Here is a 72089-nt window from a genome sequence, read left to right as displayed (position 1 = left end):
TATTACCAACCATAAATAACAATACACAAACACCAGAAGATAAGCTAGATAATTGGGACCATCTAAAAATTAAACACTTATGTTCGTCAAAAAGACTTCATCAGAAAAGTAAAAAAAAAAAAAAAAAAAAAAACTTACAGACTGGGCAAAAACTTTTGGCTGTGAAAAATCCAACAAAGGTCTAATATCTAAAATCTACAGGAAAATTCAACATCTATACAACAAAAGGAAACTCTGGTGGCAGAGTGGTTAAGTGCTACGACTGCTAACCAAGAGGCTGGCAGCTCGAACATACCAGGTGCTCCATGGAAGCTCTATGGAGCAGTTCTACTCTATCCTATAGGGTCACTATGAGTTGGAATCGACTCGATGGCAACAGATTTTTTTTTTTTCTCTACAACAAAAAGACAAATAATCCGATTAAAAGATAGGCAAAGTATATGAACAGACACTTCACCACAGAAGACATGCAAGCAGCTAACAGACATATGAGGAAATGCTTGCAGTCACTAACCATTAGAGAAATACAAATCAATACCACAATGAGATACCATCTTACCCTGACATTACCGGCAGGAATCAGAAAAACAAGAAAATAACAAATGTTGAAAAGGCTGCAGGGAGATTGAAACTGTTATGCACTGCTGGTGGGAATACAAAACGGCACAACCATTTTGGAAAGCTATACAGTGCTTCCTTTAAAAGTTAAACATAGAAATACCATATGATCCAGCAATCCCACTCCTAGGAATACATCCTAGAGGAATAAGAGTCATCGCACAAATAGGCATATGCACACCCATGTTCATTGCAGCATTGTTCACAACAGCAAAACAACCTAGGTACCCATCAGTAGATGAATGGATAAACAAACTATGATACATGCACAGAATGGAATATTACAGATCAATAAAGAACAATGACGAATCTGTGAAGAATCTCACCACATGGATTAATCTGAAGGGCATTATGCTGAGTGAAATAAGTCGATCAAAAACGGACAAATATTGTATGAGACGACTACTATAAAAACTCATGAATTGCAGGAGAAGAGATCAAGCCCACTGCTGTTGGATCATTTTGACTCATAGTGTACATGCAGGGCTGAGAGAAGCTACCCCATTTTGTTCCCAGAGCTGTTAGTCTTTGCAGAGGCAGTCTGCTGTGTCTTTCTCCCATGGAGTGGCTGGTAGGTATGGGCCCCAGTCTTTTGGTTGGCAGCTGGTTGCTTGGCTGTTGCACCACCAGAGCGCCTAATCAGAAAATTTACTCACAATAATCAAAATTAAAAAATTTGAAGCAAAAAAAAAGATAACAAAATGGCTCAAGTTCAACAAAAGTTAGTAAATCACCTGAAATCAAGAGAAAAGAAGGAACAATCAAAGAAAAACATAAAGGAGAGGAAATCTCTCCTATGGAAGCCAGAATAATGCAAAAAACTCATCATTTTCAGGCTATGGTGCTAAATATGTTTAAAGAAAGCAAAAAGCACACAGAAAACAAACTAGCAGAGTTCAGGAAACAAGTGGAGGTACTAAATGAAAAACTTAAGAAAAGAAATAGAAAACATTAAAAAAAACAAAGAGAACTACTGGAACTGAAGAATAAAACAACTGAATTAGAAAAACCAAGAAAAACACTCAACAATAAAGTTATAAAGACAGAAGATAGAATAAGTGAACCAGAAGAAAAAATAATTGAATTTATCAAGTCTCAAGGATTTTCAAGAGTAACAAGAGAAAAGAACTAAGAAAAGCTAAAGAACAGAAAAAGAAATGTGAGATTCAATTAAGAAATATAACATTAGAGTTATTGGAATCCCAGAGCACCATGACAACAATAAAGTCACAGAAACCATTCTCCATGAGATAATCAGAATTTGCCAGACGTGAACAGAGAACCAAACATGCAAATAAAGGAAACTACTCGAACCCCAATTAGAACAGATACAAAAAGATCAAATTCCATGAAATAGCCTAATAAAATTCTTGAAAACCAAAGACAAGGAGAGAATTCTGAAAGCAGCAAGAGAAAAACACAATATAACATACTAAGGGTCTTACATGAAACTCAGCAGATTTCTCCCCAGAAACTCTAGAGGCCAGAAGACAATGGAGTGACTTATACAAAATACTGAACCAAAACAATTGCCAACTAAGTATTCTTTACCCAGCAAAGCTGTCCTTCAAAAACAAGGGGAAATCAAGACATTCCCCAACAAACAGAAGCTCTGGGAATTTGCCACTACCAGACCATCTTTGCAAGTATTACTCAAGGGAATACTCCAAATGGAACAGTGAGAGCATTAATAAATAAGTACCAAGTAAACTTACTGAATACAGGTTGTATATTGATATTAATGGAGACACACTAACAGAAAAGCATGAGGGAGGAACATATCAAGAACAGATTTATTATGTTAAGGTTGCATGTAAACTGTTGTTCATGTGTTAAGTGTTGTCAAAATTGTTAAGTTGTGCAATGTAACGTATGTGGTAACCTCTAAGAAATCACCAAGAAGAAACATTCAGAAGACAAGAAGGAAGTTAACAAAAAGAGTCATTGCAAGAAAGCACCCAAACACCAATAAAAACAGAAAAATAAGAAAAAAAAGACAATCACTCAAAAAACAAATAGCAAGATGTGTAATGTAGACACTTTATTTTCAGTAATATACTTAAATGTAAATGGTCTAATGCCCTAAAGAAAAGGCAGAGAGTGACAGAATGCATAAAAAAAGATCCATTCTTTTGTTTAAAAGAAACACACCTTAGACATAACGGCACAAACAGACTGAAAGTAAAAGGATGGATAAAATATATTCCATGTAATCAGTAAACAAAAAAAAGAGCAGTGGTGGCTATACTGACATCAGGTAACATAGACTTTAAATCAAATCTCTTGCAAGAGATAAAGAAGGGCATTAAAAAAAAGAAGGGCATTACATAATAATAAAAGGGCCAATCCAGCAAGAAGACATGTTGTTGTTAGGTTGTCATGGTTAGGTGACGTTGAGTTGGTTCTGACTCATAGAGACCCTATAGGACAGAGTAGAACTACCCCTTTGGGTTTCCAAGGAGCAGCTGGTGGATTTGAACTGCTGACCTTTTGTTTAGTAGCAGAGCTCTTAACCACTATGCGACCAGGGTTTCGTTCTAGCCTTCAGCACTCAGTATTCCCAGGCAGCCTTCCATTCAAATACTAACCAGGGCTGACCCTGCTTACCTTTTGAGATCAGACGAGACAGGCATGATCTGGGTGGAATGGCCATGGACCAAGAAGACATGACAATTATAAATATGTATGCACTTAACAGTTAACTCAGCATTAGAGCAATACACATTCTTCTCCAGTGCACATGGATCATTTTCAAGAGCTGGCATATGATCAGGATCTGATGTTACTCAAGGAAGAGGTCCAAGCTGCACTGAAGGCATTGGTGAAAAAAACGTTCCAGGAATTGATGGAATACCAATTGAGATGTTTCAACAAACTGATGCAGCGCTGGAGGTGCTCTCTCATCTATGCCAAGAAACACAGAAAACAGCTTCCGGGCCAACGGACTGGAAGAGATCCACATTTATGCCTATTCCAAAGAAAGGTGATCCAATCGTATGTAGAAATTATAGGACAATATCATTAATATCACACACAAGCAAAATTTTGCTGAAGATCATTCAAAAATGGCTGCAGCAGTATATTGACAGGGAACTGCCAGAAATTCAGGCCAGTTTCAGAAGAGAACATGGAACCAGGGATATCATTGCTGATGTCAGATGGATCCTGGTTGAAAGCAGAGAATACCAGAAGGAAGCAGAGAATACCAGAAGGATGGTTACCTGTGTTTTATTGACTATGCAAAGATATTCAATTGTGTGGACCATAACAAATCATGGATAACATTGCAAAGAATGGGAATTCCAGAACACTTAATTGTGCTCTTGAAGAAACTTTACATAGATCAAGAGGCTGTTGTTTGGACAGAACAAGGGGATACTGAGGGTTTTAAAGTCAGAAAAGGTGTGTGTCAGGGTTGTATCCTTTCACCATACCTATTCAATCTGTATGCTGAGCAAATAATCCGAGAAGCTGGACTATATGAAGAACGGGGCATCAGGACCGGAGGAAGACTCATTAACAACCTGCACTATGCAGATAGCACAACCTTGCTTGCTGAAAGTGAAAAGGACTTGAATCATTTACTAATGAAGAACCAAGATCACAGCCTTCAGTAGGGATTGCACCTCAGATAAAGAAAACGAAAATCCTCACAACTGGACCAATGGGCAACATCATGATAAATGGAGAAAAGTTTGAAGTTGTCAAGGATTTCATTTTACATGGATCCACAATCAACACCCATGGAAGCAGCAGTTGAGAAATCAAATGACACATTGCATTGTACAAATCTGCTGCAAAGGACCTCTTTAAAATGTTGAAAAGTAAGGATGTCACCTTGAAGACTAAGGTGCACCTGACCCAAGCCGTGATATCTTCAATCGCATCGTATGCATGTGAAAGCTGGACAAAGTATAAGGAAGACCAAAGAAGAATTGACACCTTGGAATTGTGGTGTTGGCAAAGAATATTGAATATACCATGGACTGCCAAAACAATGAAAAAATCTGTCTTGGAAGAAGTACAACCAGAATGCTCCTTAGAAGCAAGGATGGCAAGACTGCGTCTTACATACTTTAGACAAGTTTTCAAGAGGGTCAGTCCCTGGAGAAAGACATCATGCCTGGCCATGTACAGGGTCAGCAGAAAAGAGGAAGACCCTCAACGAGGTGGATTGACACAGTGGCTGCAACAATGAGCTCAAGCACAGCAACGATTGTAAGGATGGCTCAGGACCAGGCAGTGTTTCGTTCTGTTGTGCATAAGGTCACTATGAGTCAGAACCGACTGGACGGCACCTAACAACAACAACAGCAATGCATCAAAATGCATGAAACAAATACTAACCAATATAAAAGGCAAAATAGACAACTCCACAATAATAGGGGACTTCAGCACACCACTTTCAATTAGTTAGAAAATCTAAAAAAGATCACTAAGGACAAGAAGAACTTAAATAAAACCAGAAGCTAATTGGACCTAACTGATATATATAGAAGAGTTCACTCAGCATTAGAGCAATACACATTCTTCTCCAGTGCACTTGGATCATTTTCCAGAATAGACCATATGCTAAACAAGTCTCAACAAATTTAAAAAGATTGAAACCATACAAAGCAACTTCTTTGACCATAACAGTCTGAAGCTAGAAATCAACAACAGGTTAAATAAGGAAAACAAATAAATACATAGAAACTAAATCATACACTACTAAAAAACTATTGGATCATAGTATATCAAAACTAAAATTAAAAAATTCCTATATCAAACGAAAATGAAAACAAAGCATACCAAAACTTTGAGACACAGCAAAAGCAGTGCTCAAAGGCAAATTTATAGAGATAAATGCTTACATTAAAAAAGGAGAAAGATTCAAAATCAATAACTTAAACCAACAACTTGAACAAATAGAAATGGAAGAGTAAAAGAAGATAAAAGCTACAAAAAAAGAAAAAAAATTACAAAGATCAGGGCAGAAATAAATGAAATTGAAAATAGAAAAAAACAACTGAAAGAATTAACAAAACCAGAAGTTGATTCTTCAAAAGATTCAATAAAATAGACAAATCACTGGCTGTATTGACAAAAGAAAAAAAAAAAAGAAGAGGTAAATAATCAAATTAAAAAATGAAATTGGTGACCTTACAACTGATCCAACAGAGATAAAGATCATAACTGAATACTATGAAAAATTTTACTCCAAAAAGTTTGAAAACCTAGATGAAATGGACAAATTCCTAGAAACACATGCCTATCCAAACTAACACAAACAGAGGTAGAAAATTTAAACAAATACCTTACAAAATAAAAGACAGAAGATATCATAAAAAACTGCCAGTGACAACAACAAAAAAGCCCAGGACCAGACGGTTACACAGGAGAATTTTACCAAATATTCAGAGAAGAGTTGACACCAATCCCACTCAATCTCTTCAAAAACACAGAAGAGAAGGAACACTACAAAATTCTATGAAGCCAGAACAACCCTGATACCTAAACCAGGAAAAAACATAACAAAAAAAAGAAAATTGCAGACCCATAACCCTTATGAACATTGATGCAAAAATTTTCAACAAAATTCTAGCCAATCAAATACATATCTTCAGGAGCATATCAAAGAAAAAAATACATCTTGATCAAGTGGAATTCATACCAGGATTACAAGGGAGGTTCAACATTAGAGAATCAATCAGTGTAATACACCACACGAATAAAACAAAGAAAAAGAACCATATGATCATAACAATTGATGCAATAATGGCATTCAATAAAATTCAACACTCTTTCCTGATGAAAACTCTCAGCAAAAATAGGAATAGAAGGGAAATTTCTTAACGTAATTAAGGGCATATATTCAAAACCAACAGCAAACATTATACTCAACTGGAAAAGGCTGAGAGCCTTTCTTTGAGAATTTGAATGAGACGACGATGCCCATTATCATGACTGTTTTTCATCATGGTATTGGAAGTCCCAGCCAGAGCAATAAAGCAAGAAAGAAATAAAAGGTGTCCAAATCGGAAAGCAAGAAGTAAAAAGTATCTCTATTCGCAGATGACATGTTTCTGTACATAGAAGACCCTAAAGATTCCACAAGAAAGCTGCTGGAACTAATAGGATTCTACTATAAGGTATTGCAGGGTACAAGATTCACACATAAACATCAGTTGGGTTACTCTACACTAACAAAGACTACTCCAAAAAAGAAATCAAGAAAACAATACCATTAACAATAGCCCCAAAATGATAAAATACCTAGGGATTAACCTAACCAGGAACACAAAAGACTTATACAATGAAAATTATATAACAATATTATAAGAGACTAAAAGAGACCTACAAAAATGCAAAGACATCCTGTGGTCATGGATTGGGAGACAATACACTGAAAATATCAATCCTCCCTAAAGCAATCTATAGATTCAATGCAATCCCAATACAAATCCCAACAACATTCTTTACAGAAATGGAAAAAATATGGACCAACTTCAAATGGAAAGGAAAGAAACTCTGAAAAACCAAAGCAATATTGAAGAAAAAGAACAGCAGGAGGGCTCACATTCCCTGATATCAAAACATACTATACAGGCACTGTAATCAAAACAGCCTGGTATTGGTTCAACAATAGACACATACACCAGTGGAATAGAATTCAGAACCCAGAATTGAACCCAGCCATCTATGGACAATCGATTTTTTACAATGGGTCAAAGTCCATTCAGTGGGGCAGGAACAGTCTCTTTAATAAGTAGTGCTGGCATAACTGGATATCCACTGGCAGAAAAATGAAACAGGACCCATACCTCACTCCATACACAAAAACTAACTCAAAATGAATCGGTGGTCTAAATATTAAACCTAAAAAACTATAAATTTCTTGGAAGACAACATAGGAAGAAAACTATGGGACCTAATCTTTTGTAAAAATAGGATAACAAATATTAAAACAAATGTGTGAATAGAATAAGACAAAATAGATAAATGGGACCCCTTAAAAATTAAAAACTTATGCTCAGCAAAAGACTTTATTAAAAGAGTAAATAGAGAACCTACAAACTGGGAAACAGTCTTCAGAAATGGTTTATCCAATAAGAGTCTAAACTCCAAAATCTACAGAAAACCGCAACAACACAACAACAACAACAAAAAAAAACCCAATCACAAAATGGGCAAAGGAAATGAACAGAACCTTCACCAAAGAGGACATGCAAGAGCCAACAAACATATGAAAAGATGTTCATGATCATTAATCATTTAAAACAAAAAAAAGAAACCCGTTTCATCGAGTCCATTAGTCGTTAAACCCAAAAACCAAACCCAGTGCCATCGAGTTGATTCCAACTCATAGCGACGCTATAGGACAGAGTAGAACTACCCCATAGAGTTTCCAAGGAGCGCCTGGTGGATTTGAACTGCCAACCCTTTGGTTAGCAGCTGTAGTGCTTAACCACTACACCACCAGGGTTTCCCCCATTAGTCATTAGAGAGATGTAAATCAAAACTACAACTAGATACCATTTTACTTTTTTAAATTGGCACTGATTAAAAAAAAAAAAAAGATACCAACAAGTGTTTGTGGATATGGTGAAATTGGGACCATTGCCAATGGTATTGTAAAATGGTTACAACCACTGTGGAAAATTGTATGGTGCTTTCTCAAAAAACTAGAAATAGAACTACCCTATGAGCCTTTTTTTTTTTTTATGATCCAGCAATCCAACTCCTAGGTAAATACTATTAAAATATACATATGTATGTATACTTTTTTTTTATATACATACACATGTATGTATGTGGTACATACATATAATGGAATACTATGCAACCAAAAAGAAAAATGATGAGTCCTCAAAATATAACTTGAATGGACCTGAAGGGCATAATGTTCACTGAAATAAGTCAAGTGTATAAGGACAAATATTGTACTATCCCTCTATTATAATAAAACAAGAATAGATAAATATAGAGAAACCAATGTTCATTGGTGGTTACCAAGAAGCGGGGGGTGCTCTCTCTCTCTCTACATATATATATGACCCAGTGCCATCGAGTCAAGATATATATATATATATATATATGAATGACAGTGAAGAAGTCGTTGGACTTGCAAAATTCTATCATGCGATGCCCAGCTTCGTTTCTATCACCAAGGCCATATTTTCCAATTACTATTCCTTCTTGTTTTAAACTTTTGCATTCCAATCAATAATAATTATCAATGCATCCTGATTGCATGTTTGATCAATTTTGGGCTGCAGAAGTTGGTAAAAATCTCCAATTTCTTCATCTTTGGCCTTAGTGGTTGTTGTGTAAATTTGAATAATAGTCATACTAACCGGTCTTCCTTGTAGGTGTGTGGATATTATTCTATCACTGACAGCCTTGTATTTCAGGATAGATTTTGAAATGTTCTTTTTGATGATGAATGCAACAGTGTTCTTCAAGTTGTCATTCCTGGCATAGTAGACCATATGATTGCCCAACTTAAAATGGCCAATACCACTCCATTTCAGCTCACCAATGCCTAGGATATGGATGTTTATGTGTTCCATTTCATTTTCGAAGATTTCCAAGTTTCCTATACTCGTACTTCGTACATTCCACTTTCCAATTATTAATGGATGTTTGCAGCTGTTTCTTCTCATTTTGAGTTGTGCCACATCAGTAAATGAAGGCCCTGAAAGCTTGACTCCATCCATATCATTAAGGTTAACTCTACTTTGAGGAGGCAGCTCTTCCCCTGTCATCTTTTAAGTGCCTTCCAACCTGAGGGGCTCACCTTCCAGCCCTATATCATATATCTTCATTGCAGATACCTTTTTTCACCAACATAAGCAGCGACTATGCACATGGACCTCACCAGGTGAAATACACAGGAATCAAATCAACAACATCTGTGAAAAGAGATGATGGAAAGGCTCGATATCATCAGTCAGAACAAGGCCAGGGGCCGATTATGGAATAGAATATCAATTTCTCACATGCAAGTTCAAGTTGAAACTGAAGAAAATTGAAAACAAGTCCACGAGAGCCAAAGTATATATCTTGCTTGAATTTAGAGACCAACTCAAGAACAGATTTGATGCTTGAACACTAATGACCAAAGACCGGAAAAGTTGTGGAATGACATCAAGAATATCATACATGAAGAAAGCAATAGGTCGTTAAAAACACAGGAAAGAAAGAAATGACCAAAATGGATGTCAAAACAGACTCTGAAAGTTGCTCTTGAATGCTGAGTAGCTAAAGCAAAAGGAAAAAATGATGATGTAAAAATGCTGAAGAGAAGATTTCAAATGCTGACTTGAGAAGACAAAGTAAAGTATTATGACATGCGCAAAGGCTGGGGATAGAAAACCAAAAGAGAAGAACACACTTGGCCTTTCTCATGCCGAAAGAAATGAACAAAAAATTCAAGCCTTGAGTTGCAATATTGATGAATTCTATGGGGAAAATATTAAGACTCAGGAAGCATGAAAAAAAGATGGAAGAAATACACAGAGTCACTGTGCCAAAAATAATTGGTTGGTGTTCAAACATTTCAGGAGGAGGCATATGATCAGAAACTGATGGTACTAAAGGAAGAAGTCCAAGCTGCACTAAGACCTTGGCAATAAACAAGGCTCCAGGAATTGACAGAATACCAATTGAGATGTTTCAACAAATGGATGCAGCTCTGAAGTGCTCACTCATCTATGCCAAGAAATTTGAAGACAGCTACCTCACCAACTGACTGGAAGAGATCCATATTTATGCCTATTCCCAAAAAAGGTGATCCAACCAAATGCGGAAATTATCGAAAAATATCATTAACATCACACACAAGTAAAATTTTGCTGAAGATCACTCAAAAGTGGCTGTAGCAGTACATCAACAGAGAACTGCCAGAAATTCAAGCCAGATTCAGAAGAGGATGTGGAACAAGGGATATCATAGCTGATGTCAGATAGGTCCTGGCTGAAAGCAGAGAATACCAGAGAAAAGTTTACCTGTGTTTTATTGACTATGCAAAGGCATTCGACTGTGTGGATCATAGAAAATTATGGATAACATTGCGAAGAAGAGGAATTCCAGAACATTTCATTGTGCTCCTGAGGAACCTGTACATAGATCAAGATGCAGTTGTTTGAACAGAACAAGGGAATGGTGCGTGTTTTAAAGTCAGGAAAGGTGTGTGTCAGGAATGTATCCTTCCACCATGCCTATTCAATGTGTATGCTGAGCAAATAATCTGAGAAGCTGGACTATATGAAGAAGAACAGGGCATCAGGATTGGAGGAAGACTCATTAACAACCTGCTTTTTACAGATAACACAATCTTGCTTGCTGAAAGTGAAGAGGACTTGAAGCACTTACTGATGAAGATCAAAGACCACAGCCTTCAGTATGGATTACACCCCAATATAAAGAAAACAAAAATCCTCACAACTGGACCAATAAGCAACATCATGATAAATGAAGAAAAGATTGGAGAAGTTGTCAAGTATTTCATTTTACTTGTATCCACAATCAACATCCATGGAAACAGCAGTCAAGAAATCAAAAGATGCGTTGCTTTGGGCAAATCTGCTGCAAAAGACCTCTTTGAAGTGTTAAAAAGCAAAGATATCACTTTGAGGACTAAGGTACACCTGAGTCAAGCCACGGTGTTTTCAGCCACCTTATATGCATGTGAAAGCTGGAAGATGAATAAGGAAGACCAAAGAAGAATTGACCCCTTTGAACTGTGGTGTTGGCAAAGAGTATTGAATATACCTTGGACTGCTAAAAGAAGGAACACTCTGCCTCAGAAGTACAACCAGAATGTTCCTTAGAAGCAAGGATGGCTTGACTACCTCTCACATACTTTGGACATGTTTTCAGGAAGGATCAGTCTCTAGAGAAGGACATTGTGGTTTGTAAAGTAGAGGGCCAGCAAAAAAAAAGAGGAAGACCCTCAACAAGATGGATTGACACAGTGGCTACAACAATGGACTCAGGCATAACAACAATTGTGACAATGGTGCAGCACTGGGCAGTGTTTCCTTCTGTTGTACATAGGGTTGCTATGAGTCGGAACCAACTCGACAGCACCTAACAACAACAATAGGTGAGAATACAGTAGTTGAAAATATGTAGCTTTCCTTAATAGAGGAGTATCACTAATACTAGTCTAATGGGCAGTCAGGGTGAATTTGGAACTCACAAATAGAATAACTTTTTTTAAAGCAATGAAACTTTCCTAAATCACAAAACCAAAGGGCCTTTTTCATTATTTCCTGGATTACTTTTCTCTTTGTATTGCAGGCTTTTCTTGTTCTCTCAGTAGTTCTTGCCAAGGTTTCTCTCTCTCTCTCTCTGTGTATATTTATATATATATTTTCCCTGTTTCTGATCTCAAAATAATCAGGCGATGTCAGCACAGTGAGTTTCAAATTCTGTCCTCTCACTAGCATCAAGTTTCCCTAGCTGCCAGAGACTTATAACTGCCGGACATGTTGTTTTAGGGCCTTCATCCACTCAAACTCATAGCTTGAGACTAGACTCTAAAGTCAGTGGGCTACAGTCTATGAGGAAGATTAATATACACTAATTATTTCCATTGCCTAATCCCCATAACATACATTCACTGGGGAAAGAGGCAAGGAGAAATGGGACAGACACATAATCTAAAGAGGAAAAGAGAAAGAAGATTTTGTGCATGGAGAAAAAATGACTAAATAGCACTCAGCCTTAGGTCTCTATAGATCTCAGAAGAATCGAGGTACTTCCCATTTTGTAAAGGAGGATGGTAAGGAAGATGATATCGTCCCTAGAAATATGGAGAGTTGAGAGAAACCTAAAACTCATCCAGTATCAGACATATAACCTATGAACAGGAGAAAATTTTAGAAAAGTAAATTGTAACCTAAAGCTTAATATGCTAGTAGGAATTTCATAAAACACCAAATAAAACCCACCTCCTTGAAAACTTAGTTGATTCTGGTTATTCATCCAGTGGGGCAAAGCTTAAAACTGTCAGTAAAAGTGATGGTGTTTGAACATTACTGTTGGGACTTATGAAATTTATAATCAAACCTATGAGGAAATGAGAAAGAGAAATATTCCGTAGTATAAGAAACTCTACTTTATCTAGTTTTTAATGATGTGTTGCATGCACTTTGAAGCCGTGCCAAGAAATTTTGGAGTTTGATAGAGCCATATTTTCACTGATACATATTAATCATCCTTTCTAGATAAAAAGAGGATTCGGTTCAGAAAAATATATATACCCATATATATATATATTTACTTTAAGTCTTTAAAGGAAGATAAGTTTCATAATCTATTTTCTATCATTTTATCTCTATTCTCGTCATCCACTTTGGGCTGCTTTTTGCAATGAGATTTTTTTTCTGTACTTTGCATAACCTCAAAATTGTAGGCATGAATGTGTTAATTAATATTCTTTTTAACAAAATCATATTATGTCATATCTGGAAAGGACCTTAAGAGCTATTTTACTCCACATCCCCATTTTACAGAGGAGGATACAGGGACACCGGTCACACAGTGACTGATTAAGGATTAAGATCTCAACCTTCTAGGTATTGAGCTCTTTGGACTGTACCATAGTCTGGATCTTGGGATTTACCATGTTGTACTTAACTTAACTTACTTAACTTAAAAAAAAAAAGTGCCAATATAAAATTTCTGGAATGCAACTGTTACTAGTATATTCCTTCGCAGATATGGTAACAATGATTATATATATATATATAAAATAATGTTTGTTAAATACAATGGTCAATCCTCATTCCTTACCTTTCTTGACTTATCATCAATATATGACACAATAGATAAAATTCAAAAACTACAAATATTTTTGGGGCTTATGTGTCAGTATTTCTTTATGCTCAGGTGATAAGACAATTAAAGTAAAAAATATCAGTCCCCATGGAACTTCAAAATTTAGTCAGAATTCAGTTACTTCTCATTCGTTTCACTGTTACCACTCTGTTCCAAACCACCATGAACTCTCATATAAATTGTTACAGTCTCCTAACTTGCCTCCCTTCTTCTACCTTGACCCTTTAAAATCACTTCTCATCACAATGAGTAGAATAATTCCTTAAAAATGTAAGTTGTATCACATTACTCCTCAGCTCAAAACGTACCAGTGGCTTCTCATTTCATCGAGGCTATTAGCCAAAGTCCCTACGATGACTTGCAAGGCTGTACATGCGTGGTTCCCTATTGTTTCTATGCCCTCATCCTTACTGCTCTCACTCTCATTGACCAATTCAGCCATAGTGACCTCTGTGCCATTCTTTGAATGCACCAATATGTTCCTTCCTTAGAGACTCTGCACTTGCTATTCCATCTCTCTAGAACACTCTTCTCTCAGGTATCTATATGGTTTACTCCTTCATTTCATTCACTCTGATGTCTTGCCTGACCATGTTTAAAAGAGCAATAGCCCTACTTCACTGAGGAATATCCTTTTCTTCTCTATGTTTTTTTTTTTTCCATGGTAGAGCAGAAGAGGACAGAATTGATAATAAATTGATTTGGATTAATCAACATATTTGGTGCCAGAGAAGAGTGGTTTGATTTAGCAGCTCTTATTTACTCCCATTCATCCTTAGCTTCTGCCCTTTGATCTAATCACGCCAATCTTTTAAAGCTTCAAACTGTCCACACATACAAAATAAAGTCATGATTTGTGAGCATGGTATGAAAATGCTCCATAATTTGTCATTATGTATTTTGTTTCAGTCTCTGTCATTCATCATTTCTTGCATCTTAAAACATACTCACCACCTCCTACTTCTTCTTCAAGAACTCACTCAAATGTCACTTCCTCATTGAAGTCTTACCAGTATCCCTACCTCCATTGTCATTATCTTCCATTCATAATAGAGCTCTACTTTTACTGTAGCACACACTTCAATATGGTGCCCCAATTAACTATCATTCATTGACAGAAGTGACAACCTCTTACTTACTTTTGTACCATAGCACTTAATACAGTGCCTGACACATAGTAAGTGCATAAAAAAATATTTACTGAGGAAAAGGGGCCAAGATGGCAGTAGCCAGACACTTCTGGTGAACCCTCTTACAACAAAGACCCGAAAAAACAAGTGAAACAATTACATTTATGACAAGCTGGAAGCTCTGGACATCAAAGACAATGTTAGAAAACAGACTGAGTGGCAGGGGAAGGAAGAGATAGTTCATAAGTGGAGAGTAGTAGCTGGACCTGAATCACTGGGAGGCTTCAGGCACCATTCCTGGGAGCAGCTGCAGTGGGCTGGTGGTAGCGTTTGACCACAGTTTCCTCAGGGAGAAACAGCCAGCTGCACAGCCTACTCACACCTCCGGAACCAGAAAGAATTGGTGCTCTCAGAAAAAGCTAAGTACTTGCAAAGCCAGCTTTGGTGGTTGTCGATTTCCCTCGTCTTGATATAGGTCCTGTTGTGCGCTCTGAGCCATTCTCCCAGCCTTGGAGAAGGAATAAATTCACAACTGGGAAAAAGATAATCTGCCAGCTCCACTAACCTGGGGAGCTCAGGACAGAAATGGCTCTTGTCCAGGCATAAATGGTCCATGGACTTTGAATATCTTTCCCCCTACATGGACTTGTGTGTGCCTATTTCAGGAGAATAGGCCCTTGTTGTCAGACTGCAACTGTTTCAGCTGTGCAGTGGAGAGGTGGGTGTTTGATGTTTCACACCACTTTGCCTATTAAACAGAGTCCTAACCTACCCACATCAGGGGCCTAAGGACTGGCGGCTCCACTCAGGTCACCCAGCCACCTACGACAGGGGTCCAAGGGTAACTGGTACATCCCAGTCCATACAACCAAAAGCATTGGGTGCCCAAGGTCCATCTGCAGAACCCACCCACCTGTAAGCTCTAGGGAACAGGGCTATGCTTTTCTCACAGACACTCGGGGGATGGTTGTCAGCCCCCTGCCTTGTTCAGAGTGTAACTCCCTGCTGCAACAAGATACCTATACCTACACCAATCACCCATATCCCCTAAGACTGTAGGACAGAGCCTACCAAACACTTGATGACCAACTACCTGGACACCTGAGCAGAATACATACAAGAAAATCGAATGGACTCCTAGGCTCATATACCTGGTAACAGCTCTAGTCATCTGGTGACAGAACGTCAGAGCTTCAAAGGAGAAAATAATTAAGCTAGCTGACTCAAGCAGCCTATTTGGACATATAAAAAAAAAACAAAGCAAGAAGCTAGGATAGAATAAACAAACATGAAATAAACTAATACAATAACTTATAGATGGCATGGAGAAAACAGTCAATATCAAATCACATAAAGAAGCAGACAATGATTGCTTCAACAAGCTCTCAAAACAAAGAATCAAGGGATCTTCTGGATGAAGGTACCCTCCTGGAATTACCAGATACAGAATACAAAAGATTAAATACAGAACTCTTCAAGACATCAGGAAGGAGATCAGACAATACACAGAACAAGCCAAGGAACCCACAAATAAGCAGTTGAAGAAATTAAAAAGGTTATTCAAGAACATAATGAAAAATTTAATGAGCTGCAAGAGTCCATAGAGAGATAGCAATCAGAAATTCAGAAGATTAACAATAAAATTACGAAATTAGACAACTCCATAGCAAGTCAGAGGAGCAGAATTGAACAAGTGGAAGGCAGAATTGGTGAGATTGAAGATGAAGCATTTGGCACTAATATATTTGAAGAAAAATCAGATAAAAGAATTTAAAAAAAAATGAAGAAACCCTAAGAATCATGTGGGACTGTAACAAGAGAAATAACCTATGAGTGATTGGAGTGCCAGAACAGGGAGGGATAGCAGAAATACAGAGAGAATTGTTGAAGATTTGTTGGCAGAAAACTTCCCTGATATCATGGAAGATGAGAAGATACCTCTCCAAGATGTTCATCGAAATCAACATAAGGCAGATCTTAAAAGAAAGTCACCAAGACATATTATAATCAAACTTGCCAAAACCAAAGATAAAGAGAGAATTTTAAGAGCAGCTACAGATAAAAGAAAAGTCACCTACAAAGGAGAGTCAATAAGAATAAGCTTGGACTATTCAACAGAAACCATGCAGGCAAGGAGGCAGTGGAATGACTTATATGAAACATTGAAGCAAAATAATTGCCAGCCATAAATCATATATCCAGCAAAACTGTCTTTCAAATATGAAGGCAACATTAGGGCATTTCCAGATAAACAGAAGTTTAGGGAATTCATAAAAACCAAACCAAAACTATAAGACATACTAAAGGGAGTTCTCTAGTTAGAAAATCAATAATATCACATATCAACTCAAGACTAGAACACTGAACAGGGCAATCAGATGTCAACCCAGATAGGAAAATCACAAAGATGAATCAAGATATTAAAAAAAACACTCAAAACAGGGAAACAGCAATATCATTATGTAAAAGAATACAATATTAAAACAATAAAGAAGGAGTAAGAAATGTAGTCATAGATCTTTCATATGGAGAGGAAGACAAGTCAAGACAAAGAAATAAAAATTATGTTTAAACTTACAAAAATAGGGGTAAATATTAAAAAGGTAACCACAAAAAAAAGGAGATGAATAATCCAACTCATCAAAATAAAATACGAAAAAAAAATACAGACTCAGCAGAAACAAAATCGACAGCAACAAATAAAAGGAAAAGACAATATATCAAGATAAACTACTCAACACAAAAAATTAAGTGGGAAAAAGAAACTGTCAACAACACACACAAAAAAAGACATCAAAATGGCAGTGCTAAGCTCATACCTATCCATAATTGTGCTGAATGTAAATGGACTAAATGCATGAATAAAGAGACAAAGGGTGGCACAATGGATTTAAAAAAACACGATCTGTCTATATAAGGCCTACAAGAGACACACCTTAGACTTAGAGACACAAACAAACTAAGACTCAAAGGATGGAAAAAATATATCAAGCAAACAACAATCAAAAAAGAGCAGGAGTGGCAATATGAATTTCTGACAAAATAGGCTTTAAAGTTAAATCCACCACAAAGGATAAGAAAGGACACTATATAATCACTAAAGGGACAATATACCAGGAGGATATAACCATATTAAATACTTATGCACCCAATGACAGGGCTTTAAGATACATAAAGCAAACTCTAACAGCATTGAAAAGTGAGATAGACATTGCCACAATTATAATAGGAGACTTTCAACACACCACTTTCAGTGAAGGACAGAACATCCGGAAAGAAGCTCAATAAAAGACACAGAAGATCTAAATGACACAAACAACCAAACTGACCTCATAGACATATACAGAATACTCCACCCAACAGTAGCCAAGAACACATTCTTTTCCAAAGCACATGGGACATTCTCTAGAATAAGCCGCATATTAGTTCATAAAGAAAGCCTTAGCAGAACCCAAAACATTAAAATGTTACAAAACATCTTCTCTGACCATAAGGCCATAAAAGTAGAAATCAATAACAGAAAAAGCAGGGAAAAGAAATCAAACACGTGGAAACTAAACAATACCATGATCGAAAACGACTGGGTTATAGAAGACATTAAGGATGGAATAAAGAAATTCATAGGATCCAATGAGAATGAAAACACTTCTATCAGAACCTTTGGGACACAGCGAAAGCAATGCTCAGAAGTCAATTTATAGCAATGAATGCACACATACAAAAAGAAGAAAGGGACAAAATCAAAGAATTATCCCTACAACTTGAACAAACAGAAGGAGAGCAACAAAAGAAACCCTCAGGCACCAGTAGAAAGAGAAGAATTAAATGAAATCGAGAACAGAAAAACAATTGAAAGAGTTAACAAGACCAAAAGCTAGTTCTTTGAAAAAAAATAACAAAATTGATAAACCATTACCCAAACTCCCAAAAGAAAAACAGGACTGGAAGCAAATAACCCAAATAAGAATGAGATTGGTGATACTACAACAGACCAAACTGAAATTAAAAGAATCATATCAGATTACTACAAAAAATTCTACTCTAACAAATTTGAAAACCTAGAAAAAATGGATAAATTTCTAGAAACACACTAAAAAAAAAACACACTACCTACCTAAATTAACACACGCACACACAAAAATTAACACAAACAGAGGTAGAAAAACTAAATAAATACACAACAAAAGAAGAGATTGGAAAGGTAATTTAAAAACTCAAAACAAAAAAACGTCCTGGCCCGGACGGCTTCACAGTGAAGTCCTACCAAACTGTCAGAGAAGAGTTAACACCACTACTACTAAAGGTATTTCAGACCATAGAAAAGGACGGAATACTCCCAAACTCATTCTATGAAGCCAGCATATCCCTGATATCAATACCAGGTAAACACACCACAAAAAAAGAAAATTACAGACCTATATTCCTCATGAACTTAGATGCAAAAATCCTCAACAAAATTCTAGCCAATAGAGTTCAATAACATATCAAAATATAATTCAACATGACCAAGCGGGATTCATACCAGGTATGCAGGACTGGTTCAACACTAGAAAAACAATTAATGTAATTTTTTTCTCATCACATAAATAAAACAAAAGACAAGAATTACATGATTTTATCAATTGATGCAGAGAAGGCATTTGACAAAGTTCAAAACCCATTCATGATAAAAACTCTCAGCAAAATTGGAATAAAAGGAAAATTCCTCAACATAATAAAGGGCATTTATACAAAGCCAAGAGTCAACATCGCCCTAAATGGAGAGAGTCTAAAAGCATTCCCCCTGAGATCGGGAACCAGACAAGGATACCCTTTTTCACCGCTCTTATTCAACATTGTGCTGGAGGTCACAGCCAGAACAATTAGGCTAGATAAAGAAATAAAGGGCATCCAGATTGGTAAGGAAGAAGAAAAAGGATCTCTATTTGCAGATGACATGATCTTATACACAGAAAACCCTAAAGAATCCTCAAGAAAACTACTGAAACTAATAGTTCAGCAGAGTATCAAGAAAAAAATACAAAAATGAGTTGGATTCCTCTACACCAATAAAAAGAACATTGAAGAGGAAATCACCAAATCAACACCGTTTACAGTAGTCCCCAAGAAGATAAAATACTTAAGAATAAATTTTACAAGAGGCGTAAAAGACCTATACAAAGAAAACTACTAGCACTACTGCAAGGCAACAAAAAAGACCTACATAAGTGGAAAAACATACCTTGCTCATGGATAGGAAGACGTAACATTGTGAAAATGTCTATTCTACCAAAAGCCATCTATACATACATTCAGATCCAAATTCCAAAGACTTTTTTTAATGAGATGAAGAAACAAATCACCAATTTCATATGGAAGGGAAAGAGCCCCCAGATTAGTAAAGCATTACTGATAAAGAAGAACAAAGTGGGAGGCCTCACTCTACCTGATTTTAAAACCTATTATACCGCCACAGTAGTCAAAACAGCCTGGTACTGGTACAACAACAGATACATAGACCAATGAAACAGAATTGAGAATCCAGACATAAATCCATCCTCCTATGAGCAGCTGATATTTGACAAAGGCCCAAAGTCAGTTAAATGATGCTGGCATAACTGGATATTCATCTGCAGAAAAATGAAACAAGACCCATACCTAACTCCATGCACAAAAATGAACTCAAAATGGAACAACGACCTAAATATAAAATCTAAAATGATAAAGATCATGGAAGAAAAAATAGGGACAACACTAGGAGCCCTAATACATGGCATAAACAGTATACAAAACATTTCTAACAACGCAGAAGAGAAACTAGATAATTGGGATCTTCTAAAAATCAAACACCTATGCTCATGCAAAGACTTCACCAAAAGAATAAAAAGATTACCTACAGACTTGGAAAAAGTTTTTAGCTATGACATTTCTGATCAACATCTGACTTCTAAAATCTACATGATACTGCAAAAACTCAACTACAAAAAGACAACCCAATTAAAAAATGGGCAAAAGATATGAACTAAAGAAGACATTCAGGCAGCTAACAGATACATGAGGAAATGCTCACAATCATTAGCCATTAGAGAAATGCAAATTAAAACTACGATGAGATTCCATCTCACTCCAACAAGGCTGGCATTAATCCAAAAAACACAAAATAATAAATGTTGGAGAGGTTGTGGAGAGATTGAGACACTTATACCCTGCTGGTGGGAATGCAAAATGGTACAAGCACTTTGGAAATTGACATGGTGTTTCCTTAAAAAGCAAGAAACAGAACTACCATACAATCCAGCAATACCATTCCTTGGACTATATCCTAGAGAATTAAGAGCATTTACAAGAACAGATATATGCACACCCATGTTCACTGCAGCACTGTTTACAATAGCAAAAAGATGGAAGCAACCAAGGTGCCTATCAACGGATGAACGGATAAATAAATTATGGTATAGTCACACAATGGAATACTACACATCGATAAAGAACAATGATGAATCTGTGAAACATTTCTTAACATGGAGGAATCTTTAAGGCATTATGCTGAGTGAAATTAGTCAGTTGCAAAAAGATAAATATTGTATGAGACCACTCTTATAAGGACTCCAAAACTAGTTTAAACAGAGAAAAAAATATTCTTTGATAGTTACGAGAGCAGAGAGGGAAAGAGGTTTTCACTAATTAGATAGTAGATAACTATTTTAGGTGAAGAGAGAGACAACACACAATACAGGAGAGGTCAGTACAACTGGACTAAACTAAAAGCAAATGTTTCCTGAATAAACTGAACACTTTGAAGGCCAGCATAGCAGGGGCAGGGGTTTCAGGACCATGGTTTCAGGGGACATCTAAGTCAATTGGCATAATAAAATTTATTAAGAAAACATTCTGCAACCCACTTTGGAGAGTGGCGTCTGGGGTCTTAAGTGATAGCAAGTGGCCATCAATTGGTCTCAACCCACCTGGAGCAAAGGAGAATGAAGAACAGCAAAGACACAAGGTAATTATGAGCCCAAGAGACAGAAAGGACCACATAAATCAGAGACTACATTAGTCTGAGACCAGGAGAACTAGACGGTGCCTGGCTACAACTTATGACTGCCCTGACAGGGAACACAAAAGAGAAAGCCTGGGGGAGCCGGAGAGCAGTGGGATGCAGACCCCAAATTCTTGCAAAAAGACCAGACTTAATGATGTGACCGATAGTAGAAGGGCCCCAGAGGTCATGATCCCCAGACCATGTGGGCAGCTCCTGTCTGGAGAAGATATGAGAAAGCAGAGGGGATCAGAAGCTGGCCGAATAGTTGCGAAAATAGAGAGTGGAGAGAAGGAGTGTGCTGTCTTATTAGAGGGACAGCAACTAGGAGTATATAGCAAGGTGTATATAAGTTTTTGTATGAGACTGACTTGGTTTGTAAACCTTCACTTGTTGTTGTTGTTCTAAGGTGTGGTAGAGTCGGTTCCGACTCATAGCGACCCTATGCACAACAGAACGAAACACTACCCAGTCCTGAGCCATCCTTACAACCGTTGTTATGCTTGAGCCCATTGTTGCAGCCACTGGGTCAATCCACCTCGTTGAGGGTCTTCCTCTTTTCCGCTGACCCTGTACTCTGCCAAGCATGATACCCTTCTCCAGGGACTGATCCCTCCTGACAACATGTCCAAAGTATGTAAGATGCAGTCTCACCATCCTTGCTTCTAAGGAGAATTCTGGTTGTACTTCTTCCAAGACACATTTGTTCGTTCTTTTGGCAGTCCATGGTATATTCAATACTCTGCGCCAACACCACAATTCAAAGGCGTTAATTCTTCTTCAGTCTTCCTTATTCATTGTTCAGCTTTCACATGCATATGATGCAATTGAAAATACCATGTCTTGGGTCAGGTGCACCTTAGTCTTCAAGGTGACATCTTTGCTCTTCAACACTTTAAAGAGGTCCTCTGCAGCAGATTTACCCAATGCAATGTGTCCTTTGATTTCTTGACTGCTGCTTCCATGGCTGTTGATTGTGGATCCAAGTAAAATGAAATCCTTGACAACTTCAATCTTTTCTCCATTTATCATGATGTTCCTTATTGGTCCAGTTGTGAGGATTTTTGTTTTCTTTATGTTGAGGTGTAATCCATACTGAGGCTGTGGTCTTTGATCTTCATTAGCAAGTGCTTCAAGTCCTCTTCACTTTCAGCAAGCAAGGTTGTGTCATCTGCATAACACAGGTTGTTAACAAGTCGTCCTCCAATCCTGATGCCCCGTTCTTCTTCATTTAGTCCATCTTCTCGGATTATTTGCTCAGCATACAGATTGAATAGGTATGGAGAAAGAATACAACCCTGACACAACCTTTCCTTTCAACCACTCAGTATCCCCTTGTTCTGTCCGAACAACTGCCTCTTGATCTATGTAAAGGTTCTTCATGAGCATAATTGAGTGTTCTGGAATTCCCATTCTTCACAATGTTATCCATAATTTGTTATGATCCACACAGTCGAATGCCTTTGCATAGTCAATAAAACACAGGTAAACATCCTTCTGGTATTTTATGCTTTCAGCCAGGATCCATCCGACATCAGCAATGATATTCCTGGTTCCATGTCCTCTTCTGAAACTGGCCTGAATTTGTAGCAGATCCTTATCGATACACTGCTGCAGCCATTTTTTGAATGATCTTCTGCAAATAATTGCTTGCACGTGATATTAATGATATTGTTCTATAATTTCCACATTCAGTTGGATCACCTTTTTGGGAATAGGCATAAATATGATCTCTTCCAGTCAGTTGGCCAGGAAGATGTCTTCCATATTTCTTGGCATAGATGAGTGAGCACTTCCAGCGCTGCATCTGTTTGTTGAAACATCTCAATTGATAACCATCAATTCCTCAAGCTTTGTTTTTCACCAATGCCTTCAGAGCAGCTTGGACTTCTTCCTTCAGTACCATCGGTTCCTGGTCATATACCAACTCTTGAAATGTTTGAACATTGACTAATTCTTTTTGGTATAATGACTCTGTGTATTCCTTCCATCTTCTTTTGATGCTTACTGCGTCGTTTAATATTTTCCCCATAGAATCCTTCACTATTGCAACTCGAGGCTTGAATTTTTTCTTCGGTTCTTTCAGCTTGAGAAACACCAAGCATGTTCTTCCCTTTTGGTTTTCCCTCTCAAGCCCTTTGCACATGTCATTATAATACTTTGTCTTCTCAAGACGCCCTTCGAAATCTTCTGTTCAGTTCTTTTACTTCTTCAATTCTTCCTTTTGCTTTAGCTGCTGGACATTCGAGAGCAAGTTTCAGAGTCTCCTCTGACATCCATCTTGGTCTTCTCTTTCCTTCCTGTCTTTTCAGTGACCTCTTGCTTTCCTCATGGATGATGTCCTTGATGTCATTCCACAACTCGTCTGGTCTTCGGTCACTAGCGTTCAATGTGTTAAATCTATTCTTGAGATTGTCTCTAAATTCAGGTGGGATATACTCAAGGTCATATTTTAGCTCTAGTGGACTTTCTCTGATATTCTTCAGTTTCAGCTTGAACTTGCATATGAGCAATTGATGGTCTGTTCCACAGTCGGCCCCTGGCCTTGTTCTGACTGATGATATTGAGCTTTTCCATTGTCTCTTTCCACAGATGTCGTCCATTTGATTTCTGTGTGTTCCATCTGGTGAGGCCCATGTGTATAGTCGCCGTTTATGCTGGTGAAAGAAGGTATTTGCAATGAAGAAGTCATTGGTCTTGCAAAATTCTATCATTCGATCTCCGGCATTGTTTCTATCACCAAGGCTATATTTTTCAACTACTTATCCTTCTTTGTTTCCAACTTTCGCTTTCCAATCACCAGTAATTATCAATGCATCTTTACTGCATGTTCGATCAATTTCAGACTGTACCAGCTGATAAAAATCTTCTATTTATTTATCTTTGGCCCTAGTGGTTGGTGGGTAAATTTGAATAATAGTCGTATTAACTGGTCTTCCTTGTAGGTATATGGATATTATACTACCACTGACTGCATTGTACTTCAGGATAGATCTTGAAACATTCCTTTTGACAATGAAGGCAACACCATTCCTCTTCAAGCTGCCATTCCCAGCATAGTAGACTATATGATTGTTCAATTCAAAATGACAAATACCAGTCCATTTCAGCTCACTAATGCCTAGGATATTGCTGTTTAGGCGTTCCACTTCATTTTTGATGATTTCCAATTTTCCTAGATTCATACTTCGTACACTCCAGCTTCTGATTATTAATGGATGTTTGTAGCTGTTTCTTCTCATTTTGGGTCGTGCCACATCAGCAAATGAAGGTCCCAAAAGCTTTACTCCATCCACGTCATTAAGGTCGACTCTACTTTGAGGAGGCAGCTCTTCCTAGTCTGTCTTAGTCTGGAAGCTCAGCTGAAACCTGTCCTCCATGTGACTCTTCCAGCACTATATCAGACAATATTCCGCTGCTATTCCTAAGGTTTTCACTGGCTAATTCTTTTCAGAAGTAGACTGCCAGGTCCTTCTTAGTCTGTCTTAGTATGGAAGCTCAGCTGAAACCTGTCCAACATGGGTGACCCCACTGGTATTTGAATACCGGTGGCATAGCTTCCAGCATCACAGCAACACACAAGCCCCCACGGTACAACAAACTGACAGACATGTGGGGGAACTTTCACTTAAAACACAATAAAAATTAAAAAGTAAATGTTTACTGAAGGGATGAATGCCATGTCCAATCCCACATCACCATATTCACCCATGTTATTCTTCTCTGGTTGAATATTAACCATTTGTTATTGCCGATCTCATTTTCTTCCTCACCTGCACAAATCACTTCATTTCTCCTTACTGAGTGATACCTACTTCTCAGAAGTGACCCTTACTATACAACTACATGTCAGATTATACAAAGTCATTCATTGTTAGCATTTGTTTTCTGTCTATATACCCAATATCCCTAAGACTATGTACCTTGTCTTAGGATTTTGGACACCACACCTATTCCCCAAGTTTTAACACTTAACAGGTAGTCAATACACAAAGTGACTAATAATGATTTTAGATCTTCAGTTTTTTTTTTTTTTTTTTGCAAAACTTCAGGACTGTAAGTAGTTGTTAGTTGCTACAGAATCTTTAACACATGGTGTCTTCAGTTTCAGAAGCCCACAGGAACTAAAAGTACCTATTGATTATACAGGAGATCAAATTATTTCTCCAGATGTGCCTCCCTCATTTTTTTATCCTAATTGATTCTGTTTTTAGCATAAGGAAAATCTCTTTGTCCCCTAGCTTCTTAACCACAAAATAAGAAAACATGTCCTGCTAAAAGTGTTTTTCAAAGAGATATCCTTTTGGCAAAGGAATCTCTTATTCAAATAGGTTTGGGAAATATTAAGCCCTTCTCTTGGAGATTCATATTGAAGATTCTGAGAAGTTTTGTAGATAAACTTACTGCCTTACGTATTATGTGGTTTAATCTTCAGAGCATCCCTATAAGGAAAGTACTACTTTATCTCATTTTATAAAAGAGAAAACTGAGGTACAAAGAGATTAATTAATTTGCTCAAGGTTACTCAAGGTTGCTCAAAGTTGCTCAGGTGGTGAATCCAAGATAAGAACAGTGGACTGTGTAAACCTATTGCTGTGATTTAATAGCCACACAAAATCTGTCAATAAAGCATTCCATAGAAATAATTTTATTACAGGAACATGTATTAATAATGATAATAAAATATTTTATTATTGCTTTCTATATGCCATACATTTGCTGTGATAACATTGTTTATATGTATCTTGACACTTAATTATCAAAATAACACTGTGAGATAGATGGAGGATATAATGATCATCCACCATCCACTACCATCTCATCGATTCTGACTCATAGCAATCCTATAGGACAGAGTAGAAGTGCCTGATAGAGTTTCCAAGGAGCACCTGGCGGATTCGAACTGCTGACCTCTTGGTTAGCTTCCGTGGCACTTAACCACTATACCACCAGGGTTTCCTAATGATTGATCTAGGTAAATAGGGACTTAGGTTAAGCAAGTTTCCCATGTTTTTAGTTATTAAGCGGTAGATCTGAGATTCAAAGTCTGGAAGGGGGATACGCTTAATTTGAAATAAAGTGTGTTTATCTGTATTAAAAAGACAGTCTCACCTAAAAGGAATATCTGAAGAGCAGTGCCCCACATACTTATTCCAAATCAATTTAAATCAAAACATCTGTTATGGATTGAATTGTTTCCTGCCAAAATATATGTTGGAATCTTAACCTCTATACCTGTGGATATGATCCCCTTTGGGAATAGGTTTCCTTTGTTATGTTGATGGGCCATATCAGTGTAGGGTGTGTCCTAAACCTAATCACTTCTGGGTTATTAAAAGAGCAGATTAGACACATAGGCAAGCACATACTGGGGAAGACAGAGGATCCTCTGTAAGCCAAGGAATGTCTGGGGCTACCTACAAGGATGGAATCAACACAGAAAATAATTTTATTTGGCCTTTAAGCCTACAGAGCTGTGAGAAAACAAATTTCTGTTCTTTAAAGCCACTCACTTGTATTTTCTGTTACAGCAGCACCAGGAAACTAAGGAAGAATCCTATTGTGTCCTAAAAGCAATAAAGGAAACATGTTCTGGATGCATAAATAACTGGCAAAAATGGATTCTGAATAGTCATTAAACAAATGAGTAAATGTTACTCTTTCAAAAGTTTGTTTGCTGAACTGTTTCTACACCTTGGATGATTTTGTACTGAAAGGCATTTTAAGATTTGGTTGTTTGGTTAAGGGACAGTGTTCATAATTTTTTATTTTAAAAGAAAAGGAGAACTGAAATTAAAATGTAGAAAAGCTCAGCATAATGTATATTGTAGCTTTATAAAATATATATATATAAATATATATACTGTTTTAATAGCAATTTATTGTGTTTTTGGTGAAAGTTTACACAGCAAGTTAGGTTCCCCTTTCACAATTTCTACACAAATTGACTGATAACATTAGTTATATTTTTCACATTGTATCAACATTCTCATTAATTTTGTTCTGGTTGTTCTATTCCCAGTACTCTAGTTTCTCTGCCCCCGTATCTTCTCATCTTTGCTGTGAATTAAATGTTTATCTTTTGGACTCATACAGGTATTTCTTTTAGCAGAGAACCAATCTAAAGGGTAATATCCTTTGTTTTGTGTGTCATTCTGCTTTTCTGTTAGAAGTTGATCTCAGGGGATAGTTTTGGTTCAAGGTTTAAAGAGAGTCTCAGGGCGATAGTCTCAGGGAGACTTCTGGTCTCACGTAGTCAAGTTAGTCTGGCAATTTTTAAGAATTTGTGTTTTGTTCTGTATTTTTCTCCAAATCTAACTGGGATCATCTATTATGCTCCTCTGTTATGTTGGTCAGTGGTGGTAGCCAGGCACCATCTAGTTCTTCTGGTCTCAGGGTAGTTGAGGTTATAGCTCTTGTAGGCTATCAGCCTTGTACACTTGTTTCTTCTCTGTGATTTTGGTTATCTTCTTACTCTTTTGCTCCTGACAGTAGAGGCCAATAATTTTATCTTAGATGGCCACTCGCAAGCTTTTAGGGTATTAAAGACACTACTCACTTCACTAGGAGGCAGAACATGAATTTTGTGAGCTATATTATGCCAATTGACTGAGTTGTCCCTTGAGACTATGGTTCTAAGCCTTCCTGTCCAGAAAACTGATCTTGGAAACTGATTATGTCTGAGAATCTCTAGTTATGCCTTCAATTAATATTCATGTCTGCCTACACATATCTGTATTTACACACACTTGCAAGTACTTCTATCTGTTCTCACATATGTGTACACCTGTACCTACCTGTCTTAGGCTGGGTTCTATAGAGAAGCAAAACCAGTAAAGCATAAATATATATACAGAGAGATTTATATCAAGGAAATGGCTCACATGGTTGTAGAGGCTGGAACGTACCAAATCGGTGGATCAGGATAGAGGCTTCTCCCAATTCACATAGCCACAGGAGCTGGTGAACCAGCTCGGCAATTCAGAGAGCAGGGCTCTTGCTCACAGGCTGTGAAGATTGATGAATCCCAAGATTGGCAGGCAAGACCGCAGAGCTTCTCCTGATTCACATAGCTGCAGGGGCTGGCGAACCCAAAATTGGCAGGTTGGAGAACAGGGGTCTTGCTTACAGGCTGTGAAGATCTACGAATCCCAAGATTGGTAGGCAAGACTGCAGGTAAGCTGCTAGCTCAAGTCCCAAGAAATGAAGGTCAAATGAGCAGGAACCAGCTGCAGGATTCAGAACAGGCAAAAGTCAGAACACCTTCTTATATTCAGATGCAGGCCACATGCCTAAGGAAACTCCCTTTCAACTGATTGGCTACTCACAGCAGACCCCATCATGGAGGTGATCACATATCACATCTCAACAGGGAAGTGATCACATTATATATTATACGACTGCAAAAACACTGAGAATCATGGCCCAGCCAAGTTGACACACAATTTTAACCATCACACTACCCATATTCCAATTTGCCTATACCCCTCCCTATGTGCTCAAACACTTGTCATTTCTTTAGTTGTGCTGTGCTCCCTGCACCCAAATCTGGTGCCAATTTCCCCATCACCAAAAATAACAAAAATTTACAATCTAAAGCATGCTACCCTCTCTCTCCCCTCCTCTCCGTGGTAACCCCCATTGAACATTGGTCTTTTTATGTATGAGTATGCTTGTCTTCTTATAAAAGAGGGATCATGCGATATTTGTTTTTATGTGCTTGACTTATTTAACTTAAGGTTATGCCCTCCAGGTCCATTCATGTTTTGTGATTCATCATTGTTCTTTACGGTTGTGTAGTATTCCATTGTATGTATGTGCCACACTTTGTTTATCTGTTCATTCCCTAATGGGCACTTTGGTTGTTTCCATTTTTTGCTATTGTGAATAAAGTTTCAATAAACACAGGAATGCATGCATCTGTTTGTGTTACTACCTTTATGTCTCTAGGGTATGGTGGCTGTCATAGTCATCTACTGCTGCTGTAACAGAAATACCACAAGTGGATGGCTTTAACAAACAGAAGTTTATTCTGTCACAGTCTAGTAGGCAAAAAGTCCAAATTCAGGGTGTCGGCTCCAGAGGAAGGCTTTCTCTGTAGGCTCTGGGGAAAGGTCCTTGTCATCAATCTTCCCCTGAACTAGGAGTTTCTCCGCAAGGGAACCCCAGGTCCAAAGGATGCACTCTGCTCCTGGCACTGCTTTCTTGGTCATATGAAGTCCCCCCATCTCTTGCTCATGTCTCTCTTTTATATCTCAGAAGAGATTGGCACAAGACACAATTCAATCTTGTAGATTGAGTTCTGTCTCATTAACATAACTGCTGCTTATCTTACCTCATTAACATCACAGAGGTAGGATTTACAACACATAGGAAAATCATATCAGATGACAAAATGGTGGACAATCATACAATACTGGGAATCATGGCCTAGCCAAACTGATACACACATTTTGGGGGGACACAATTCAATCCATGACAGTGGCTCAAGGGTTAAGAGCTTGGCTGCTAACCAAAAGGTTGACAGTTCAATTTCACCAGACGCTCCTTGGAAACTCTATGGGGCAGTTCTACTCTGTTCTATAGGGTCATTATGAGTCAGACTGGATGACTTTTTTTTTTTTTAGGGTATATCCGTAGAAGTGGGACTGCGGGATCGCAGGGTAATTCTATTTCTCGTTTTTTGAGGAATTGTCATACCGTTTTGAACAGTGGATGTACCATTTTACAGTCCCACCAGCAATGGATAAGAGTTCCAATCTCCCCACATTCTCACCAACTTTTGTTGCTATCGTTTTTTTTAATCAGTACCATTTTAGAGGGTGTGAGATTGTATCTCATTGTTGTTTTGATTTGCATCTCCCTAATGGCTAATGATCATGAGCATCTTTTTATGTTTGTTGGCTGCTTGTGTGTCTTCTTTGGTGAAGGTCCTGTTAATGTCTTTAGCTCATTTTATAATTGGGTTGTTTGCTCTTTTGTTGTTGAGTTGTTCAAGTTTCCTATAAATTTTGGATATTAGACCTCCATCTGGTATGTTATTTCCAAAGATATTTCCCAGTCTGTAGATTACCTTTTTACTCTTTTCATGATCATAAGTTTTTTAGTTTTATGAGGTTCCATTTATCTATTTGTCTTTTTCTATTCTTGCATTTGTTGTTATGATAATTATTCTACTTTTACAAAAGATTAGCCCCATAGTTTTCTCCCTATGCTTTCTTCCAGGAAGTTTATAGTTTTAGGTTTAATATTTAGGTCATTGATCCATTTTAAGGTAATTTTTTGTGTATGGTGTATAGGTCTTGTTTCATTTTCCTGTAAGTGGATAGCCAGTTTTGCCAGCACCATTTATTAAAGAGACTGTTTCTGCTCCCATTGAATGAATCTTGACCCCTTGTCAAAAATCAGTTGTCCATAGATGGTTGGTTTTAATTTGGGGTTCTCAATTCTATTCCACTGGTCCATGTGTCTATCATTGAACCAATACCAGAATGTTTTGACTACAGTTGCTGTATAGTATGTTTTGATATCAAGGACTATGTGGCCTCTTGCTTTGTTCCTCTTCTTCAATATTGTTTTGGCTTTTGGGGTTTCTTTCCTTTCTACATGAAGTTGGTCATCAGTTTTTCCATTTCAGTAAAGAATGTTTTTGGAATTTGTATTGGGATTTCATTGTATCTGTAGATCGCCTTAGGTAGAACTGACAATTTCACTATGTTAAGTCTTCTAGTCCAGGAGCATGGGATGTCTTTCCATATTTGTAGGTCTCTTTCAGTCTCCATGAGTTGAAATTGACTCGACAGCAATGGGTTTGGTTTTGGTTTGGGTGTTTTTTTAGTCTTTGATAATAGTGCTTTATATTTTTCATTGTATAAGTCTTTTATGTCCCTGGTTAGGTTAATCCCTGGGTATTTTATCATTTGGAGGGCAATTGTAAATGGTATTGCTTAATTTCTTTTTTAGAATACTCTTTGTTAATGTAAAGGAATCCAACTGATTTTTGTGTGTTGATATTGTACACTGCAATATTGCTGAGTTCTTCTATTAGCTCTAGCTTTTTTTTTAATGGAATCTTTAGGGTCTACTATGTTTAGGATCATGTCATCTGCAAATATAGTTTTCCTTCTTCCTTTCCTATTTGGGTATCTTTAATTTCACTTTCTTGCCTTATTGCTCTGGCTAATACTTCCAGTACAATATTGAGTAAGAGTGGTGATAATGGGCATCCTTGTCTCGTTCCAATTCTAAAAGGGAAGTCTCTCAATCTTTATTGAGTATAATATTGGCTGTTAGTTTTGCATATATGCCCTTGATTATGCTGAGAAATTTCCCTTCTATTCCTATTTGTTCAAGGTTTTTATCAGAAAAGAGTGTCAAATTTTATAAAATGATTTTTCTGCATCAATTGATATGATCATATTCTTTTCCTTCATTTTATTTCTGTGGTGCATTGTTGTTGCTGTTTTGTTAGGTGCCATCTATGTACAACAGAACAAAACACTGCCCCATCCTGCACCATTCTCACAAATGTTGTTATGCTTGAGCCCATTGTTGCAGCCACTGTGTCAATTCATCTCATTGAGGATCTTCCCCTTTCTATGTGGTGCATTACATTGAGTGATGTTCTAATATTGAACCACCCTTGTACTCCTGGTATGATTTTTTTTTATATGTTGCTGAATTCTGTTAGCTAGCATTATGTTGAAAATATTTGCATCTATGTTCATGAGGGATAGGTGTCTGTAATTTTCTCTTTCGTGATGCCTTTGCCTGGTTTAGGTATCAGGGTCATGCTGGCTTCATAGAGTTTAGTAGTGTTCCTTTCTCTTCTATGTTTTTGAAGAGATTGTGTAGAATTTGTGTCAACTCTTCTCTGAATATCTGGTAGAATTCCAAAGTGTAGCAATCTGGTCCTGGTCTTTTTTTTGGTGGGGGCAGTTTTTTAATGGGATCTTCAATCTCTTCTTCTGTAATGGGTCTGTTTAGATTTTGTACTCCTGTTTGTGTTAGTTTAGGTAAGAACTGTTTTTCTAGGAATTTATCCATTTCATCAAAGTTTTCAAATTTGTTGAACTACAAGTTTTCATAGTAATCTCTTATGATTCTTTTTATCTCAATTGGATTGGTTGTAATGTCTCCAGTTTCATTTTAATTTGGTTATTTGCCTCTTTTTTTTTTTTTTTGTCGGTCTATCCATTGGTTTATCTACTTTATTGATCCTTTCAAAGAACCAACTTTTGATCTTGTTGATTCTTTCTATTGTTTTTCTATTTTCAATGTCATTTATGTCTGCCCTGATCTTTATTATTTCCTTTTTTTTGCTACCTTTTGGCTTCTTTTGCTCTTCATATTCTATTTGCAAACGATGTCAGTTTAAGTAACCAATTTTGGATCATTCTTCTTTTTTAATCTAGGCATTTTTGCTACAAATTTCCCTCTGAGCACTGCTTTTGCTGTGTCTCAAAGGTTTTGATCTGTTGTGTTTTCATTTTCACTTGAGTCTAAGAATTTTAAATTTCACTTTTTATTTGTTCTATGACCCAATAGTTTTTTAGTAGTGTATTATTTACTTTCTATGTATTTCTTTTTTCCCTTACTTTTCCTGATGGTGAATTCTAGCTTCATACCATTATGATCTGAGACTATGCTTTGTAAGGTTTCAATCTTTTTAAATTTGTTGGGATTTGTTTTGTGTCTTAGCATATGGTCTATTCTGGAAAATGATCCATGTGTGCTGGAGAAGAATGTATATTGTTCTAATACTGGGTGGAGTGTTCTTCTGTATATCTCCACAGTTGGCTTATGGTTTTATTTAACTTCTCAATGTCCTTAGTGACCTTCTTCTTAGATATTGCATCTAGAATTGAAAGTGGAATGTTGAAGTCCCCTACTATTATTGTGGAGTTATCTATTTCTCCTTTCATATTAGTAAGTATCTGTTTCACGTATTTTGGAGCATTGCTGTTAGGTGCATAAATATTTATGTCTTCTTGTGACACTGGCCCTTTTATTATTATGTAATGTCATCCTTTATTTCTTGTAATAGATTTTGATTTAAAATCTATTTTACCTGATATCGGTATTGCCACCTGACCCTCCCCCCTTTTTTTGTTTACTGGCTGCACGGAATGTTTTTTTCCATTGTTTTATTTTCAGTCTGTTTGTGTCCTTATGTCTAAGGTGTGTTTCTTGTAGACAGCAAAAGGATGAAGCTTGTTTTTATCCATTCTGTCACTCTCTGCCTTCTGCATGAGGTTTCAGACCATTTACATTTAAGGTTATTAATTAAAATGAAGTGTCTACCTCATTCATTTTGCTATTGTTGTTTTTTTATTGTGTTTTAGGTGAAAGTTTACAGAGCAAATTAGTTTCTCATTCAAAAATTTATACACAAATTGTTTTGTGACATTGGTTGCAATCCTTGCAATCTGTCAGCACTCTCCCCCTTTCCCTTTACAGCTCAGGTCCTCTGTGTCCATTTTTTCAGGTTTCCTGTCCATTCCTGCCTTCTCATCTTTGCTTTAGAGCTGGTGTGGCCCATTAGTTCTCTTATATTTGATTGAACTAAGAAGCACGTTCCCCACATGTGTTATTGTTTGTTTTATAAGTCTGACTAATCTTTGGCTGAAAGGTGGACTTTAGGAGTAGCTTCAGTTCTGAGTTAACAGGGTGTCTGAGGGCCATAGTCTTGGGGGTCCCTCCAGTCTCTGTCAGACCAGTAAGCCTGGTCTTTTTTGTGAATTTAAATTTTGTTCTACATTTTTCTCCTGCTCTGTCTGGAACCTTCTATTGTGATCCCTGTCAAAATGGTTGATGGTGGTAGCTAGGCACCATCTATTTATTCTGGTGTCCAGCTGGTGCAGGCTGTAGTTTATGTGGTCCATTAGTCCTCATGACTGACATTGTCCTTGTAGCTTTGGTTTTCTACTCTCTCCTTTCCTCCAAACATGATGGGACCAATAGATATATTTTAGATGGCTGCTTGGAAGATTTTAAGACTCCAGACGCAAGTCACCAAAGTAGGATGTAGAACACTTTCTTTATGAACTTTTTATGCCATTTTACCTATATGTCTCCCAAGACCGTAGTACCCAGCCCTCAGCCCCAGTAACTTGATCCTTCAAGGTGTTTGGACGTGTCTAGGAAGGTTTTATGGCTTTGCTTTTGTCAAGTTGTGCTGACTTTCCCTATATTGTGTGTTGTCTTTCCTTTCACCAAAGTTAATACTTGTTTACTACCTAGTTAGTGATTTCCTCTCGCCACCCCTCCTTTCCCTCATTACCATCATTGTTTTTTTCTGTGTAAACCTTTTCTTGAGTTTTTATAGTAGTGATCTCATACAATATTTGTCCTTTTGTGATTGACTTATTTCACTGAGCATAATGCGCTCTAAATACACTCATATTGTGGGACGTTTTGCAGATTCATCATTGTTCTTTATCATTGTGCAATATTCCATTGTGTGTCTGTACCATAATTTGTTTATCCATTCATCTTTTGATGGGCATTTATGTTGTTTCCATCTTTTTGCTATTGCGAATAATGCTGCAAAGAACATGGGTGTGCATATGTCTTTTTGTGTGACAGCTCTTATTTCTCTAGAATATATTCCTAGGTGAGGGATTGACGAACGGTATGGTATTTCTATTTCTACATTTTTAAGGAGGTGCAATATCATTTTCCATAGTGGTTGTCCTGTTTTACATTCCTACCAGCAGTGCATAAGAGTTTCAATCTCCCTGCAATTTCTCCAGCATTTGTTATTTTCTATTTTTTTTATTTGTGCCAGTATTGCTGGGGTGAGATGGAATCTCATTGTAGGTACAATATGCATTTCTCTAACGGCTAATGATTGCAAGCATTTCCTCATGTGTCAGTTAGCCACCTGAATGTCTTCATTGGTGAAGTGTCTGCCCATATTCTTTGCATATTTTTTAATTGGATTATTTATCTTTTTGTTATGGAAATATTAAAGTATTCTATGCATTTTAGAGATTAGACCCTTGATGGATATATCACAGTCAAGCTTTTTTTTTCCCCAGTCTGTTTGTTCTCTTTTCACTCTTTCAGTGAATTCTTTTGATGACCGTGTTTAATTTCAGGAGCTCCCAATTATCTAGTTTATCTTCTGGTGTTTGTGTGTTGTTAGTTATGGTTTGTATTGAATTTATGCCATGTGTTACGGACTCTGGCATTGAACCTAATTTTTCTTCCATGATCTTTACTGTTTTAGGTTTTATATTTAGGTCTTTAATACATTTTGAGTTAATTTTTGTCTATGGTGTGAGGTATGGGTCCTGCTTCATTTTTTTTGCAGATGGACATCCAGTTTCGCCAGCACTATTTGTTTAAAAGATTGTCTTTTCCCCATTTAATGGACTTTGGTCCCTGGTCAAAGATCACTTTACCATAGGTGGATGGATTTACATCTGGGTTCTCGATTCTGCTTCATTGGTTTATGTGTCTGTCATTGTACCAGTACCAGAGTGTTTTGACTACCATAACAGTATAGTAGGTTTTGAAATCAGGTAGTGCGAGGCCTCCTACTTTGTTCTTTTCCTTCAATAATTCTTTGCTTATCCAGGGCCTCTTTTCTTTCCATATAAATTTGGTGATTAGTTTTTTCCATCTCAATAAAGAATGCTGTTGATCTTTGGATTGGAATTGTGTTATAGCTATAGATCACTTTGAGTAGGATTGACATTTTTACAATGATGAATCTTTCTATCCATGGGTATGGAATATTTTTCCATTTATGGAGTCCTCTTTTGATTTTTTGTTATAGTATTTTCTATTTTTCTTTGTATAGGTCTTTTACATCCCCAGTTATATTTTTTCTAGGTATTTTATCTTTTGTGGGGGCTATTATAAAAGGTATTGTTTTCCTGATTTCCTTTTCAGAGTTCTCTTTGTTGGTGTATAGGAATTCAACTGAGTTTTGTATGTTGATCTTATATCCTGCTACTCTGCTAAATCTTTCTATTAATTCCTATTGTTTTCTTGTGGAATCTTTGGGGTTCTGTATGTATAGGCTCATATCATCTGCAAATAAGGATGATTTTACTCCCTCCTTTCCAATTTGGGTGCTCTTTATTTCTTGTCTTGCCTTATTGCTCTAGCTAGAACTTCCAGCACAATTTTAAATAGGAGTAGTGATAAAGGGCATATTGTCTGTTTCCTTTCTCAGGCGTAATGCTTTCAGTCTCTCTCCGTTGACAATGATGTTGGCTGTTGGTTTAGTATGTTATTGTTGTTGTTAGGTGCCGTCGAGTCAGTTCTGACTCATAGGGACCATGTATATGTGCCCTTGATTGTGCTGAGAAATTTCCCATCTATTCCTATGTCATTGAGAGTTTTGTCAGGAATTGGTGTTGGACTTTATCAAATGCCTTTTCTGCATCGATTGAGATGATCATGTGATTCTTTTCATTTCTTCTATTTATATGGTGGATTACATTGATTGATTTTCTAATGTTGAGCCACTCTTGCATACCTGGTACGAATCCCACTTTGTTGTGGTGTATTATTTTTTTGATATGATGCTGAATTCTATTGTCTAGAATTTTGTTGAGAATTTTTTGCATCCATATTCATGAAAGATACTGGTCTGTAATTTTCTTTTTTTGTTGTGTCTTTGCCTGACTTAGGTATCAGGTTATTACGCTGACTTCTTAGAATGAATTTAGGAGTACTGTTTGATTTTCTATGTTCTGAAATAGTTTGAGTAGTACTGGTGCGAGCTCTTCTCAGAATGTTGCTAGAATTCTCCAGCAAAGCCCTATGGGCCAGGGCTTTTTGTTGTTGTTATTGGGAGTATTTTTTTTTTAATATACATATATATCTTCAATCTCTTCTCTTGTTACGGGTCTATTCAGATTTTCCATCTCAGTTTGTGTTCGTTTAGGTGGGTAGTGTGTTTCTAGAAATTTGTCCATTTCCTCTAGGTTTTCAAATTTATTGGAGTATAATTTTTCATTGTATTCTTTTATGATCTTTTTTTATTTCAGCTGGGTCTATTGTAATGTCTGCCATCTCATTTCTTTTTTGAATCATTTGTTTCCTCTCCTGTTTTTCTTTTGTCAGTTTGGCCAAAGGTTTGTCAATTTTGTTGATCTTTTAAAAGAACCAACTTTTGGTCTTGTCGATTCTTTCTATTTTTTTTCTGTCCTCTATTTCACTTATTTCTGCTCTAATCTTTATGATTTCCTTTCTTAGGGTGGCTGTGGGGTTCTTTGGCTGTTCTCTGTTTGAGTTGTAGGTCTAACATTTTGATTTTGGCTCATTCGTCTTTTATGAGGTGTGCATTTATTGCTATAAATTGACCTTTCACCTCTGCCTTTGCTATGTCCCAAAGGTTTTGGTATGCTGTGTTTTCATTCCCACTTGATTCTAGGATTTTTTTTTTCTTATTCTCTCTTTGATTTATACTATTACACAGTTGTTTTCAAGCAAGGTGTTATTCGGCTTCCATGTACTTGTTTTTTTTTTTTTCCTTAATCTTCATGTTATTGATTTCTACTTTTATGACGTTGTGATCAGAGAAGATGCTTTGTATTATTTCGATGTTTTGGATTTTACTGAGGGTTTCTTTGTGTCCTAAAATATGGTCTATTCTGGAGAATGTTCCATGTGCATTGGAAAAGAATGTATACTTTGTTGTTGTTGGGTGGAGTGTTCTATACATATCTATGAGGTCAAGTCGGTTGATTTTGGCCTTTAGATCTTCTGTATCTTTGTTGTTTCTTTCTAGTTGTTCTGTCCATTACCAAGAGTGGTGTGTAGAAGTCTCCTATTATTATTGTGGAACTGTCTATTTCTCTTTTCAGTGCTGTTAGACTTTGTTTTATGTATTTTGGAGCCCTGTCATGAGGTGGTAGGTATTTATTAAGGTTATATCTTCTTGATGGATTATCCCTTTAATTATTGTATAATGTCCTTTCTTGTCTTTAATGGTTAATTTTGCCTTAAAGTCTATTTTATCTGAGATTAGTATTGCCAGTCCTGCCCTTTTGTGGTTACTGTTTGCTTGATATATATTTTTTCCATCCTTTGATTTTTTTAAATATATTTATGTCTTTGTGTTTAAGGTGAGTCTCTTGTAGACAACATATTGATGGGTCATGTTTTTCTATCCATCCTGCCACTCTCTGTCTCTTTACAGGTGCATTTAAGCCATTTACATTCAGTGTGATTATTGATAAAAAAAAACTAGTAGGTATGAGTTTATTGCTGTCATATTTTTTTTTTTTTTGTAGTGCTGACGTTTCCTTCCTCTTACTCCCCTGTGCTGACATCATTTTGTTTGTGGATTTCTTTTCTTTTTTATAAATTTCGTGTTCACTGAGACTTTATGTTTTTATTCTTTTTTATTCTAAAGAGTAGGTTCGTTAGCATTCTTTGTGGTTACCTTGAAATTTGCGCTTATCTTCCTAAATTTGAACCAGTTTTTTATTACTTGGTATTGCCTTGATCTCCTGTCCATTTGAAAGTTCTATGCCTATGCCATTTATTCTCCCTTTTATTCTGTCATTGTCATAATTTTCAGATTGGCATCTCTGTTTCCCTATTTTAAGCCTTTTAGCTTTGTTTTATTATTGAGAATACTTTACCTAGGTTGGTATCTGGCTGATACTCTCCTGTGTCCTAGACTCTGATTGTTTTCTGATTGTGTTTCCCTTAATTCCTGTTTACCTGGAAATATCCTAATTTCACTATCGTATTTGAGAGTTTTGGAAGATATATTATTCTCGGTTGGTAGGTTTTTTTTTCTTTCAAGACTTTAAATATGTCATCCCATCACCTTCTTGCCTGCATAGTTTCTGCTGAGTAATCACAGTGTAGTCTTATTGTTTCCCCTTTTTAAGTGACTTTTTGTTTTTCTCAAGCTGCTCTCAGGGTTCTTTCTTTGTCTTTGGTTTTGGCAAGTGTAATTATGATATGTCTTGGTAACTTTCTTTCAGGGCCTATCCTGTATGAGGTTCTTTGAATTTCTTGGATGTCCAGTTTTTCTTCTTTCATGAAATTTGGGACATTTTCTGCTTGCAAATCTTCAACAATCTTCTCTGTGTTTTCCATTTTCTCCCCTCGTTCTGAAACTCTGATGATGCACACATTTTTCCTCTTCATTAGTTTTCTTCATTCTTTTCTCTGCTTTTTCCTCACACAATGTGGTATCCATGAATTTGTCTTCAATCTTGTTGACTCTGCATTCCATTTTTTCAAATTTGCTCCTGAAACCTTCTAAAATTTTGTTGTTTATCTTTTGGATTCCTAGTTGCTCTTCTTGTAAGATTTCAAATTGTTTATTTATTTTGGCTTTTTTTCTTGTATTATTTTCTTGAATTCTATTTTTTTTTTCTGTTACTCTTGATTTTGGCTATGTTTCTGTTGGTTTTGTCTGATTTCCCATCAATTTGTCTATTTTTTTTACTTGGTTTTATCTGTGTTTTCCTTGATCTTTCCTAGTATCTTGGAGACCCCTAAATATTAGTCATTTGAATTCCACATCAGGTAGTTCCACTGCCTTTTCTTCTACCAGAAGGTCATTTGTTTCTTTATTTTAGTCTCTTGCTGGAGTCATCTTGTCCTGCTTTTTATATATTTTGGTATTGTCAGCAGCATTCGAGATATTAAGGTACTATTTTCTGTATCTATTGATTGTGTGTTTGTTTGTTTGTTTCATCCTGCTTCTTTTGTTTTGTTTTAATATGTCAGGGTAGGTGGGTTGGGTATGATTTGCTACTTGCTCTTCTGTGGACACAACAGCTCTCACCACCTTGTCTGGGTGAGCAGGGCTGCAACAGGGAGGGTGAGCCTGCTTTGCTGTACACCGGTTTGACAAAGTGTGTGAGGGCAGACTAGGTGGGCACTGTCTGCCTCCTGATGTTGGTCCACTGGTGTGGGAGCATTCACAGTCCCTCCCAGATAGGCAGGGGTGTCGAACAGGCAGTGGTATGGCTCATGTCCCTTCTTTCAGCAGCTGGTTGAGTGACAGGAGGGGAGGGGCAGTGCAAGCTCTGTGTGGCTTCAGGCCTGAGCCAAGAATGGTCTAGCCACACTGTAGACTGCAAAGACTGGCAGGAAGTGGGGTGGCATACAGGGCTAGGTAGGGAGAACAAAGAAAAGAGATAGAAAGGGGAAAATTGTAGGTGGTGGGTAGGGGCAGGGTGGACCTGGAGGCTGATGGAAGAGGGGGTGAGGTGTCATATGGAGCTAGATGGGAGGGAGAAAGAAGAGGAAAAAAGGGAAAGGGAAAAAGAAAAAATTGTGTGGCAGGATCCAGTGAGTGGGGGCAGGGTAGCCCTGGGGTGGCAACAGCCCAGGGGCTCTCTAGCCATGGCTGTGTAGTGTGGCCCGGCAGGAAGAGGTAGAGGTGATGTATGGGGCTAATGAAAGAGAGAAAGAAAAGGAAGAAAGTGGGAGAAAAAAGAATGGCATGGTGGGAACTGATGAGCATGGGTGGGGTGGCCCCAGGCTGGTGGTGGGCCAGTGTCTCTCTAGCCAAGGAGATGCAACATTCCTGGTTGGAACAGTTAGAGGTGGTATATTGGGCTAGGTTGGAGGGAGAAAGGAAATGTGGAAAAGGAAAGAAAAAAACAACAACAACAAAAATGGCATGGTAGGAGCCAGCAATGGTGGGCCAGTAACTCTTTAACGAGCAGTGCAGCGTGGCCCATTGGGAAGGGGTCAGAATGTCATATGGGTTTATGTGGGAGGATGAAAGAAAATGAGGGAAGAAAAAAAATAGAGTGGCAGGAAGTGAGGCAGACCCATATGGCAGGCAGACAGTGTCTCTCTAGCCTTGGTGGTGCAGTGTGAACCATCAGGAAGGTATAGAGGTTGGGTACGGGAATAGGTGGGAGGGAGAAAGAAAAGGTGGAAAGGAAAACAAAAAAAAAAGCAAGGTGAGAGCCAGTGTAGCTCTGTACCCATGGAGATGCAGCATGACCTGGCAGGAAGGGTTATAGGTGCTATACAGGGCTAGGTGGGAGGGAGAAAGAAAAGGAAATAAGGTTAAAAAATTTTTTTTAATAAAAAATGGCATGGCAGGAATTGGCAGGTGGGGGTGGGGTGGACCTGGGGTAAAGGCAGGCTGGTAACACCCTAGTTGAGTGGTGTAGTGTGGCCTGTTAGGAAGGGGTAGGGGTGGTGATTGGGACTAGGTGGGAGTGAGAAAGAAAGGCAATGAAGGGGGAAAAATGGCACACCAGGAGCTAGCAGGTGGGGAAAGGGCAGACCTAGGGTGATGGCAGGCCGGTAGCTCTCCAGCTGAGCAGCACAGAAGGGCCTGTCAGGAAGGGCTGGGGTGGCATACAGGGCAGAAGGGTAAGGGGTGGGAAAGCATATTTTTCTGGCTACCATGTGCTCTGTTGCCTGTTGGGAGCTCGGTGAAGTTGCTTTCCCATACTCCCTGTCTGGGTCATTTCTGGCTGTGCTTTAAGATGGCGAAGCTGTGCCATGTTAGTTGGCAGGTGACCTCCACTTCGCATCTCTCTTCCTTCTCTTTTTTCATTCCATTTCTTCTTCCATTTGGTGTTTGATCTAGTTCTTTATCTCTTTATTTGATGCTTAGGGTTCCAGGATTATCATTTGTATCTGTTTTAGTTTTGGGGTCTTTGCTGCAGAGGGATGGCATGATGAATCTGTTCAGGGCACCATGTTGGTTCTGCCCTGTATTGTTTTTTTTGAGTGTTTCATACCAACTTTGTATTTTTATTCTCGCTTTTTTTTTACTTTCTTGTGATGAGTCCTTTTGCTTTCTTCCTTCTTTTCATCTGTGTATTTTTTTCTTAGTGATTTCATAGTAGTTACTACACATATTACATTTCACAACTTATAACTGTGACAATGTTTAACATACAAACAATATATAACATACAAGCTTAATATATTAAACCTATTCCTAATATGCTCATCCTTCCCCCAATTCTGTTGGTGAATTTCCATTAACATCTTTGTACATCCTACATCTACTAAACCAAACCTACATCTACTAGGTTTGCTTATTACCTGTTTTTTACAATCTTGATGTTGTATTGATTGTGGGATTATATCATTGAGTTTATTTCCTGAAAATATATGTACTTGATCCTTGTGATTGCTCGTGTTGCATTTTTTTGGAGGTCTGTCTCTCTCATTTTTTATTTTTTTCCTGTGTTTATCCGAGTATTTGTTTAGTATTCTTGCCTTTCTGGTTGGAGAACTCCTTTGAGTAATACTTGAAGAGCTGGTCTGGTACTAACAAATTCCCAGAGCTTCTGTTTATTTGGGAATGTCTTGATTTCCCCCTCATTATTGAATGACAACTTTTCTGGGTAAAGATTTTTTGGTTGACAATTTCTTTCCATTTTATATATGTTGCTCCATTGTTTTCTGGCCTCTAGATTTTCTGGACAGAAATCTGCACTGATTCTTATGAAGGACCCTTGGTATTTGTGTTTTTCTCTTGCTGTTTCAGAATTCTCTCCTTATCTTTAGTTTTCAGGAATTTCATTAGGATGTATCCTGGAGTTGACCTTTTTATATTTCTTCCAGTTGGTATTCATGTAGCTTCTTATACTTTTATGCTTGGTTCTCTGTCCAGGTCTGGAAATTCTCTCTGATTATTTCTTGGAAATATTTTTTTCTATGCCTTTAGTGTTGTCATGGTGTTCTGGAATTCCACTAATTCTAATGTTAGATTTCTTAATTGAATCCCATATTTCCACTCAGCTCTGTTCACTTTTCTTTGTTATTTTCTCTTGTTTTACTTTAGACTTGATAAGTTCAGTTATTCTGTCTTCTAGTTCACTTAGTCCATCTTCTGTTTGTTTGACTCTATTATTGAGAGTTTCTCTTGCTTTTTCGGATTCAGTTGCTTTATTCTTCAATTTCGGTAGTTCATTTTGTTTTTACTTGGTGTTTTCAATTTCCGTGTTGAGTCTCTCATTTTGTTCCTCCATTTGTTTCCTGATCTCTGTTAGTTTGTTTTCTGTGTGCTTTTTGCTTTCTTTAAACATATTTAGCACTATTGTCTGAAAATTTTCTACTTTTTGCATTAACCTGGTCTCTGGAGGAGAAATTTCCTCTTCTTCAAGTTTTCCTTTTTATTGGTCTTTTCTTCTCTTGTAATTTTGTGTGTTTTATTACTATTCTTTCTTGAACTTGGGTCATTTTGATATCTTTTTTTAGTTTAAAAGTTTAAATTCTGTTCTGATTTTCATGGGAAACTTTTCTGGTTATACTTGCTTGATTTTGCTATGCTATATTCTCCATAGAAACACTAGAGGGTACCCTTATCCTTAAATATTTTTCAGTGCTGTTTCAGGAGTTCTGGGTTCTTGGGCTCTGGATTTCAATACCTACGAATGGTGAATTGTAGCTAGCCACAGATGCTGACATGGGTGGCGGTATTTGGCTTTCCCATGGCAAAACTGGGGAGTGCTCTATGTATTTCACTCATGGGTGCCCCTGCACAGACTCTCCCACATTATCCCACTGTAGTCAAAGAGTCAGCAATTTCCCTCTGTGTTGCCCAGCTGTAGTATCCCCTTCATCCTGGTGCCTTTTCAGCTCCTTCCAGTCCTAGTGCCTGTCACTCTGGGGTCTTGGCAAGATTCAACAGCACTCTCTCGCAGTGCCACAGTTTCCCTTTGCCCCTTCCCAATTTTGTGGCCCAAGAACTCCCATGGCCAATTTGTGCAGCCTTAGAAATTGGGCTATAGCTTCCTCAGTTTAGCTCCCGTTCTGTGTTCTTTGGGGTGTTGCCCCACCCCATCCCAAAAGAGTTGCATTGAGTGAGCACTCCAGATGCTAGTGGGTGGGTTTTCCCAGCTTCTATGGTGCCTGATGGCACAGTGGTTAAGAGCTACAGCTGCTAAACAAAAGGTTGGCAGTTCAAATCCACCAGGCACTCCTTGGAAACTGTACGGAGCAGTTTTACTCTGTCCTATAGGGTTTGTATGAGTCAGAATCAGCTTGAAGACAATGAGTTTGTTTTTTTATTGGTTTTGTGGTGCCTTCCAATGCTCCTTTCCCCTGTTTCTGGACTCACCTTGATTCTCTAACACCTCAGTTGCCATCCAGAGTTCTGAGATTTCTGTCTGTGTTTGTGCTTATTCATTTTCAGTGGGTTAGTTGCTGGGGGTTAATGGGAGCAATAGCTCACTTCCCAATATAATGTGATTTTAGATATATGAGGGATCATGTATACTGGATACATTGAAGGTACTCTACACATAGAGATCTGATTCCCAACTATATGTATCTACCTCTGTGCTGGATGTTTCACCAGTGGAGTTCTTTTTTTTTTTTTTTAGGTGCCTATTCTCGACTTGAGGGCACTGGGTTCTGGGTACTCTAAGATAGGAACCCTGGTAGAGCAGTGGTTAAGAGCTATGGCTGCTATCCAAAAGGTTGGCAGTTTGAATCTACCAGCCACTCTTTGGAAAATCTATGGGGCAGTTCTAATCTGTTCTATAGGGTTGCTATGAGTCACAATTGGTTTGACAGCAATGGGTACAGGTACCCTAAGATAAAGGTGAGTTGACACTTGTGACACAATGGAAAGAGTGTTGGTCTTAAAGTCCAAAAATTTAGGTCTGCACTTCATATTGTACATCTCCATCAACTGTGGTGCCTGGCATACAGTAAGTGTCTCTTATTTAAAATGTGGTAAACTGGATAAATGAATAACACTTATGAGCTCCATGACTTTGGGAAACTTACTTTTTTCCCATTATTTAGTTTCTTTTTCTTTAAAAGTGAAATATAGCTACTACTTATCAGCCAGGTCAGTTTTGAGAAATAAATGTGGTGAAGTATGGGAAGGTATTTTTAAAGCTGTTTTTGGATGATGACTTGTAGACTAGCTGAAATATAGACAACCTAGCTCTGTTATCCTTAACCCACTGGCGTGTTTTAACTGATGTTATGCTGTGAACACCAGATAATTTTTAGAAAAGTCTATTTGGGGGAGGTTTGAAGACATAAAAGGAAGTGGCTTCAATCATCCTTCTCCCACACCTGTAAAAGATCCTCCAGCCTGAAATGAGGAAATAAAAACAGAGAAGCAAGATATTAGACAGTGGTGTGTCAAGCAAAAGAAGTCCTCTATGTCTTGGCACTCCCCCAGGATTCATCACAATGAGGGAAGAAGAAACCACAGAACCCTTAAATATCTTTGGAGGGGTATGAGAACATAGAAATTGGGTGTCTGTGATGGTTAAGATTGTGTGTCAAATTGGCATGGCCATGATTCTCAGTGTTTATATGTGATCACTCCCATGATTGAATCTGCTGTGAGTAGCCAATTAGTTGAAAGGGAGTTTCTTTGAGAGTGTGCCCTGCATACAACTATAAGCAGACTTTCTGGCCACTTTGTTCATTCTGGATCCTGTGCTGCCTCCTGTTCGTCTGACTTCTGGCTCTTAAGACTTGAGCTATCAACTTACCTGAGATCTTGGAATTCATCGATATTCACAGCCTGAGAGCGGGAGCCCTGCTTTCTGACTAGCCCATCTTGGGTTCTCCAGCCCCTGCAGTGACTTGAATTGAGAGAAGTCTCTATCCTGATACAGGGACTTGGCATGTTTTAGCCTCTACAATCGTGTGAGACATTTCCTTGATAAAAATCTATATATATATTTATATGCTTTACTGGTTTTGTTTCTCTAGAGAACCCAGCCTAAGACAGTGTCTTTTTGCAGGTTGGAGCAGCAACAAGTCTCACAGAGTTGCTCATCCAGGATGGCTCTGGAGTAATAGAGAGAGGTGTTGGGCCTGAGTCATCCCTGAAAATTGGCTACACACACTCACATGTTATAGACACCAGTTGAATATTTTCCCATGAGTTAGAGAGTAGCATGGATATGGTACAGAGAAACAACTAAGTCAGATACCTTGTAGTTGAGGAAGATACTGTTGGTATCTATATGGAGAGCCAACTGAAGACCAGGTGAGGCATGAACATCACAGAACATAATATAGTAAACAAATGATGACAAAGGGCTAAATTTACCTCTCCTATTGGGTTTCTTGACACTAATGTGCCCACTAAAACTCAGAAGAAAGCACAGAAAATGGGAGGAAAAATAGCCCCTTTAATTGACTGAGAAAACCTTAAATTGATTAAGATAATACTGATTTGATTACTATTTAGTGTCTGTCACCTAACAGGATTTCCAAATATGAAAATTCAGTTGATACTGAAATAAAGTAATATCTTTGCTCTTACCAGATTATGAAGTGAGAGTCATAATGGTATAAGTAGAAATCAAACTTTTCTCTAATCAGGAATTGTTAAGAAAATAAAATTATCTCTAATTTTAAAACAAAAAATGTTTGCTACATGAGCCCTAAATAATATAAATTTTAGTTCTCTTCTTTAAATGAGAAAATTTCTAGCAGTACTTTGTAGAAAATTTCTCAGTGCACTGGCTGATAATTGCTTAACTTTAGCATTTTCTCATCCTCCAAGTTTAGATAACCACAAGTAAAACTTTAGGGAAATTCATATCTATATTTTCACTTTTTTTTCTGAAATGAATCACAGCAAGCTATTTCCTTTGGTACTTGGGAAGGGAGAGAGACTTTCATTTTTAATTTTGTTCTATTCTGAACTGTTAGACTTGTTCAACGGTATATAATTACCAATAACATGTACTTACGTATTTTGGGGGGGGAGTAAGAAGATGTTATCTGGGCAAGGATATTGTGAAACACTTTTATTTTTCCTTTATGTTTCTCTTTGTTAAAAACTGATATATGCTATTTTAAAATATTCAGTACAAATATGAAAGAATATGAAAAATGAGGCACTGAGATTGACTTCTCATATGACAGTGTGAGGAGTTCCACTGACCCACCACACAGTGAAACTGATAAAAATTAAAAAAAAAAAAACAATAAAACTGCTGTAAATTGTCTTAAGGACAAATAGCAAACTAAGAAACATCTACTCAATTCCATAAGAAATTCCATAAGAAAGGCAAGTCTATGGTATTTGAACCCAAACCATTCCCTCCCTCCCTCCTTCCGCTCAGGATGGAGACTCCACTACAGATTACTTCAGCCATAACACAGGGCTCCCTCTCTTTTTAGCTCCCAGCAGAGTGTTTTCTTCCTAGGAAGAACAGGACATCAGTATTTTTCATGCCACACCTATCCTTATTTCCAGCTCATTTCTGAAGCTAAATTCAAGGTAAGTGTGGTCCTGAGGTAGGAGATACCTTCTTTTATTTTGCCCCTACTGGTTGGAAGGGAAGCTCTACCTTGGGTGTGGTGCACTGAGAATAGCAGGGTGCTGATGATAGCCCTTTCCTCAGCAGTGGTTCAATGTCAGAAAAGGCAAGATAAGAGGACCTAAGGCTGTTGCTCCATTATCCACCAAGCACTCAGCTACAAAAGCTGCAGTGTCTCTGGAGAAGCTTGCCATCATCCCCACCCCCAGCTTCAGAGCTCTGGCTCAGAGATTTTGCATATGTGAAGAAATGACTCACTTCTTTTGCAATAGAACTTGGAGAAGTTTAGGCATAAAGGGGTTCTCAAGAACAGTGGAGGTTGTGATGAAAGGTGTTTGGGAAATTCCTTCATCTAATGAACATGAGCCTAAACTGCAGCCTGGCTACTTTGCGTGAAAGAACCAAAAACCAGTTGCCATTGAATCAACTCCAATGCATGGTGACCCCGTGCATATCAAAGTAGAATTGTTCTTCATAGGGTTTTCAGTGGCTGATTTTTTGGAAGTAGATTATTAGGCCTTTCTTCCAAAGTGATCCTAGGTGAACTCAAACTGACAGCTTTTTGGTTAGCAGCTGAGAACAAGACAGCTGAGAGAAGGCCTCCTGAGGCCAGATAAAATATCAAGTACTGACCCCAAAAACTATCCTTCAAAGGAGACACAATTTAATTGGATTAGTTTGTTGAGGATTTTACACCAGAGGGAATTGTTGAAAACAATAGAGCAAACAGCCAGCAATTACAGGAGTTTAAAAGCTGGATGTGCTCGTGGAAAGAGTGGAAGAGAGCCCTATCAGTACCACTACCACTTCAGGGTGATTGCGACATAACTAAAATTCCACTTCCCTGAGAAGCAATATCAGAGGCTTAACACCATGTTTATGAAGTGAGGGAGGATATACTTTAATTAAATAATCCAATCAGTCACTAAACAAATAAACAAGCAAATAACAGTGACGAGTCTCAGAGGGGGTAACCAATACTCACAGTGGCTCATTATATAAAATTTCCAAATTAAAAAAAAGCATGCAAAGAAACAGGAAAGTACAATCCATACACTAGAAAAAAAAAGTGGACAAAAGAAACTGCCTGTGAGAGTGACCAGATATCAGTTTAACAGAAAGTGATTTCAATTTACCCATTATAATAAATATCTTCACAAAACTAAAGGAAAGCATGATTAAAGAAGTAAAGAATGGTATGATGACAATGTTGCATCAAATAGAGAATATCAATAAAGAGATAGAGATTATAAAAAAGAATCAAATGGAAATTCAGGAGTTGGAAAGTACAATAACTGAAATTAAAAAAAAAGTCATTAGAGAGGCTCAACCATAGATTAGAACTGGCAAAAGAATTACCAAACTTGAAGACAGATTGATAGAGATCATGTAAGCCAAAGAACAGAGAGAAAAAAGAATAAACAAAAATGAACAGAGCCTCAGGTAAGTGTGGTACACCATAAAGCATACTAACATATGCGTAATCACCATTAAACATAATAACATGTATAATGGGAGTACCAAAGGAGAAGAGAGAGAAAAAGGAGAATAAAAAATATTCAAAGAAATAATGGTTGGAAACATGCCAAATTATTGAAAAACAATAACCACATTTCCAGGAAGCCCAATGGCTTCCAAGAAGGATAAATGCAAGGAGATTCATAAACAGACACATAGGAAATATGTTGAATGTCAAAGAGATGGAGAAAATCTTGAAAGCAGTAGGAGAAAAATGGTGCATCACTTACAAGGAAACATCAATAAGATTAATGACTGACTTCCCAGCAGAACCAATGAAAGCCACAAGGCAGTGAACTAATAATGTCATAGTGCTCAAAGGAAAAAAAAAAAAACTGTCAACCAAGAATCCTATATTCAGCAAAGTTATTAAAAACAAATAATAATAAATAAAAATTGAGAGAATTTGTTGATAACATATCCACCATACAAAAAATACTAAAGGAAGTTCTTCAGGCTGAAAACAAGTGTTCCCAGGCAGTAACTTGAATCCATAGAAAAAAACAAATAGCACCTGTAAAGATAATTATGTAATTAAGACACTATAAAGGTACATCTTTCTTCTCTTAATGATTAAAAGGTAATTACATAAAATAATACACATATAATATATTGTTGTGCCTATAACACATAAAAATGTAATATGTATCTATTTGGTAATGATAGTTCAAATAAGGTGAGGAGGAGCAAAACTGTAATGAGCAAAGAAAATAATGAGAGATGATAAAGTAATAATTATACAGATGTAAAAAAATTTTTTTTTTAATGTTAGGTTTGTAACATGTTTGTAATATGTATAATAATACCACAAAAAAAGGAAAAAAGGGAGCATATAGTGCTAGAATTATGCTAGTATAAATCTGAAGATGATTCTGAATGTAAGATACATATGACAAATCCTAAAACAATGATTAAAAAAAAACTCATAGATATCGATAAAAAATTAATGAAATGAAAATACTGCACTAGAAAATATTCACTTACTGAAAAAGAAAGTGTCTAAGGGAGAATATAAGAACAAAAAGGCATGATATATATACATATATATACAAACAAAAAGTAAAATGGTAAATGCAAATCTAACTATTTAAATAACAACATTAAATATGAATGGCTATGACAATACAAAAACCCGAGGTTGTAAGACTGGATTAAAAAAAACATGATCTAACTATATGCTCTGTATAGGAGACATACATTAGATTAAAAGACACAAATAGATTGAAAGTAAAAGGATGGAAAAATACATGCCATGCTAGGTATATCATGAAACAGCAACCACAGGAAAGATGGAGTGCCTATAAAAAAAAAAAAAAAAAATACTAATATCAGACAAAATAAACTTCAAAGCAAAAAATGTTACTGGAGGGATATTTTATAATGATAAAAAGGTTAATCCATCAAGAAGATACACCAATAATAGAGACTTCAATACTTCATTTTCAAGAATGGATAGAATAACTAAGCTGATATTAACAAAAAAATAGAAGACTTGAACAACACTATAAACTAATTAGACCTAACAGATATCTGTAGAACATACCATTTAACAGCACGAGCGTACATCCTTCTAAACTGTACATAGTACATTCTCCAGAATAGACCACATGGTAGGCCATAAAACAAAACTCATTAAGTTTAAAAAGATAGAAATGATGCAAAGTATGTTCTCTGACCACAATGAAATGAAATTAGAAACCAATAACAGGAAAAGTTTGAGAAACTCCCAAACATTTGATATACAACATACTCTTAAATAAACAATGGGTCAAAAAATAAATCAAAAGGGAAATCACATAATACTTGGAGATGAACAAAAATAAAGACACAACGTATCATTACTTATGGAATATAACTGAAGTGTTTTTATAGGGAAATTTATAGCTGCATATGCCTATAATAAGAAAGAAAAAACATATTAAATCAACAACCTAAACTTTGACCTTAAGACACTAGAAAAAGAAGAGCAAACTAAACCTAAAGCAAGCAGACAGAAGGAATAATAAAGATTAGAGTGAAGATAAATGAAACAGAGAATAGAAAAATGATAGATAAAACCAATGAAATGAAAAGCTGGTTCTTTGAAAAGTTCAACATTTGACAAAACTTTAACTAGGCTGGTGAAGAAAAAAAGAAGATTCAAATTACTAAAATCAGAAATAAAATTGAAGACATTACTATCAATCTCACAGAAATAAAAATGATTACAAAGGAATAGTATAAACAATTGTACACCAACAAATTAGATAAATGAAATGGATAAATTCCCAGAAACACAAAAACTGGCTCAAGAAGAAATAGAAAATCTGAATAATCCTTTAAGCAAAAAAAAAAAAAGGAGGGAAAAATCGACTGAATAATACAAAAACTACCCACAAAGAAAAGTTCAGGCATAGACGGCTTCACTGCTGAATTCTATCAAATATTTAAAAGATAATTAATAACTATTCTTCTCAAGGAAACCCTGGTGGTGTAGTGGTTAAGTGCTACAGCTGCTAACCAAAAGTTTGGCAATTCGAATCCACCAGGCACTCCTTGGAAACTCTATGAGGCAGTTCTACTGTGTCCTGTAGGGTCACTATGAGTCGGAATCAACTTGATGGCAAGTGGTTTGGCTTTATTCTTCCCAAACTCTTCCAAGAAGTAGAAAAGGAAAGGACACTTCCAAACTCATTTAATGAGACATACACACATTTTACCCTGATACCAAAACCAGACACCACAAGAAAGAAAACTAAAAATCAATATCTCTTATAAATATGGATACAAGAATCCTCAACAAAATTCTAGCAAATTGAATCCAGCAATATATAAAAAGAATTATATACCATGAACAAGCGGGATTTATCCCAGGATACAAGGTTTGTTTAACATCCAAAAAAAAAACTAATGTAATATATTGGATAAACAAAATAAAATATAAAAATAGAACAAAACAAACGGAAAGCATATACTCTGAAAACTACCAAATGTTGTAGAAAGAAATTAAAGAAGATATAAATAATGGAAAATATTCTATATTTGTGGATTGGAAGATTAACATTGTGAAGATGGCAATACTTCCCAAACTTATCTAAAGATTAAACACTTTTCTATCAGAATCCCAGCTGAATTTACTGTAGAAATTGAAAAGCTGATTCTAGAATTCATATGGAATTGCAAGGGACACAGAATACCCAAAAGAATCTGGAAAATAAATAAATAACAGAGCAGGAGAACTCACACTTCTTATATTGAAAACTTATTACAAAACAATGCTAATCAAGACAGCTTGATACTTTCACAAGTATAGACATATAGACCAATGGAATAGAATTTAGAGTGCAGAAAAAAATCCATACATCTATAGCCTCAGAATGGAGGATGGCGAGACTTCATCGCCCTTACTTTGGGCATGTAATCAGGAGGGACCAATCATTGGAGAAGGACATTATGTTTGACAAAGAGGGTCAGTGAAAAAGAGGGAGACCTTCACTGAGATGGAATGACACAGTGGCTGCAACGATGGGCTCAAACATACCAAAAATTGTCAGGATGTCTCATGACCGGGCAATATTTCATTCTGATATACATAAGTTGCTATGAATAGGAGCTGACTCAATAGCAACTAACAACAACAACATCAATGACTAATTGATTTTCAACAAGGGTTCCAAGTCCATTCAATGGAGAAAGGCTAGTCTTTCCAACAAATGGTGCTGTGACAACTGGATAGCCACACGCAAAAGAATGAAATTTGGCCCTTATCTCACAGCATGTAAAAAAAAAATTAACTCAAAATGGATCAAAGGCCTAAATGTAAGAGCAAAAACTATAAAAGTCTTGAAAGAAAATGTGGGAGTAAATCTTCATGGCCTTGCATTTTGCAAGGAATTCTTAGACATAACACCAACATCACAAATAACAAAAGAAAAATTAGACAAATTATAAATTAAATTTTTTTAATTAAAATTTTGCTTCAAAGGATGCCGTCAAGAAAGAACTTAACTTGTTAAAAAACAACTCACAGAAGGGGAGAAAATATTTGCAAATTGTATATCTGATAAGGGAGTTACATCTATAATATATAAACAATTCTTATAACTTAACATGAAAAGAAATTAAAAAAAAAACAATTAAAAAATAGACAAAGTATCTGAATAGATATTTCTCCAAAGGAGATATACAATGACCAATAAGGTCACGAAAAGATGGTTGACATCATTTGTAATCAGGGAAATGCAAACCAAATTCACAATGAGATACCACTTCACACCCACTAGGGTGGCTAGAATAAAAAAGTCAGATCATAGCAAGTGTTGGCTAAGATATAGAGAAATTAAAACCCTCATGAATTGCTGGAAGGAAGGTAAAATGGTGCAGTCACTTTGGAAAATAGTCTGGTGATTCCTCAAAAAATGAAACATAGAGTTACCATAACCCATACCAAACCCATTGCCATAGGGACAATTCTGACTCATAGTGACACTGTAGGACAGAGTAGAACTGCCCCATAGGGTTTCCAAGGCAGTAAATCATTGTGGAAGCAGACTGCCACATCTCTCTTCCACAGAGCAGGTGGTTGGTTGGAACTCCTGACCTTTTGTTTAGCAGCCAAGCGCTTAACCACAGCACCACCAGGGCTTCTCTGGAGTTACCACATGAGCCAGCAATTCCACTCCTAGGTACATACCTGAGAAAAATGATAACATGCCCAGACGGAAACTTGTACACAAATGTTTATAGCAACATTGTTTGTAATAGCCAAAAGGTATAAATAATCCAAATGCTCATCAATGGATGAATACATTTTTTAAAAAATTGTGTTAGATCCATACAATGGAATATTATTCAGCCATAAAAAGGAATGAAAATACTGATACATGGTACAACATGGATGATTTTTTACATTATGCTAAGTGAAATAAGCCATTCATAAAATATCACATACTATTGATTCCATTCATATGAAAGTCCAGAATAGGAAATGTACATAGACAGAAAGTGGACAGTGGTTGCTTAGAGCTCAAGTGGGGACTGATGGATGAGGGAGGGTCATTGATTAAGGGCACAAGATTTCTTTTTGAGATGATGAAAATGTTCTGAAATTGACTGGTGATGGTTGCACACATCTGTGAACATACTAAAAACCATTGAATTGTACCCTTTACATGGTGAATTATGTGATCAATTACAAAAGAACGCATTACTGTCTATTCTTTGTTTTTAACTTTCATATTCCAATCACCAGTAATTATCAATGCATCCTGATTATATGTTTGATTAATTTCAGATTGCAGAAGTTGGTAAAAAACTTCAATTACCTCATCTTTGACATTAGTGGTTGGTGTGTAAATTTGAATACTAGTCATATTAACTGGTCTTCCTTGCAGGCATATGGATATTATCCTATCTCTGACAGCGGTGAACTTCAGGATAAAGCTTGAAATGTTCTTTTTGATAATGAATGCAATGCCATTCCTCTTCAATTTGTCATTCCTGGCATAGTAAACCATATGATTTTCTGATTCAAAATGAGCAATACCAGTTTATTTCAGCTCACTAATGCCTAGTATATAGATGTTTTATGTGTTCCATTTCATTTTTGATGACTTCCAATTTTCCTCGATTCATATTTCATACATTCCACATTCCGATTATTAATGGATGTTTGCCACTTTTTCTTCTCATTTTGAGTCATGCTACATCAGCAAACAAAGGTCCGGAAAGCTTGACTCCATTCACATCATTAAGGTTGACTCTACTTTGAGGAGGTAGCTCTTCCCCAGTCCTATTTTGAGTGCCTTCCAATACTGTTGTAAATCCTAACCCCTATATCTGGAAAGGAGCCTTGGTGGTGTAATGGTTAAGTGTTTGCTTACTGAAATGTAGGCAGTTCAAACCCACCAGGGAAACCATATGGGGCAGTTTTACTCCGTCTTATAGGGTCTCTATGAGTCAGAATGGACTCAATGACACACGACAACATACCTGTGGATGAAATCCCATTTGGGAATAGGGTTTTCTTTTTTATGTTAATGAGGCCGTATCAGTGTAGGATGTGTTTTAAGCCATCGCTTTTGAGATATAAGAGGTGCAGATTAGGCACAGAAGCAAGGAAGCACCGATTGGGGAAGACAGATTCCATGTCACATGAAGATCATCAAGGAACTGAGGAACAGAAGCTGAAAAGAGACAAGGACCTTCCAAAGACGACAGAAAGAAATAATGTTCTCCTAGAGCTGGTGCTCTGAATTCAAACTTCTAACCTCATAACTGTTGGAAAATAAATTTCTCTTTGCTAAAGCCTTCCAACTGTCATATTTTTGTTACAGCAGTGCTAGCAAACTAAGACACCCCTGGATCATGCTATCCTTGTGGCGAAAGGAAGAGCAGGAATCTGGCAGATGGCCCCAAAGCTTCTGTTCACAAATCAAATCAACTCATAATCCATTGCACAAAGCAAGTCTTATGGTGAAGCCCTACATCGATTGGACAGGAATTGGTGCTATAAGAGTGTTATATAAAGGAGTAAAAAATGGCCTATGTGTATTGATGCCAAATTGTTTATCTCTTCATAGCAAGCTGAGGCCTGTTAGCCCAAGAAAAGCGCAGCAGTGCCAAACTCAAATTTGTATACATCCAATTCTATTAAAAACAGTCCAAATAGATTTGTAGCCACTTAGAGTCTGCTTGCTTATATACCCTGTGAAACTGCACCCGTATCCGCAACCCTAGATAAGATAAAACCCTGCAGGTATAAGGATCCTAGGATGCTACTATCCTTCAGAGCTCTCTGACCCAAACACTCCCCACCTTGCTGCAGGAGGACATTGCCAAAGGTGCACATAAGCCTCTCCTCCCTTCTTTTCTTCCCCAGGGTTTTTCATCCTTTCTCCCCCTTCTGGTGGATCCCTGCACCTGCTGCTTGCCTCTGACAGACCTCTGGCTATGGGGCACTGCTCCCTGCATGCAGTTGTTATTGCATCAGCCCCAATAAATGGCTTGTTGTGCAATACTATCTCATGGTAACATCCTTGTCCATGGTCAGCCAAATTCTCTCAAACCCACTACAAGGAGGCACTACAAGTCAAGTGACAAGGAGGCACTACAAATCAAATGACGGTGTGTAAAATGTATAAGCCTCTTACAGGAAAGATTAAATAGTTGAGAACAAAAAATACAACGCATCACATTTCACCCTCTTGGTCACAAATATTCACTTTTCCCTCTTGCATGTAAAATAAACACTCTTTCCCAAGAAAGGCATTAAAAACAAACAAACAAACAAAAAACTGAATTATGGCTTCAAACTCAAAGTATAAGGCCTTGGAATAGTCTCTACATCAAGTTTATAATGTAGCTTTATTTTTACATCTAGAAAGTGTGGAATTGGAAGGACAAATCTACTGGTCTCTTAAACACTTAACATACAATGGTGGAACAGGGACAGGATAGCCCCAGTAAACTCTTCTATTCCAAAAATGGTAAGACATAAACAATAATCATTAACTTTGATGTTGTCGTGTGCTCTTGAGTTGATTCTGACTCATAGTGACCCTATAGGACACAGTATAACTGCCCCAGGGGGTTTCCTAGGTTGTAATATTTACAGAAGCAGATTGCCAAGTCTTTTTTTCCAGGGTACTGCTGGGTGGGTTTGAACTGCTGAACTAGTTAGCAGCCAAGCACTAACCATTGCATCACCAGAGCTCCTTAATCACTCGATAGTCAATAAGAATTTTGAAATTCTGCTGAATAAACATTGTGAAGGCCCTCTATCTGGGAATAGGAATTGTTCCTTGATTATAGTCCAGTTCCGCTTTTCGGGAGAAGCATTGTATTTTATTTTCTTCAATGGCTGTTGGCTCTGCCTCTGGAAAGTGCTTCCTTTCCCATGGTCCTCTTTAGCCACATCTGAAGAGAGCATGGAGAATATATTCCCCTATTTTATTCTAGTCAGTTTCATGTGTCAATGACTATACCTACAGTTCTTTCAAAACATGCCTCTTTCCTAGACTGACTTACAGGTAATTTGAATTTACCAGGATTGTGTGAGACCAAAATATATCTGTTTTCCCTGTGCTATTTTACCCATTTTGAAGAACTCCCTGAGCAGAGGTTTTAACAAAACACATGACCATGCCTGTCCTTGATTTGGTGCCTGATACAGTCTGAATCTTAATTGTCTTAATTGGCTTTTGTTGCTCAAAGCATTTCTTAATTTTATCTTTTATGAGTTGTTTATTAGGAACAGTTGTGTCTTTCTCTCTTTTTGCTTTCATTCCTACTTGAAAAAACCCACTCTTTTTTGAGATTATCTCTTTCCTACAGCACCTTGTCAAATTACAGTACAAAACAATGAAATTATGCTTCCAATATTTTGTTTTCCACTTCTTCAGCTAAAATAGCAAGCTTGTTAGATTATTATCTGTCTTCCGGTTATCACAAGTGAGCATTTTATTAAAATGTTTTGTCATCTCATAATATGGGTGTCTTAGTTATCTAGTGCTACTATAACAGAAATACCACCATTAGATGGCTCTAACAATCAGAAATCTATTGTCTCACAGTTTAGGAGGCTAGAAGTCCGAATTCAGAGCACCGGCTCTAGCGGTAAGGCTTTCTCTATCACCTCTGGAGGAAGGTCTTTGTCTCCTTTCAGCATCTGTGGGCCTGGAATTCCTTGGAGATATACATGTGTCTTGGCATCAATCTTACTCTAGGTCTAGGAAGTTCTCAGCATAGAAACCTAGGTTCAAAGGACACATTCAGCTCCTGGCTCTTCGTTTTTGGTGGTAGCAGGTCCCTCCCTCTCTGCTGACTTCTCTTTCCTTTTATCTCTTGTAAGATAAAAGGTGATGCAGGCCACACCTCAAGGAAATTCCTCTTATATGGGATCACGGTTGTGACCTGAGTCAGAGTATTGCATCCCTCACTAATCCTGCTTATGTCTTATAGGTTGGTGAAGGGTGGTGACTCAAGATACATCCTACCTTAATCCTCAGTAACATGCCGTAATCCTGCCTCATTAACAAAATGGATAGCTTGTGGCCAATTGGGACCATAACCAAAGGCATAGAGGCTAGGATTTACAATACATAACAAAATGGGAGATAATCAGATCACAAAATGGAGGAAAGTCACACAATGCTGGGAATCACAGCCTAGCAAAGTTGACACATATTTTGGGGGGATGCAATTCAATCCATGACAATCGACTTCCATTTTTCCATCTTCTGGTGGACAGTTTCCTTGCCTCCCGTGACCTGGCCCCAAACTAGTGCCATACATATTAGGTGTTTTTTCATGGCAGCATGTCTCAGTTATCTAGTGCTGCTATAACAGATATAACACAAGTGGGTGGCTTCAACAAACAGAAATTAATTTTCTCACAGTATAGAAGGCTAAAAGTCCAAATTCTAGTGCATTGACTCTAGGGGAAGGTTTTTTCTCCGTCATCTCTTGGGAAAGGTCCTTGTCTCTTTTCAGCTTCTTTTGCTCAGTTCCTTGGAGACCTTCATGTGGTAAGACATCTATTTTCCACCATCTCTGCTTCTTTCTCTGTGCCTAATCTGCACCTTTTATATCTCAATGGTGATTGGCTTAAGATACATCCTATACTGGTATATCCTCATTAACATAACAAAGAAAACCATATTCCCATATGGAATTACATCCACAAGTATGTGGTTGTTGTTAGCAGCTTTCGAGTAGGCTCTGACTCATAGTAACTCTATGTACAACAGAACTAAACACTGCCCAGTCCTAAGTCAACCTCACAATCATTGTTATATTTCAGCCCATTGTTGTAGCCACTGTGTCAATCCATCTTGTTGAGGGAATTTCTCTTTTTTGCCGATCCTCTACTTTACCAAGCATGATGTCCTTCTCCAGGCACTGGTCCCTCCAGATAAACTGGTCCAAAGTACATGAGACGAAGTCTCGCCGTCCTCACTTCCAAGGAGCATTCTGGCTGTACTTCTTTAAGACCGATTTGTTCTCTCTGCTGGAATTCCATGGTATATTCAATATTCTTTGCCAACACCATAATTCAAAGTCATCAATTCTTTTTCTGTCTTCCTTATTCATTGTCCAGCTTTCACATACATGTGAGGTGTTTGAAAAATACCATGGCTTGGGACAGGTGCACCTTAGTCCTCAAAGTGAAATCTTTGCTTTTTAACACTTAAAGAGGTCATTTGCAGCAGATTTGCCCAATGCATTATGTCATTTGATTTCTTGACTGCTGCTTCCATGGACATTGATTGTGGACTCAAGTAAAATGAAATCTTTGACTACTGCAATTTTTCTCTATTTGTCGTGATGTTGCTTATTGGTCCAGTTGTGAGGATTTGTGTTTTTTTTTTTTATGTTGAGGTATAATCTGCAAGTATAGGGATTAGGATTTACAACTCATATTTTTTGGGGACACAATTCAATCCATAACAGAGAGCCCCAGATGTTAGCGTCTATATTGGTAACAAACAACCCTAAAATCTCAGGGGCTACAGAGGTTTATTTCTTGCTCTCTTTTTCTGTTAGCATAGGTCAGCTGCATCTCTGCTTCTTATTTCTTTGTTCCTAGGCCCAATCTATAGGAACAGCCTCTATCTGAAACATGCTTTGGTTCATGCTGTTGTTATGGCAGAAGGAAAATAAAGGGGAACAGAGCTAACAGAAATATGTAATGGCTCTTAAAGTGTTTAGTTAGATATGTCTACTCACATCTCATTAGCCAAATCAAGTCACATTGTGAAATCCAACATTGACAAGGTGGGGAAATACACTCCCCTCATAGGAGGCATTGCAAGATCTATGGCAATAGTCAGAAGTATAAAAGCCTCTTACAGAAAACTAAATAGCTCAGAATATTACAATTTACTACAACCTGCTATAAAATTTTTTGTAAATCAGGAACTTTTTATCCTAAAGAAAAATTTAGTAAGGACCTTCAGGAAGATGGAAGTAATTATAAAGTGGATTTTGAGTTATTGTTCTCCATCTCCACTAAGGTCATGGGTAAATTTTGGCATAACCTTAACAAACTGTTACCATTGAGTTGTTTCTGACTCACAGCAACCCTATACGACGTCCAGAACTGCCCCATACGGTTTCCAAGGAGTGCCTGGTGGATTTGAACTGCTGACTTTTTGGTTAGCAGCCAAACTCTTTAACCACTGCACCACCAGGGTTTCCAATTTTGGCAAAAGCGAGTATATACAGGTGTCAGTGTATTTTTATGGTTTTAGGAGATTCTAAATAATTTTAATAGGCTACTGACACCAATTGTCAACTTTCTGTGGCTAGTGATGAAAACGTATAGCACTCTGAAACCCTGAGTGGGGAATGCAAATGCTCTATTAACTGTCTTAAAGTAATTGGAAAACAGTAACAATAGAAATCTAGAAGACTAGATAGGGGTGGAGGAGGAAGAGTGTAAAGGGGAGAGATAAATGAAAATAAATATATTGCAGGGAATGAAACTGACATCTGAATTGGAGGCAAGAACTACCAAATATTGTACATCTACTCTGTGTCAGTCACTATGCTTGGCATTTTTCACAGTTCTCCTAATCAATTCTCACAATAATGTACTATTATTCCCATTTCGTCAATCAGGAAATGACTATTCAAAAATGTAATTTAGCCATTTGTGGAGCTAAGTTTCAAAAGTAGGTTTGTCTATCTTTTCCATGTTGTTGTTGTTAAGTGTCATCGATTCAGTTCTGACTCGTAGTAAGCCTGTGTACAACAGCACAAAACACCGTCTGGTCCTCGCCATCTTCACAATTATTCCTGTGTTTAAGACCATTGTTGCAGCCACTGTGTCAATTCATCTCATTGACAATCATCCTCTTTTTCGATCATCCTGCACTTTACAAAGCAGGATGTCCTTCTCCAGGGACTGATCCCTCCTAATAACATGTCCAAAGTACGTGACATTCTGGCTGTACTTCTTACAAGACAGATTTGTTCATTCTTCTAGCAGTCCATGGTATATTCAGTATTTTTCTTCAACACCATGATTCAAAGACATCAGCTCTTCTTCGGTCTTCTTAATTCACTGTCCAGCTTTTGCATGCATATGAGACAATTGAAAATACCATGACTTGGGTCAAGCGCACCTTAGTCTTCACAGTGATGTCTTGGCTTTTTCACATTTTAAAGAGATCTTTTGCAGCAGATTTATCCAAAGCAACATGTCATTTGATTTTTTAACTGCCACTTCCAAGGGTGTTGAATGTGGATACAAGCAAAATGAAATCCTTAATAACTTCAATCTTTTCTCCATTTATTATGATGTTGCTTACTGGTCCAGTGGTGAGGATTTTTGTTTTCTTTATGTTGAGGCATAATCCATACTGAAGGCTGTGATCTTTGATCTTCATCAGTAAGTGCTTCAAGTCATCTTTCCCTTCAGCAAGGAAGGTTCTGTCATCTGCATTTCACAAGTTGTTAATGAATCTTCCTCCAATCCTGATGCCCCGTTCTTCTTCATATAGCCCACCTTCTCAGTTTAGCTGCTCAACATACAGATTAAACAAATACGGTGAAAGGATACAACCCTGTACATACCTTTTCTGACTTTAAATCACAAATATCCTGTTATTTGCCCCCACATGTCTGTCAGTTTGTCATACTGTGGAGACTTGTGTGTTGCTGTGATGCTGTAGGGTGTGCTCCCAGTATTCAAATACCAGCAGGGTCGCCCACGCTACAGCAGTTTCAGCTGAGCTTTGGGACTAAGACACACTAGGAAAAAGGACCTAGTGGTCTACTTCTGAAAAAAATTAGCAGTGAAAACCTTATGAATAGCAGAGGATCAATGTCTGAAATAGTGCCAGAAGATGAGCCCCTCAGGTGGGAAGGCACTCAAAACACAACTGGGGAAGAACTGCCTCCTCAGAGTTGACCTTAATGATTTGAATGAAGTCAAGCTTTCGGGACCTTCATTTGCTGATGTGGCATGACTGAAAATGAGAAGAAACAGCTGCAAACGTCCAAAATAATCGGAAAATGGAATGTACAAAGTAGGAATCTAGGAAAATTGGAAATCATCAAAAATGAAATGGAACACATAAAGCTGAAATGGACTGGTGTTGGTCATTTTAAATTGGACAATTATATGGTCTACTATGCTGGGAATGACAAATTGAAGAGGAATGGCTTGCATTCATCATTAAAAAAAGAACGTTTCAAGATTTATCCTGAAGTACAACGCTGTCAGTGGTAGCATAATATCCATACGACTACAAGGAAGACCTGCTAATATGACTATTATTCAAGCTTATACACCAACCACTAAGGCCAAAGATGAAGAAACTGAAGATTTTTACCAACTTCTGCAGTTTGAAATTCATCGAACGTGCAATCAGGATGCATTATTGGAATTCAAAAGTTGGAAACAAAGAAGGGTCAGAAGTTGGAAAATATTGCCTTGGTGATAGAAATAATGCCAGAAATGACATGATAGAATTTTGCAAGGCAAAATCTTCATAGCAAATACCTTTTTTGAACAGCAAAAAAAAAAAAAAATTTTTTTTTTTTATACACGTGGATCCCATTCGATGGAATATACATGAATCAAATCGACTACATCTGTGGAAAGAGACAATGAAGAAGCTCAATATCATTAGTCAGAACAAGGCCAGGGGCCAACAGGGAAACAGACCATCGATTGCTCATATGAAAGTTCAAATTGAAGATCAATAAAATTAGAACAAGTCCATGAGAACTGAAGTTATGACCTTGAGTATATCCCATCTGAATTTAGAGACCACCTCAAGAATAGATTTGATGCATTGAACACTAATGGCCGAAGACCAGACAAGTTGTAGAATGACATCAAGGACATCATACATGAATAAAGCACGAGGTCATTAAAAAGAACGGAAAGAAAAAAAGGCCAAAATGGATGTCCAAAGAGACTCTGAAACTTGCTCTTGTATGTCGAGTAGCTAAAGCAAAAGGAAGAAATGAAGTAAAAGAGCTGAACAAAACATTTCAAAAGGTGGCTTGAGAAGACAAAGTATTATAATGACACGTACAAAGACCTGGAGTTAGAAAATCAAAAAGGAAGAACACACCTGGCATTTCTCAAGCTGAAAGAACTGAAGAAAAAATTCAAGCCTCAAGTTGCAATAGCAAAGGATTCTATGGGCTACTGAATAATGCAGGAAGCATCAAAAGAAGATGGAAGGAATACACAGAATTTCTGTACCAAAAAAGAATTGGTTGATGTTCAGCCATTTCAGCAGGTAGCATATGATCAAGAAGCGATGGTAATGAAGAAGTCCAAGCTGCCCTGAAGACATTGGCAAAAAAAAAAAAACAAAAAAACAAGGCTCCAGGAATTGACAGAATACCAACTGAGATGTTTCAACAAATGGATGCAGCGCTGGAAGTGCTCACTCTTCTATGCCAAGAAATTCGGAGGATAGCTACCTGGCCAACCAACAGGAAGAGATCCATATTTACACCTATTACAAAGAAAGTTGGCCAATGGAATGTGAAAATTATCGAACAATATCATTAATATCACACACAAGCAAAATTTTGCTGAAGATCATTCAAAAGTGTTTGCAGCAGTACATCGAGAGGGCACAGCCTGAAAATCAAGCTGGAACAGGGATTATAGCTGATGTGAGATGGATCATGGCTAAAAGCAGATAATTCCAGAAAGACGTTTACTTGTGTTTTATTGCCTATGCAGAGGCATTCGACTGTGCAGATCATAACAAATTATGGATAACATTGCAAAGAATGGAAATTCCAGAACACTTAATTGTGCTCATGAGGAACCTGTACATAGATCAAGAGGCAATCGTTCCAACAGAAGAAGGAGATTCTGCATCGTTTAAAGTCAAGAAAAATGTGCATAAGGGTTACAGCCTTTCACCATACTTATTCAGTCTGTATGCTGAGCAAATAATCTGAGAAAATGGACTATATGAAGAACAACGAGGCATCAGGATTGAAAAAAGATTCATTAAAAACCTGCGATATGCAGATGACACAACCCTGCTTGCTGAAAATGAAGAGGACTTGAAGCACTTACTGATGAAGATCAAAGACTACAGCCCTCAGTATGGATTACACCTCAACATAAAAAAAAAAAATCCTCACAACTGGACCAATGAGCAACATCATAATAAATGGAGAAAAGACTGAAGTTGTCAAGGAATTCATCTTAATTGTATCCAGAATCAAGACCCATGGAAGCAGCAGTCAAGAAATTAATGACATATTGCATTGGGCAAATCTGCTGCAAAAGACCTCTTTAAAGTGTTAAAAAGAAAAGATGCCACTTTAAGGACTAAGGTGTACCTGACCCAAGCCATGCGTTTTTAATCGCCTCACCTGCATGCGAAAGCTGTACACTGATTAAGGAAGACCGGTGAAGAACTGATGCCTTTAAATTATGGTGTTGGCGAAGAATATTGAATATACCATGGACTGCCAAAAGAATGAACAAATCTGTCTTGGAAGAAGTACAGCTAGAACGCTTCTTAGAAGCAAAGATGGTGAGACTCCATTTCACATACTTTGGACATGTTATCAGGAGGGACCAGTCCCTGGAGAAGGACATCATGCTTGGAAGAGTATATCAGTGAAGAAGAGGAAGACCCTCAACAAGATGGATTGACACAGTGGCAGCAATGATGAGCTCAAGCATAACAAGGATCAGGATGGTGCAGGACCTGGCAGTGTTTTGTTCTGTTGTGGTTGCTGTGAGTCGGAGCTGACTGTACGGAACCTAACAACAACATAAATGTATAGATATAAAACCTAAACATCATTAAATAAATCATGGGTTGAACACATCTAGCTTTTTGCTCTAGTTCATGGCCTTTCTTGCCCTATCAGCATTAGCATTATCTTTAGCACAGAACTTACACATTCTGATCGCCTTTATTACCCATTATTATGGTAAATAAGAGACAAAGCTACTCAAAGTGTCTACTTCATTCTAAAATTAATCAATTATATAACATCTGTCTAAGATTATGAAAACTTGCAACATGGAAGAAGCACCTTAATGTACCTAAATATGCTGTTTCTAGCTTAAAATACCATTTTTAATTTTTAGCCCTAAAAAGAATTTAATCATCCCTCATCTCTGTGATTTTTTTTTCATCTCTATGATTATAATAAAATAAAATGAAACTGATAAAAACCAGGATCATCTCTTGGAGGATATGGTCAGGGTCAAGGCATACTATGGTGGTCTCTCTTTTCTAATGTGTAGTGTAAGAAAGACATAGTTCTTAAAAGCATGGACGGCCTGAATTACAATTCCAGCTTCACCACATCCTAGTGGTACGACTATGAGCAAATTACTCAACCTGTTTTGTCTCAATTTCCTCAACTGTAAAAAGGGGAGAATAGAACCTAATTCACAGGATTGTTGTGAGCAATAAATGAGTTATTTATAAAGCATTGGAACCTTGCTTGTCACATAGAAAGAGCTATATAAATGTTAGTTAAATTAAAAAAATAAAAGTATTGATACTACTTCTGTAGACAGTATATTATTCAGAGGAATATTCTGGGAGGTGTTAACAGTTGTTAAAAACCAGAAAAGTTCTTTGGTCACATAAGTTTGGGAAATTCAGCTGAAATAAAGTTGATCAGATTACTTTGCTAAAGGACTTCTCGGAATCTTTGGTATATATTATTAGTTCTTAGATCTAGTATTTTATCAGGAAATAGTGTCCTAAGAGATTTCCAAGATGTGGATATGGGGAAATGGGGGAAACAATATGCTTCACCAATTCGCATGTAGTTCTTACACGTGTCCATGATTTCAATTTTTTTAAATAATGTGTGGATACTGAGTAATATTTATAAATATATATACCATACATATATATGCTATAAAAATGATTTAGTAAACACTTGTGCATCCACTATCCAGTTTAAGGAATAGAACATTACTATTAAGTTTAAGGAGCCCTGGTGGTGCAATGGTTAGGAGCTTGGCCGCTAAGCAAGAGGTCGGCAGTTTGAATTGACCAGGCGCTCCTTGGAAACCATATGGGGAAGTTCTACTCTGTCCTATAGAGTTGCTATGAGTCAGAATCAACTCAACTACAACGGGTTTGGTTTTTGGTTTGGGCCTCCTTTGTGACCCCTGCTCCAATTCTTTCTTGTTTCCTCCTTTCTAAGAACAAAATACTACCCTGAATTTCAGGTTTATATTTCTCTTGCTTTTCTCTATAGCTTTATCATGGTTATTTGTATTCTTAATTGAAAAATTTGAATGTTTTCAAACTTTATACAGTCAGACTTCAGGTTACAAATGAGACCTGTTCCTAACCGTGTCTTTAAGTCAAATTTGTAGGTAAGTCAGAACAGGTGCATATGGTTCTTATTTAGCCTTACTTTATTTTTTAGTGTAAGAAGGAGCCCTGTTGGCGCAGTGGTTAAGTGTACAGCTACTAACTGAAAAGTTGACGGTTCAAACCCACCAGTCACTCTTCAGGAGAAAGATGTGGTAGTCTGCTTCCATAAAGATTTAGAGCCTTGGAAACCCTATGGATTAGTTCTACTCTGTCCTATAGGGTTAATATGAGTCAGAATCAACTGGACGGCAATGGGTTTTGTTTTTTTGTTAGTGCAAAAAAAAAAAAAACTTGAAGTCTTTTCAATGATTTAAAAGCTGCAGGTGCAGCAAGTGAAGGTGTTGTGATGAAGAATTTGTTATGAGTAGGGTTTGGTTCAAGAGTTTCAAAGAGAGGGCAAATTTACATAACATTAAAGGGAAAGTATGAGTTGTCCTTAAGACAGACATTTGTAACCTGGGGACTGCCTGCACACAAAAACTCATACTGTATCTATTATTCAGCACTAGCTTTTCCACTCAATATTACCTTCCTGAGATTCATTCTTGTTTGTATCAGTCAGGGTTCAGTTGCAGGAAATAGAAAATACTTCAGTTATTTACCCATAAAATGTAATACAGTGAACTATGTGCTTTCAACTTTTCTGCAAGGGCAGGAAAATTTAGTCCAAAGCTGGGTTTTCAGGAACAATTCACAGAAAAACCCTGATAAACTGGCCCACTAAGGGAGCAGCTACCTCTGACACAATCAGGAAGAGAGAAAATGAGCCAGACAGCGCTTTTAGCTGCAGAAACTCTCTACCCAACTATGACCTAGAGCTTAGGAAGCCAGTTCCAAAACTGTCTCTTGACATCCACAAAGGTAATAAAGATCATTTGAACACTGCTGTTAAAAACACCCAACCTATCAATGACTGCTGGCTAGCATCAACAACCAAAGCATGAAGAAGCTGAATCCTTCATTTCTCCCTTTGAAATATCTGTCATGGGAATATGTCTCATTGGTGGAATCTAATTCACAGCCTGAAAACTAAGTGCAGAAAGTTTGAGATGTATAGCTTTCAGCCTTCCAGCATCTGCAACTAGGAAGAAACAGTAGAATGAATCTAAACAACAATCGTTTAACCATTAGCTAAAAGCTTGACTGGCAACTTTAAAATAGAAATATTAGATTGATACCACCTGAACCAATGGCTAAATCATTAAAAGTGGTTCAAACGATGCGTAGCAATGCAAAGCAGCTTACCTTGTATAAAAATTGAATCAAAATCTAATCAAACTTTCAGATGTAACTACCAGTACAGGAAATCCCAGGGATTAAAGAACAAGGTCACCCACTCCATAAAAAAAAGGAAACAGATAAATCCAGAATGTGGGAGATACTACAGGATCAACGACCAATTCCTTACAAATAAAATGACTTAAACAGAAAAAATGGGGGTGATTCAAACAGACAAAAAAAATATCAAGCCTAAGCCACCTGTAAAAAGACACTTTTCTCACTGAATTTTATACTATAAAAGGGAAAAATTTATAGTATATGTGTTATATCTTATTACAATTTTTATTTACTAAAATCTTTTTTTGAAAGAAAATTGTAGGAATCTGATATTGAACCCATATTATACCATATTAATGTGATCATTGTTAATTCTGATAGGTGCTGTAATGGCATGACGGTTACATTTTAAAATGTCCTTATCGATGAAAGATGAATTATATTAATTTTCTCTTAAAATACAAATAATCCTAGTGCCTTCAAGTCAATTCCACATCATGGCAACCCATGTGTGCAGAGTAGAATTGCTCCATAGGGTTTTCAAGGCTGCAAACTCTTGGAAGAAGATCTCCAGGCCTTTCTTCTAAGGGACCTCTGGATGGGTTCAAACTGTCAACCTTTTGTTTAGTAGTCAAGCTCTTGATCGTTTGAACCACCCAGAAACTTTAGTTTTCTCTTAGTGTGTAACAAATTACCACACACTTAGAGGATCTTGCTGAATGGCTGAGGGGCAATAACCTTAAGCCTCCTAGAGGCCCTGTGGTTTGGTAGAGAAAGTCTGTGAGGGACACCATTAATCTCTTGAAAAATGCCTTTGTGTGACTGACCTTTGGATCTTCCTGAGATTTTACCGAAAGGTTGTAAAGGCTTGGCTCTTCCTCAATACTACACTTTGGAAGAAATTTCTTAATTTTAGCATCTTTTGCCACCTGAAGGAGCCCTGGTGGCACAATGGTTAAAGCACTCGGCTACTAGCCAAAAAAGTCAACAGTTCTAACCCACCAGCTGCTCCATGGGAGAAAGATGTGGCAATCTGCTTCTGTAAAGACTTGCAGCCTTGGAAACCCTATGGGGCAGTTCTACTCTGTCCTACCGGGTCACCATGAGTCAGAATCAACCGGATGACAGGGCAGTGGGTTTAGTTTTTTTTTTTTTTTTTTGGTTGCCGTCTTAGGAGGCTGACATTCCCTCAAATTACCAAGTCCTTGTTCTTTTTAGTTTAACAGCTCTTCCCTCATTATCTTCTCTGGTGTCTCACATTTTACTCGAAACACCAAGAAGGAACCAGGCTACAATTTCAACAGTTTGCTTGGAAATCTCCACAACTAATATTCAATTTTATCACTTACAAGTAAGTTATACTTTCCACATAACTGCAGAGGACGATTTCACTAACTTTTCTGGTTCTGCATAATAAGGATTCTCCTATCTCCAGTTTCTAGTAATAGGTTCCTTGCTTTCTTCTAAGCCCTCACTGGCAGATTTCTACGAAGTCTTTTAGAGATTAATTAGCTTTCTCTAACATGATTTAGGCTTTCTCTATCACACTTATCAAAAACTTTCTAGCCTCCATACACTGCCCAATTCCAAAGCCATGCTCACATTTCAAGTATAGTCAATTCTCATTATTCACAGATTACAATTTGCGAATTCACCTGGTCACTAAAATTTGTTTGTATCCCCAAAATCAGTACGTGAGGTGCTTTCATGGTCATTCATGGACACGCGCACGTGTACAGCAGCAGAAAAACTTAGTTCCCTTATGTGCGTGTTCCCAACTGAGGTCAAGCAAGGCTAGTATGGTATTTGTTAATTCAGTATTCACGTGGACTCTGTAGAAGAGACTGTATTTGTTATGGCAACGCCCTGCTTCTAAGTACCAAATCTGTATTAGTTTTCTACTGCTGCATAACAAATGACCATAAACTTAGTGGCTTAAAATAACATATACTTATTAGCTCACAGCTTTGTAAATGATAAGTCTAGGCACGATGTAACTGTATTTTCTGCTCAGGGTCTTTCAGGGCTAAAATCAAGGTGTCAGCAGGGCTGCATTACTTTCTGGAGGCTCTAGGGGAGTATCTGCTTCCAAGCTCATTCTGGTTGTTGGTAGAATACAGTTCCTTTTGGTTGTAAGACTGAGGTCCCAGTTTCCTTGCTGGCTGTCAGCTGAGTCCACTCTCAACTCCAAGAAGCTACCCGTGTTCCTTGCCAAATGGCCCCTCCATCTTGAAAGCCAACAACATTAAATTCCCTCTACTAGAAGGGCCCAGGCCCTTTGAAGATCTCATCTGATTAGCGGAGGTCTCCATCTGGGCAATTTCCGTTTTCATTATTTCAGTTGATTATAGGCCTGGATTACATCTGCAAAATCCCTTTTGCCATATCACCATGAGTGATATTTCATCATATTTACAATTCATGCTCATTATATTCACAGTGGGGAGGGGAATTTACATGGGCAAGGGTCATTAGGCATCATCTTACAACTCTTCCTACTGTACAGTGGTGCAATAATACAACAGCCGAAGTTTGCTTTAAAGTTCTCTGGAAAAATTGGAGAAAGAGGGTATACAGTATTTTTATGCAAATAAAACATGCTTGCTAAGTGTGCTTGCCAACAGCTCCCACCCCCCACGAGTTATGCTAACTATTTTATAGCAACTTGTAAAAAAAGTTGGCATAGCAGCCTTGTGAAAAATACCTCCCTGGGGGAGGGAGCAGTTGGCAAACAAACAGAAGGCATATATTATTCACACAAAAATTTGATACATAATACAAGATTAACAAAAACTGATATTTATTAAACCTGTGTGGCAAATACATAATGGTTCATTATAATCTTCTCTCTAGACTTGCGTACATTTTGAAAGTTTATATAAAAAATTAAAAGAAAACATGAATATGAAAATTTCCCATCCTGATGATGGATTAGAATATTTCTTTTGGTGGTTATATCAGTTTTTGACATCATATATTTTTAGTTTTTGTCATTAGATGCATACAAATTTAAATGTTTAGCTTTTTTTTTTAAGGAGAAAAGTTGAAGTTGTCTGGGACTTCATTTTACTTGGATCCACAGTCAACACTCATGAAAGCAACAGTCAAAAAATCAAAAGACTCATTGCATTGAACAAATCTGCTGAAAAAGACTTCTTTAAAGTGTTGAAAAGCAAAGATATCACCCTGACCCACGCCATGGGATTTTCAGTCACCTCATATGCATATGAAAACTGGACAACTAATAAGAAAGACTGAAGAAGAATTGACACCTTTCAATTATGGCGTTGGCAAGGAATACCGAATATACCATGGACCGCCAGAAGAACGAACAAGTCTGTCTTGGATAAAGTACAACCAGAATGCTCCTTAGAAGCGAGGATGGTGAGACTTCCTCTCACATACTTTGGACATGTTATCAGGAGGGATCGGTCCCTGGAGAAGGACATCATGCTTGTTAAAGTAGACAGTCATCAAAAAAGGGGAAGACCTTCAACAAGATGGATAGACACAATGGCTGCAACAGTGGACTCAAGCATAGCAATGATCATGAGAATGGCACAGGACCAGGCAGTGTTTCACTCTGTTGCAATAGGGAACAGACTCGAAGGCACCAAAAACAACTAACAACTACGTTGCTTTTTTGTGTGTGTGTGAATCATACCTTTTATATAGTATCTCTAGCAATGTCTTTGAACGTTAAATCTATACTGTCTGATGTTAACTGATTTAACAGTATATGCTGGTATATGTATTTTTTTATTTTTTAAACTTTCCTTATTTTCATGCTTACTTAATATGTGTTTCTTAAAAATAGCTTATAGCCAAATTTTGCATTCTTTTTTTTTTTTTTTTGGACTGACAAAATTTGCCTTTTAATTGGAGTATTTGGTTAATTTACACTTAATCGAACTACTGGTATATTTGCATTTATTTCCACTACCTGGTTTTGTGTTTTCTATTTGCCCTGAACTATGTTTATTTTTCTCTCCTTTGTTATCTTCACTTGGATTGGTTAGTTTTCATTTTCCCTCTAATATCTTGGAATTTGTTAAATGTGCTTTTTATTCTTTTAGTCACTGTCTTAAAATATCCTAAAATGACTCCATAAATTATTAAATCTTAAAGTTAGTCAATATCTTTACCTTTCTCC

This window comes from Elephas maximus, chromosome X (assembly GCF_024166365.1).
Source record: "Elephas maximus indicus isolate mEleMax1 chromosome X, mEleMax1 primary haplotype, whole genome shotgun sequence".
NCBI lineage: Eukaryota > Metazoa > Chordata > Mammalia > Proboscidea > Elephantidae > Elephas > Elephas maximus.
This window is presented reverse-complemented; position numbering follows the sequence as displayed.